At 56.6% G+C, this 70702-nt stretch overlaps 2 pseudogenes and 2 gene segments (V, D, J or C); 1 reads left to right on the plus strand and 3 right to left on the minus strand.

Moving 5' to 3' along the window:
- Positions 1-9652: 9652 nt before the first annotated feature.
- On the minus strand, positions 9653-11881 carry LOC128946242 (immunoglobulin heavy variable 3-9-like). The segment is given in 3 exon segments: positions 9653-9660; positions 11342-11676; positions 11871-11881. Coding segments are annotated over 3 exon segments (354 nt in total).
- Positions 11882-12040: 159 nt separating this feature from the next.
- LOC128946243 (immunoglobulin heavy variable 3-64D-like) lies at positions 12041-28307 on the plus strand (annotated as a pseudogene).
- A 9771-nt stretch (positions 28308-38078) lies between these two features.
- LOC128946245 (immunoglobulin gamma-1 heavy chain-like) lies at positions 38079-44402 on the minus strand (annotated as a pseudogene).
- Positions 44403-47118: 2716 nt separating this feature from the next.
- Positions 47119-48357, minus strand: LOC128946246 (Ig heavy chain V region 6.96-like; the record flags this gene model as incomplete). The annotated part of the segment is given in 2 exon segments: positions 47119-47181; positions 48028-48357. Coding segments are annotated over 2 exon segments (393 nt in total), but the record flags the coding sequence as incomplete, so codon positions are not given.
- Between the last annotated feature and the right edge of the window lie 22345 nt (positions 48358-70702).

The following is a 70702-nucleotide window of genomic DNA, read 5'->3' on the forward strand; positions in this document are numbered from 1 at the left end:
ATCCGGAATCCTCGTCCTTGAGGTTGTTCATGATCAGCGTCACAGAGCTCTGCCCGTTGTCCCTGGAGATGCTGACTCGGCCGCTGAACGATGACAGGTATCTGGTGTCTCCATCATAATAAATCCCTGCAATGTATTCCAGGCCCTTCCCAGGCCGCTTGCGGATCGACATCAGACTGGTTCGTCCGAAACTGAATCCGGACCCTCGGCAGAGGAGGCGCAGGGACCCCCCGGGGGGCTGGAGATAGGGATGAGAAACCTGATTGGCAGTGAGATCAAAGTAGGCGTGTTAAACTGGAAAATGGGTTGGGATCCACCTGGGAGGAGCAGCAGGAGCAGCAGGACCCATCTGGGAGAAGGATGATGAAATCCAAGGGTCAAAGTTTGGAGCCAAGAGTCAGGATTTGGGTCAAGGGTTGAACTTTGGCCTAATCCCCATCTCCTCTTTGTCCCACAGGGCTCCGTGCGGCCGTGACCCTGCTGGAGTGCGGGGGGGACCTCCAGCCCCCCGGGGGGTCCCTGCGCCTCCTCTGCCGAGGGTCCATGTTCAGTTTCGGCAGTTTCAGAATGTTCTGGGTTCGTCAGAGACCCGGGCAGGGGCTGGAATACGTCGCAGCGATCAAGAACGATGGATCCAGCTACGCCTACGCATCATCAGTGCAGGGCTGGTTCAGGATCTCCAGGGACAACGGGCAGAGCTCGGTGACGCTGACCATGAACAACCACAAGGATGAGGATGCCAGTTCCTATTTCTGCGGGAAAGCTGCCTATGATACTTGGGGTGCTGCTGCTGATTGTATTGACCCCATCCCCATGGCTGCGTCCCCACCTCTCCCGGTTCCCCAGACCCTTCTCCCAAACTCTGCCCCTGACCCCATTTCTGACCCAATCTCCCAACCCTGCCCTGGCTCTACCCCATATTCTCTACTCTTGGCCACAAAGTTGACCGAAATCATAACCCTTGACCAGAAGTATCCACTCTCAGAATCAAGTTTTGGGGCACAAATTGGAGATTTGGGGTCAGGAGTTGTGGTTTGGGGTCAGCGGGTGAGAATTGGGGCCGGGGCAGAGCAAGGTTGGGATCAATGGCCAAGGGCTGGGTGTGGGCTGGGGGTTTGGGGGAAGGGTCTGGGCAACGGGGACAGGGGGGGATAAGGGGATGGGTGTGGGGACACCTTGAGCATGGTCACTACGACCAGCATCGTCAGCATAATTATAAACATCACACTTGGCGCAGAAATAAACACCGGAATCCTCGTCCTTGAGGTTGTTCATGGTCAGCGTCACCGAGCTCTGCCCGTTGTCCCTGGAAATCGTCACCCGGCCCTTGACCGATGGCTCGCAGATGGTGACGCCATTGTAGTGGATCCCTGTGACGTATTGCAAACCCTGCCCGGGTCTCTGGCCAATCCAGTACATTCCATAATCACCGAAACTGAACCCGGACCCTCGGCACAGCAATGTCAGGGACGCCCCGGGGGGCTGGAGGTCCCCCCCGCACTCCAGCAGGGTCACGGCCGCCCAGAGCCCTGCGGGAAAAAGGGGAGATGCGGATGGACAAAGCTCAACCACTGACCCCAAAATCCTGATTCTTTGACCCAGAATTTGACCCTCTGCTCTCTCCATCAACTTCATCCTGCTGCTCCTGCTTAGAGTCCCAGGTGGGTCCCGCTCCTTTTTCCAGCCAACCACCCCCAGTTTGGGGCTTTGGACAAATCAGGTTTCCCATCCCCATCTCCCCTTTGTCCCGCAGGGCTCCGGGCGGCCGTGACCCTGCTGGAGTGCGGGGGGCACCTCCAGCCCCCCGGGGGGTCCCTGCGCCTCCTCTGCCGAGGGTCCGGGTTCACTTTCGGGAGTTATAAAATGTTCTGGGTGCACCAGAGCCCTGGGCAGGGGCTGGAATACATTACAGATATCAGCAACACTGGTGGCTACACCGGCTACGCGCCATCGGTCAAGGGCCGGGTAAGGATCTCCAGGGACAACGGGCAGAGCTTGGTGACGCTGACCATGAACAACCTCAAGGACGAGGATTCCGGATCCTATTTCTGTGCCAAATGTTACAGCAGTGGCTGTGGTAATGGCACTTATGCTAATGGTGTTGATGGTGGTTGTGGTCCCAAGCCCTTTTTTCTGCGTTTCCAAGTATCACAAAATTATCTGATCCTTCCCCAAAATCCCAGCCCTTCTCCTGAAATCTCAGCCCTTTTCCCCCAAACTCTGCCCCTGCTGCCCAACTCTCGACTTTCCCCCAGTTTTGCCCATTTCACCCAAATCTCCCCCAGCTCCCCGGGCCCTGATTGGAGGAGGCCTGAACTGGAGGCCAGGGGTGAAGGTTTGGGGCCAATGGTTGAGTTTTGGGGAAGGAGCAGTGGAGGGTTTGGGGTCAGTGCTGACCATTGGTGCAAATGGGGGAGATTTGGGACAAAGGGTCAAGGGCTGAGGTTTGGGGGAAGTGTCTGGTTTTGGGGGAGGAGGGAACTCAAAATTGAGGACTCAGAAAAAACCACCGTGACCAACATCATCACAATCAATGTCTTTACCAGCAGCAGGACCACAACAACCATCCCAACTTTTGGCACAGAAATAGGATCCGGAATCCTTGTCCTTGAGGTTGTTCAGGTCAGCGTCACCGAGCTCTGCCCGTTGTCCCTGGAGATCGTGACCCGGCCCTTGACCGATGGCACGTACTCGGTGTAACCTCCACTGTCACTGATCCTTGCGACAAATTCCATCCCCTGCCCGGGTCTCTGTCGCACCCAGCCCATCCCAAAACTCCCGAAATCGAAACCGGACCCTCAGCACAGCAACGTCAGGGACCCCCCGGGGGGCTGGAGGTCTTCCCCGCACTCCAGCAGAGTCACGGTCGCCCAGAGCCCATCCCAAAATCCTCACCAATTTCACTCATAACTCCCCTGGTTCGGTCCCAAACCTCAACCAGATTTTTTGGGTATCCTGAGGTTCCTCAAAAGCTGGAATTAAATAATCTCATTAATTAATTGGACACCTTCTCCTCAGGGTTCCACATTGATTTCAAAAGCAATACCACGTTAACAACCCCCAAAACCCCCCGGGACCCCAACCCCGGCGCAGCCCGGCGTTGGCCCTGAGCTCCCCCTGGCTCCAGGCCCTGCTACCCCTGCTGCCCCTCCCAGGTGGGCTCCGCAACATTTTTCTGGAACACGCACACCTTTTCCCGTTCCGGACCAATCATATTTCTCATTTTTAATCATCTCCCCATTGTCCCGCAGGGCTCCGGGCGGCCGTGACCCTTCTGGAGTGCGGGGGGGACCTCCAGCCCCCCGGGGGGTCCCTGCGCCTCCTCTGCCGAGGGGCCGGGTTCGATTTTGGAGGTTTTGGGATGCACTGGGTGCGCCAGAGACCCCGGCAGGGGCTGCAATGGCTCGCAGGGATCACCAGCAATGGTGGTTACACCGCGTATGCGCCATCGGTCAAGGGCCGGTTCACGATCTCCAGGGACAACGGGCAGAGCTCAGTGACACTGACCATGAACAACCTCAAGGACGAGGATTCCGGATCCTATTTCTGTTCCAAATATGCTGGTAGTGGTTGTTGTAGTCCTGGTGCTTATAGTGAAGATGACAGTTGTGGATCCACCCCCCTCTCATTGTGCCCCCATGTCCCCAATCCCAGACCCTCCCCCCAAACCCCAGCCCTTGACCCTTTGTCCCAAATCTCCCCCATTTGCACCAATGGTCAGCACTGACCCCAAACCCTCCCCTGCTCCTGCCCCGAAACTCAACCATTGGCCCCAAACTGTCACCCCTGGCCTCCAGTTCAGGTCTCCTCCAATCAGGGCCCAGGAGCTAGGGGAGATTTGGGTGAAATGGGAAAAATTGGGAGAAAGTCGGAAGTTGGGGCAAAGATGGTGGACACTGCGGGAGAAGGTCAAGAAGGGGGCCAAGGGTTGGGATTTGGGGCAGGATTTGGGGATTTTGGGACATTTGGGGAGCCAGGGATGGGGTTTGAGGCCACCACCAGCATCGTCACCATGTCCATAGCTCTCAGAGAGGATTCCAGCCCAGCCCCAAGGAGCAGCCCCAGACACCGAGGCCGCTGAGGGAGCAGTGAAGCCCCAGGTGGGAGCGAGGGAGGGAGGGAGGGAGGGAGGAGAAGACGCCGCGATTTTGGGGCTCCGCAGCCTCCCTCCACTTCCTCCGTGGCAGCTGCCAGGGCCCGGCCGGGGCAGGAAAGGAAACAGAAAGTTCCTGGTTTTGGTCATTGTGAACATCTGTGTTTGGCAGAGGACAGCTCAGCCTCGGGGCGCTGCGGCAGAGCGCCGGCTGCACAAAAAGCTTTGTGTGCAAAGGGCCCTGGAGCGATCCCCGTTCCGCACTGGGACGGAGGGGAAGGGCAAGAATGGGGAGAAATGGGAGAAATTGGGGGGAAATTGGGAGTTGGGGAAGTGATGGTGGAGTTTGGGGAAAATGGTCAAGCTTTTAGGAACATGGCTGGGATTTTGGGGAAGGATCTCTGGGATTGGAGACATTAGTTGACCATCATGGTCACTATCAGGATTGATGCCAAAACCAGTGTCAATAGCATTGCCAGCGTAAACATTGCAAAGTTTGACACAGAAATAGGTGGCAGAATCCTCGTCCTTGAGGTTGTTCATGGTCAGCGTCACCGAGCTCTGCCCGTTGTCCCTGGAGATCCTGAACCGGCCCTTGAACGATGGCGCGTATCTGGGAGTGGCGCCATCACTGGTGACACTCACCACAAACTCCAAACTCTGCGCGGGTCTCTGGCGCATCCAGCCCATCCCAAAATTCCCAAAATCGAACCCGGACCCTCGACAGAGGAGGCGCAGGGAACCCCCCGGGGGGCTGGAGGTCCCCCCTGCTCTCCAGAAGGGTCACGGCCGCCCAGAGCCATGCGGGACAAAGGGGAGATGGGGATGAGGCCAAAGCTCAACATTGACCCAAATCCTGACTCTGGGCCCAAAATTGGGACCCTTGGAGTTCATCATCCTCCTCCCAGCTGGGTCTCACCTCTTTTTCCAGCTGGCCACGCCCACTTTTAGCCCCTCGACCAATCAGGCTTTTTATCCCCATCTCCCCTTTGTCCCGCAGGGCTCCGGGCGGCCGTGACCGTGCTGGAATGCGGGGGGGACCTCCAGCCCCCCGGGGGTTCCCTGACGTTGCTGTGCCGCACTCTGGGTTCAGTTTTGGGAGTTATTGAATGTTCTGGATCTGCCAGAGACCTGGGCAGACGCTGGAATACATCGCCAGTATCAGCAGCAGTGGTGGCAGCACCGGCTATGTGCCGTCGGTCAAAGGCCGGTTCAGGATCTCCAGGGACAACGGGCAGAGCTCGGTGACGCTGACCATGAACAACCTCAAGGATGAGGATTCTGCCTTTTATTTCTGTGCCAAACGCGCTGGTAGTAGTTATGGTGGTGGTGTTGCTGCTTTTAGTGACAATTCCAGCAGTAGTCCCACCCTCCATGATGGTCACCAGATGTCTCCACTTCCAGTGATCCTTCCTCCAGAGCCCAGCTTTTCTCCTCAGTTGTTAAGGAATTTCCCCCAAACTCCGCCTCTGCTGCCCCAACTCTCGGCTTTCCCCCAGTTTTGCCCATTTCACCCAAATCTCCCCCAGCTCCCCGGGCCCTGATTGGAGCAGGCCTGAACTGGAGGCCAGGGGTGAAGGTTTGGGGCCAATGGTTGAGTTTTGGGGCAGGAGCAGGGGAGGGTTTGGGGTCAGTGCTGACCACTGGGGCAAATGAGGGAGATTTGGGACAAAGGGCCGAGGGCTGGGGTTTGGGGGAAGAAGCTGGGTTTGGGGACAGGGGAGGTCTTGGAGATGGGAACAGGGTCAAAACCATCAGCAGCAGCAGCAGCAGCAGCATCCCAAATATTACCCGCAGCCTTGGCACAGAAATGGGGGTGAAGGAAAAAATCCACCCAAATGTTGATTCTTGCATGCAGATCCTGGTGTGTACCAAAAATTGGGGCCCTTGGACCTCCCCATCTTCGTCCTGCAACTCCTGCCAGTCATCCAAGGTGGATCCCACATCCTTTTTCTGGCATGGCGGTGCCCACTTTGGATCCAAAACCAATCCAGCTCCTCATCCACACCTCCCCTTTTTCCCGCAGGGCTGCGGGCGGCCGTGACCCTGCTGGAGTGCGGGGGGGACCTCCGGCCCCCCGGGGGGTCCCTGACGTTGCTGTGCCAAACATCTGGCTTCAATTTTACAAAATCTGCAATGTTCTGGATCCGCCAGAGACCCGGGCTGGGGCTGGGATTCGTCACGGGGAGCAACGGTGATGGTTCCACCCCCAGATACGTGCCATCGGTCAAGGGCCCGTTCAGGATCTCCAGCGACAAGGGGCAGAGCTCGGTGACGCTGACCATGAACAACCTCAAGGACGAGGATTCCGGATCTTATTGCTGTGCCAAAAACGCCTATGATGGTTGGGGTTGGGAGGCTCATGCTGCTGGTTCTAATTTTGATCCCGTCCCCATCCCCATACCCCAGGTCCTTCCCCTCCTACCCTTGAACCCATTGCTGAACTCCACGGACCCAAATCTGGCCCGTTTTTCCCCAAATCTCGACCATTTGCACCCAGGTTTGGGGACTTGGTTGAGCCTTAGAGACAAGAGCTGAGGTTTGGGGCCAAAAGCTGAGATTTGGGGCAGAGCCAGTTCAGAGCTGGGACACGGGGACAGGAATGGGGTCAGGGGCTGGGGACTGGGGAAGGGCCTGGGGAACGGGGATGGGGGGGACACAGGGATGGGGATGAGGTGAACACCATCCACACCAGCAACAGCACCCCAATTATTATAGGCAGCTTTGGCACAGAAATAGGATCCAGAATCCTCGTCCTTGAGGTTGTTCATGGTGACCGTCACCGAGCTCTGCCCTTTGTCCTTGGAGATCGTGAACCGACCCTGCACCGATGGCGCGTAGAAGGTGGTGCCACCACCACTGCTGATACTTCCAACCCATTCCAGCCCCTGCCCGGGTCTCTGGCGGAGCCAGCACATGTCAAAACTCCCGAAACTGAGCCCGGACCCTGGGCATAGGAGGCGCAAGGACACCCCGGGGGGCTGGAGGTCCCCCCCGCACTCCAGCAGGGTCACGGCCACCTGGAGCCCAGCGGGGTAAAGGGGAGATGGGGATATGGCCAAAGCTCCACCCTTGACCAAAATAATGACCCTTGGCTGCAAACTGAGAACCATGGACCATCCCATCCTGGATTTTTGCTTCTGCTGCCTCTCCAAGTTGGGTCCCACACGCTTTTTTTGGCATGGCCATGTTCACTTTGGGTCCGCAGCCAATCAGGTTTCCCATCCCCATCTCCCCGTTTGTCCCGCAGGGATCCGGGTGGCTGTGACCCTGCTGGAGTGCGGGGGGGACCTCCAGCCCCCCGGGGGGTCCCTGCGCCTCCTCTGCCACGGGTCCGGGTTCAGTTTTGGGGGTTGTGGCATGCAGTGGGTGCGCCAGAGACCCGGGCAGGCCCTGGAATGGCTTGCAGGGATCAGCAGCAGTGGTGCTTACACTGACTACATGACATCGGTCAAGGGCCGGGTCACAATATCCAGGGACAATGGGCAGAGCTCGGTGACACTGACCATGAACAACCTCAAGGACGAGGATTCCGCCGTTTATTTCTGTGCCAAGGGTGCTGGTGCTGCTGATAATGATGCCTATGGTATTGGCCCCGCACGCATCGCTGTGTCACCACTTGCCCTCACCTGTCCCAGACCCTTCCCCAATCCACACCCCCTGACCCCATTCCTGTCCCCGTGCCCCAACCCTGACTTGGCTCTGCCCCACATTCTCCGCTCCTGGCCCCACCCCTCAGCTTGGGGCCCACTCGGGGCCATTTTGGCTCCGGAGCTCTCCTTGGCCATTCTGACCCTTCCCTTCACCGATGGAACGTTCCAGGTGACTCCACCCTTGCACCCATCTGCTTCGCTCAGCCTGGAACCCTCGACTCAAGATCAATTTGAAAAATTTAATTTCCCCAAAATTTCATGTGTTTTTTGGGTAAAAAAAAGGGGGTTTTCTCAAGTGAGAGGATTCCAGCCCAGCCCCAAGGAGCAGCCCCAGACACCGAGGCCGCTGAGGGAGAAGTGAAGCCCCAGGCAGGAGCGAGGGAGGGAGGGAGGGAGGGAGGAGAAGACGCCGCCATTTTGGGGCTCTGCAGCCTCCCCCCACTTCCTCCCCGGCAGCTGCCGGGGCCCGGCCGGGGCAGGAAAGGAAACAAAAAGTTCCTGGTTTTGGTCATTGTGAACATCTGTGTTTGGCAGAGGACAGCTCAGCCTCGGGGCGCTGCGGCAGAGCACCGGCTGCACAAAAAGCTTTGTAAGCAAAGGGCCCTGGAGCGATCCCCGTTCCACACTGGGACGGAGGGGAAGGGCAAGACTGGGGAGAAATGGGGAAAATTGGGGGGAAATTGGGAATTGGGGAAGTGATGGTGGAGTTTGGGGGAAATGGTCAAGATTTGAGGAGAAGGGCTGAGATTTGGAGGAAGGATCTCTGGGATTGGAAGCATTTGTTGACCATCATGTTCACTACCAGGATTGATGCCGAAACCAGCATTAATAGCATTGCCAGCATAACCATTGCAGAGTTTGACACAGAAATAAACGGTGCAATTCTTGTCCTTGAGGTTGTTCATGGTCAGCGTCACCGAGCTCTGCCCGTTGTCCCTAGAGATCCTGAACCGGCCCTTGACTGACGGCGCGTATCTGGGAGTGGCGCCAACACCAGTGACACTCGCCACAAACTCCAAACCCTGACCGGGTCTCTGTCGATACCAGCACATCCCAAAACTGCCGAAACTGAACCCGGACCCTCGGCAGAGAAGGCGCAGGGAACCCCCGGGGAGCTGGAGGTGCCCCCTGCAGTCCAGCAGGGTCACGGCCGCCCGGAGCCCTGCGGGACAAAGGGGAGATGGGGATGAGGCCAAAGCTCAACCCTTGACCCCAAAATCCCAACTATTGGCCCCAAATTCTGACCCTTGGAGTTCATCATTCTCCTCCCATCCCTTTTTCCAGGTTGCCACGCCTGCTTTGAGGCCCTGGACCAATCAGGTTTCCCATCCCCATCTCCCCTTTTTCCCGCAGGGCTCCGGGTGGCCGTGACCCTGCTGGAGTGCGGGGGGGAACTCCAGCCCCCCGGGGGGTCCCTGCGCCTCCCCTGCCAAGGTTCCGCGTTCAGTTTTGGGGATGTGAACATGTACTGGGTCCGCCAGAGACCTGGACAGGGGCTGGAGTTGTGGCAGAGATCAGCTACGATCTTTCCAGAACCTACTACGCGCCATCGGTCAAGGGCCGGTTCACGATCTCCAGGGAAAACAGGCAGAGCTCGGTGACGCTGACCATGAACAACCTCAAGGACAAGGATTCCGGATCCTATTTCTGTGCCAAATGCGCCTGTGGTTTTGCTGACTGGGCAGGTGCTGCTGGTGGTTATGGTGACCATCCCGGGTTTGGCCCCTCTCTCTCCTCTCCTGGTCCCCAGGTGTCCTCAAACCCCAGCCCCTTCCCCCAGATCTCATACTTTGACCCCCATCTTGACCTCTGAACCCTGTGTCCAGCCCTGGGCCAACATTGAGCTGTAGGACAAAGATTTTAGGAACAAAGTTTAGATCAAGAGATGAAGGTTGAGATTTTGGGGTTAAACAGCTGAAAGGTTTGGAGAAACGGTTGAGAGAGGGCTGGGGTTCGGGCGAGGGGTCTGGGGGTCTCAGAGCACTCGGGGCAGGAGATGGAGCCAACAGCAGCAGCACCAGGAGCATAACCATTGTCACGTTTGGCACAGAAATAGGATCCAGAATTGGGGAAATGATGGTGAAATGGTCAAGATTTGAGAAATAGGGGTGAGGATTTTGGGGATGGATTAGAGAATTCTGAGTTATTTGGAAACAGAGAGGAGAGAGCTTGGGACCACAATCACCATCAACACCATAACCAGCACTAGCATCAGCACAACCACTGCTGTAACATTTGACACAGAAATAGGATCCAGAATCCTCGTCCTTGAGGTTGTTCATGGTCAGCGTCACTGAGCTCTGCCCGTTGTCACTGGAGATGCTGACTCGGCGGCTGAACGATGACGGGTATCTGGTGTCTCCATCATAATCAATCCCTGCAATGTATTCCAGGCCCTGCCCAGGCCGCTGGTGGATCCACATCAGACTGGTTCGTCCGAAACTGTACCCGGACCCTCGGCAGAGGAGGCGCAGGGAATCCCCGGGGAGCTGGAGGTCCCCCCCGCACTCCAGCAGGGTCACGGCCGCCCAGAGCCGTACGGGACAAAGGGGAGATGGGGACGAGGCCAAAGCTCAACCCTTGACCCCAAAATCCCAACTATTGGCCCCAGGTTGGGACCCTTCGAGTTCATCATCCTCCTCCCATCCCTTTTTTCAGGTTGCCACGCCTCCTTTGAGGCCCTGGACCAATCAGGTTTCTCATCCCCATCTCCCCTTTGTCCCGCAGGGATCCGGGCGGCCGTGACCCTGCTGGAGTGCGGGGGGGACCTCCAGACCCCCGGGGGGTCCCTGACGTTGCTGTGCCGAGGGTCTGGATTCAGTTTTGGGGGTTTTGCAATGTTCTGGGTGTGCCAGAGACCCAGGCAGGGGCTGGAATTCATCGCCAGCATCAACAGTGATGGTTCCAGCACCAGGTACGCAGATTCAGTGCAGGGCCGGTTCACGATCTCCAGGGACAACGGGCAGAGCTCGGTGACGCTGACCATGAACAACCTCAAGGACGAGGACTCCGGATCCTATTTCTATGCCAAATATGCAGTTTGGGCTGTTGCTGCAAATCCTTTTGTCCCCATCCGCATTGGTGTTTCCCCACTTGTCCCCATTTTCCAGATTTTTTCCCCAAACCCCAATCCCTGACCCCATTCCTGTCCCCGTGTCCCATCTCTGCCCTTCTCTGGCCCCAAATCTCAGCTCCTGTCCGTAAATCAGGGCCAGTTTCACCCTGAGCTCGGCCTCGTCCCTCCAAACCCAACCATTGCCCCCAGACTTGTCCAGTTTTGCCCCAAATCTGCCCTGCGCGCACCGAGTCAGCCACAGACCCAAATCTGGCCCCGTTGGACTCACATTGGGAATTTTGGGCTACAATTTGAATTCTTGATCCCTGATCTTAACTTTGGGCTCAAATCCAGACATTTCAGTGACATTTGGGGAACGAGGGCACTGAGTGTGGCTCAGTGGGGACATTTGGGGCAGAGCCAGAGCAGGGCTGGGACAGAGGGACAGGAATGGGGTTTGGGGGAAGGGTCTGGGGCGCGGGGATGCAGACAGGGACGCAGTGATTAGATCAGTTTGATCAAGATGAGCAGCAGGATTACAACAACCATCAGTACTGGTTTTGGCACAGAAATAGGTGGCGGAATCCTCGTCCTTGAGGTTGTTCATGGTCAGCGTCAGCGAGCTCTGCCCGTTGTCGCTCGTCAATGTGAACCGGCCCTTGACCGAGTCCGCGTAAAAGATGCTGCCACTTCTTCTGCTGATCCCTGCCACCATTTCCAGCCCCTGCCCGGGTCTCTGGCGGATCCACAGCATTGCAAATTTTTCGAAATCAAACCCAGAGGTGCGGCAGAGGAGGCGCAGGGACCCCCCGGGGGGCTGGAGGTGCCCCCTGGACTCCAGCAGGGTCACGGCCGCCCGGAGCCCATCGCCAAACCTTCACCAATTTCTCTCATAACTTCCCTTGTTTAGCCCCAAAACCCCACCAGTTTTCCATATCTCAACAATCCTCAAAACTTCAATTAATCCCAATCAATTCTTTAATTAATTAGACACCTCATCCTGAGCATTCTGCATTGATTATACAGTTAATGCACTGTTAATGACCCCCAAAACCCCCGGGACCCCAACCCGGGAAACATCCCGGCCACAGCCTCGAGCTCCCTCCGGCTCCTGGCCCTGCTGCTCCTGCTGCCCCTCCCAGGTGCGTCCCACCACTTTTTCTTGGAAGTCACACCCCTTTTCCCCTTCTGGACCAATCAGGTTTCCCATCCCCATCTCCCCTTTGTCCCGCAGGGCTCCAGGCGGCCGTGACCCTGCTGGAGTGCGGGGGGGACCGCCAGCCCCCCGGGGGGTCCCTGACGTAGCTGTGCCGCGCATCTGGGTTTGATTTTGGCAGTTTTGGGATGGGCTGGATGCGCCAGAGACCCGGGCAGGGGCTGGAGTACATCGCCAGTATCAACAGCAATGGTGGCAGCACCGGCTACGCACCATTGGTCAAGGGCCGGTTCAGGATCTCCAGGGACAATGGGCAGAACTCGGTGATGCTGACCATGAACAACCTCAAGGACGAGGATTCCGCCGTTTATTTCTGCACCAAATGTGCTAGTAGTAGTTATGGTGGTGGTGTTGCTGCTTTTAGTGACAATTCCGGCAGTGGCCCCAGCCTTGGATCGTCACCAGATGTCTCCACTCCCAGTGATCCTTCCTCTAGAGCCCAGCTTTTCTCCTCAAGTGTTAAAGAGTTTCCCCCAAACTCGGCCCCTGCTGCCTCAACCCTACACTTTCCCCCAGTTTTGCACATTTCACCCAAATCTCCCTCAGCTCCCCGGGCCCTGATTGGAGGAGGCCTGAACTGGAGCCCAGGGGTGAAGGTTTGGGGCCAATGGTTGAGTTTTGGGGCAGGAGCAGGGGAGGGCTTGGTGTCTGTGGCCACTGTTGTTGTAAATGGAGTGAAAAGGTCAAGGAGTGCGTCAAGAAGAAAGGTTTGAGATGAAAATCAGAGCTTTAGGGACAAAATGAAGGGAGTGGGGCAAAAAGCATGGCCTGGAGGCAATCACCAACATCGTCACCATTGTTACCAGCAGCCCAGCAACCACTACAATAAGGTACGGCACAGAAATAAGATCCGGAATCCTCGTCCTTGAGGTTGTTCATGGTCAGCGTCACCGAGCTCTGCCCGTTTTCCCTGGAGATCCTGAACCGGCCCCTGACCGACGGTGCGCAGCTGGTGCGGCCACCATTGCTGGTGATACTTGCGAGCCACTCCAGTGAATTCTTTGGTTTCTGTCGATACCAGCCCATCCCAAAACTGCCGAAACTGAAACCGGACCCTCGGCAGAGAAGGCGCAGGGAACCCCCGTGGGGCTGGAGGTCCCCCCCGCACCCCAGCAGGGTCACGGCCGTCCGGAGCCCTGCGGGACAAAGGGGAGATGATGGAAATCAAAAGTCTGATTGGTCAAGTGCCTCCAAGTGCGTGTGGCCAGCTGGACAAAGGGGTAGAACCCACCTGGGAGGATGATGAACTCTAAAGATCCCAGTTTGGGGCCAATAGTCAGGATTTGGGTCAAGGGTTGAGCTTTGGCCTCATCCCCATCTCCCCTTTGTCCCGCAGGGCTCCGGGCGGCCGTGACCCTGCTGGAGTGCGGGGGGGAACTCCAGCCCCCTGGGGGGTCCCTGCGCCTCCTCTGCCGAGGGTCCGGGTTAAGTTTTGGGAGTTTTGGGATGGGCTGGATCCGCCAGAGACCCGGGCAGGGGCTGGAATTCATCGCCAGCACAAACAGTGATGGTGGCAGCACCAGGTACGCGGATCATGTCAAGGGCCGCTTCAGGATCTCCAGGGACAATGGGCAGAGCTCGGTGACGCTGACCATGAACAACCTCAAGGACGAGGATTCCGGATCCTATTTCTGTGCCAAACGCGATGCTACTGGTGCTAGTGGTTATGTTGCTGATATTTGTCGTTTCAGCCCCAACTGTGTCCCGGTTCCCCAGACCCTTCCCTCCAACCTCTGACCCCACTCCTGTTCCTTTGTCCCTGCTCTGGCCCCAAATCTCAGCTCTGGCCCCAAATCTCAGCTCCTGGCCCCAAATCAGGGCCGGTTTAACCCTGAGCTCGGCCTCGTCCCTCCAATCCCAACCATTGCCCCCAGACTTGTCCAGTTTTACCCCAAATCTCCCCTGCAGGCACCGAGTAACAGCCACTGACCCAAATCTGCCCCTGGGCCTCACATCAGGAGTTTTGGGCTAAAATTTGAATTCTTGACCCCTGATCTTTACTTTGGACCCATATCCAGACATTTCGGTGACATTTGGGGAACGAGGGCACTGAGTGCTGCCCAGAGGGGACATTTGGGGCAGAGCCAGAGCAGGGCTGGGACAGAGGGACAGGAGTGGGGTCAGGGGATGGGGAATGGGGGAAGAGTCTGGGGAACGGGGACAGGTAGGGATGCAGAGATGGGGACGGGGTCAATAGCATAACCAGGATTAACATTTCCAGAAGCAGTGGTTTTGGCACAGAAATAGGCGGCGGAATCCTCGTCCTTGAGGTTGTTCTTGTTCAGTGTCACCGAGCTCTGCCCGTTGTCCCTGGAGATCGTGAACTGGTCCTTGACCGACGGCGCGTACCAGGTGCCACCTCTGCTGCTGATACTTCCGACTGACTCCAGCCCCTTTCCAGGTCTCTGTCGAACCCAATCCATTTCAAAACTGCCGAAATCGAACCCAGACCCTTGGCAGAGGAGGCGCAGGGACCCCCCAGGGGGCTGGAGGTCCTCCCCACACTCCAGCAGGGTCAAGGCCGCCCAGAGCCCTGCGGGAAAAAGGGGAAATGCCGATGAGAAACCTGATTGGCTGTGGGCATGAAGTGGGCGTGGCCTGGTGGAAAAGGGCCCGGACCCACCTGGGAGGGGCAGCAGGAGCAGCAGGAGGAGGTAGGGGTGTTACAGTCACAATTTTGGCACAAGATTAAAAATTTTGGGGTCAAGGGTTGAGCTTTTGCCTTATCCCCATCTCCCCATTGTCCCTCAGGGCTCCGGGTGGCCATGACCCTGCTGGAGTGCAGGGGGGACCTCCAGCCCCCCGGGGGGTCCCTGCGCCTCCTCTGCTGAGGGTCCGGGTTCAGTTTTGGCAGTTTTAACATGGAATGGGCTCGACAGAGACCCGGGCAGGGGCTGGAATTCATTGCCTACATCAGAAACACTGCTGCTTACACCTTCTACGCGCCATCGGTAAATGGCCGGGTCACGATCTTCAGGGACAACGGGCAGAGCTCGGTGACGCTGACCATGAACAACCTCAAGAACGAGGATTCCGGATCGTATTTCTGTGCCAAGCGTATTTCTGGTGGCAATGCTGATATTGCCGGTGCTTTTGGCCCTGTCCCCATCGCTGTGTTCTCAGCTGTCCCCAGACCTTTCCCCTGTGGTCACACATGGCCAGCGTCACCGAGCTCAGCCCGTTGTCCCTGGCCGTGCTGACCCGGCCCTTGACCGATGGAACGTTCCAGGTGACTCCACCCTTGAACCCATCTGCTTCTCTCAGCATGGAGCCCTTGGCTCGCGTTCAATTTCAACAGTGTCATCTCCACAAAATTTCGTGTGTTTTTGGGAAAAAAAAAAGGGTTTTTTCTCCATAGCTCGCAGAGAGGATTCCAGCCCAGCCCCAAGGAGCAGCCCCAGACACCGCGGCCGCTGAGGGAGAAGTGAAGCCCCAGGTGGGAGCGAGGGAGGGAAGGAGGAGCAGACGCCGCAATTTTGGGGCTCCACAGCTTCCCCCCACTTCCTCCCCGGCGGGTGCCGGGGCCCGGCCGGGGCAGGGAAGGAAACAGAAAGTTCCTGGTTTTGGTCATGGTGAACATCTGTGTTTGGCAGAGGGCAGCTCAGCCTCGGGGCGCTGCTGCAGAGCGCCGGCTGCACAAAAAGCTTTGTGTGCAAAGGGCCCTGGAGCGATCCCCTTTCCACACTGGGACGGAGGGGAACTGGGGGAAATTGGGGAGAAATGGGCAAAATTGGGGGCAAATTGGGAGTTGGGGAAGTGATGGTGGAGTTTGGGGGAAATGGTCAAGATTTTAGGAACACGGCTGGGATTTTGGGGAAGGATCTCTGGGATTGGAGACATTAGTTGACCATCATGGTCACTACCAGAAGTGACGCCAAAACCAGCGTCAATAACATTGCCAGCGTAACCATTGCAAAGTTTGGCACAGAAATAGGATCCGGAATCCTCGTCCTTGAGGTTATTCATGGTCAGCGTCACCGAGCTCTGCCCGTTGTCCCTGGAGATCCTGAACCGGCCCTTGAACGATGGCGCGTATCTGGGAGTGGCGCCATCAGTGGTGACACTCGCCACAAACTCCAAACTCTGCGCAGGTCTCTGGCGCATCCAGCCCATCCCAAAATTCCCAAAATCGAACCCGGACCCTCGGCAGAGGAGGCGCAGGGAACCCCCGGGGGGCTGGAGGTCCCCCCCACACTCCAGCAGGGTCACAGCCGCCCGGAACCCTGCGGAACAAAGGGGAGATTGGGATGAGAAACCTGATTGGCTGTGGGCCTGCAGTGGGTTTGGCCAGCTGGAAAAAGGGATGAGACCCACCTGGGAGGGTGACCAGGAGCAGGAGGAGAAGAACAAATTGTCACAACCTGGGACCAATAGCTGGGATTTTGGGGTCAAGGGTTGAGCTTTGCCCATCCCCATCTCTGTTGGGATGGGCGGGAGAAATGCGGCACGCGATGTGAGTGATCAGCAAGTCTCAAATCTTTATTGGTAGGCACGCATCTTTATATCGGTGTTAATGGGGCTCATGCATATTGCAAAGGCGAGCTCACCATTGGTCGGTTACTCATCAGCCAACTGCGCCTCCTTCTGCATTCTTGTGGGTATTTTATTGAAGCTTCTCTTCGTATTCCTGCCAAAGATGCTCTCCCCTACCCTGCCATTGCACCAAGGGCACAATGTCCTTGCCTGTAACTGGACACTGGCTGCTGGCTCCTGTACTTGTCCCCTTCAAGCTTGACCAGCGGCATTATGTCAACGTGACCTTTAACAGCCAACCAGCTGTCCACAAACTCAGCACACTTCTCCCCTTTGTCCCGCAGGGCTCCGGGCGGCCGTGACCCTGCTGGAGTGCGGGGGGGACCTCCAGCCCCCCGGGGGTCCCTGCGCCTCCTCTGCCGAGCGTCTGGGTTCACTTTCAGCAGTTTTCCCATGCAATGGATCCGCCAGAGACCCGAGCAGGGGCTGGAGTGGCTCGCGGGGATCAGCAGCCCTTCTGGTTCCAGCACCTACTACGCGCCATCAGTCAAGGGCCCGTTCAGGATCTCCAGGGACAACGGGCAGAGCTTGGTGACGCTGACCATGAACAACCTCAAGGACAAGGATTCCGGATCCTATTTCTGTGCCAAATATGCTTATACTCCTGATGGTACTTATGGTGTTGCTTCTATTGAAGTGCCAGGCTTGGCCCCATTCCCCAACCAGCACTGCAGGAGCATCAGGGCATAGGACGGTCGGGACAGACGGACGGACACGAGAGATCTCTGCAGCCAGGTTGTGGAATTTGGGGTTTATTGCAAAGGACGAACTGCAGGGCCCTGCTGGGAGCTGCCAGGCACAGCTGGAGCAGGGCTGAGAGAAGAGAGGGGAGAGCAGGAGAGAGGGTGAGATGGTAAAAGAGGAAGAGAGTAAGAGAGTAAAAAAGGTCAGAGAGTAAAAAGCATGAGAGAATAAAAAGTGTAAGAGAGTGAAAAAGTCAGTGAATAAAAGGGTAAGAGCATAAAACCCTAAGAGAATAGAAGCATAAGAAAGTGAGATTCCCACCATAATACAATAAATCATCTTCTGTGTTGAATATTCTAATTCTCACTAACCGATCTGGTACAATATACAAATGCTATAGCATTTCATCCAGCCTAAAACAGTCATTACATTACTACACTTTGTTACATTTTAAACCCTAAAAACTCCTCTTTGAGCCCCTTCTGGTAAGCCTACAACCTACTCTTTGGAAACCCTAAAAACTCCTCTTTGGAGTAACTTTAAGCCCTAAAAACTCCTCTTTGGGGTAACTTTTAACCCTAAAAACTCCTCTTTGGGCCCTTCTGCCAAGCTGTGGGGTCTGCTCTGACCCTTGGGCCTGTCTGCAATCAGAGGGTGTTGTTCCATCAAAATGGGATCACCTTTAGCCAGCCACGCTGAACAACTGTTTTCCAGTTGTTTAGTAACTGAGGGATCTCAAAGCTTGCTTTCCTTTCAATCTCGCTGATGGTTTCCATATTCTCAAAATCTTTTGCCAGGCACTCATATTGATAAGGCTTTCCTGTTTCATCTTCTCCAACCAGCATCAGCATAAGCACTGTGAACATCGGTGTCCTTGGCGCAGAAATAGGATCCGGAATCCTCGTCCTTGAGGTTGTTCATGGTCAGCGTCACCGAGTGCTGCCCGTTGTCCCTGCAGTTCCTGAACCGGCCCTTGACTGAATCCGCGTACCCGGTGCTGCCACCACCTCTGGTGATGGTTCCGACCCACTACAGCCCCTGCTCAGGTCTCTGGTGGATCCAGGCCATCCCAAAATTTCCAAAATGGAACCCGGACCCTCGGCACAAAAACGTCAGGGACCCCCCCAGGGGGCTGGAGTTCCCCCCCGCACTCCAGCGGGGTCACGGCCGCCTGGAGCTTTGCGGGACAAAGGGGAGATGGGGATGGGGTGATGCAAAAGTCAGGCAGAGCTGTCCAAGTAATTAATGGGTGGATTGGGGCTAATTGCACGGTTTAAGGCACTTTACCATTCAGGATACCTCTGTTGGAGATTTGGGGACAAACAAAGGGAATTTGGGGCAAAACCGGTAAAGGTTTGGGCATGGGGGAGCGGCCGTGACCCTGCTGGAGTGCGGGGGGCACCTCCAGCCCCCCGGGGGGTCCCTGCGCCTCCTCTGCCGAGGGTCCGGGTTCAGTTTTGGGGATCATGGAACGTTCTGGATCCTCCAGAGACCCGGGCAGGGGCTGGAGTGGCTCACGGGGATCAGCAGTGGTGGTTACACCGAGTACGCGGGTTCAGTCAAGGGCCGGTTCAGGATCTCCAGGGACAACGGGCAGAGCTTGGTGACGCTGACCATGAACAACCTCAAGGACGAGGATTCCGGATCCTATTTCTGTGCCAAGGCTGCTGGTGCCAGTTGGGGTAATGATGTCTCTGCTCTTGGCCTCAACCCCTTGACTGGGTCCCCTCCTGCCCCCAGGCCCAAGACCCTTCCCCCAAATCTCAGTCCTTGACCCCATTCTTGACCCTTTGCCCCAGATCTCCCCCAGTTCCAACACCACCAACCACAGCGCCAAAACCCCCAATCGGATTCTGCCCAAATCCAACTGAGTTGGCTCCAAAAATCGCCCGAATCTGCCCCAAATCCCCACTTTGTGCTTTCTGCAGCAGCAGCCGCTGACACGAATCCTCAACCTTTGTCCCCAAATCGGGACCCTTGGCCTCAAACCCCGACCGTCAGAGCAAAGTTTTGGGGAACAAGTGGAGATGTGGGGTCAGGAGTTGTGGTTTGGGGTCAGCGGGTGAGAATTGGGGCCGAGGCAGAGCAAGGTTGGGATCAATGGTCTAGGGCTGGGTGTGGGCTGGGGGTTTGGGGGAAGGGTCTGGGCAACGGGGACAGGGGGGGACACGGGGATGGCAGAGGAACCTCATGGGCATCGTCACTACGACCAGCACTTTCAGCGTAATAATTAGCAGCACACTTGGCACAGAAATAAATGGCGGAATCCTGGTCATTGAGGTTGTTCATGTTCAGCGTCACTGAGCTCTGCCCGTTGTCCCTGGAGATTGTGAACCGACCCTTGAACGATGGCACATAGCCGGTGCTGCCAACAGTGTTGTAGATGACTGCGACATATTCCAAACCCTGCCCGGATCTCTGGCGGATGCAGTACATTCCATAATCCCCAAAACTGCACCCGGATCCTTGGCACAGCAACGTCAGGGACCCCCCGGGGGGCTGGAGGTCCCCCCCGCACTCCAGCAGGGTCACAGCCGTCCGGAGCCCTGCGGGACAAAGGGGAGATGGGGATGAGGCCAAAGCTCAACCCTTGACCCAAATCCTGACTCTTGGCCCCCAATTGAGACCCTTGGTTCTCCACATCCTCCTGCTGCTCCTACTGCTCCTTCCAGGTGGCACCACCCCATTTTCCAGCTTAGCACGCCCACAATGACACCACAGCCAATCAGGTTTCCCATCCCCATCCCCCCTTTGTCCCGCAGGGCTCCGGGCGGCCGTGACCCTTCTGGAGTGCGGGGGGTACCTCCAGCCCCCCAGGGGGTCCCTGCACCTCATCTGCCGAGGCTCCGGGTTCGATTTTGGGAGTGTTGACATGTTCTGGATCCGCCAGAGACCCGGGCAGGGGTTGCAATACGTCACAAGGATCTACTACACTGGCGGTTACACCGCCTATGCGCCGTCGGTGCTGGGTTGTTTCAGGATCTCCAGGGACAACGGGCAGAGCTCGGTGATGCTGACCATGAACAACCTCAAGGACGAGGATTCCAGATCCTATTTCTGTGTGAAATCTTTTAATACTGCTTCTCCTCCTGCTGGTTATGGTGACAGGGCTGGTGTTGGTCCTGTTCCCATGTCTGTGTCTCCACCTGTCCACGTTCGCCAGACCCTTCCCTCCAACCCCTGATCCCACTCCTGACCCTTTGTCCCAAGCCTGCCCTGCTCTGACCCCAAATCCCAGCTCCTGGCCCCAAATCAGGGCCGGTTTCACCCTGAGCTCACTCTCGGCCCACAAATCCCAACCATTTTTTCCAAACTGGACCCATTCTGCCCCAAAATTTCAGTGGTGGAACTGTGTCATAGCCACGGACCAAATTTGGCTGATTTTTCCCAAATCTCAATCATTTGCACGCAGGTTTGGGGACCTTGATTGAGCCTTGAAGCCCAGAGCTGAGATTGGAGCCAGGACCTGAGACTGGGGTAGAACCAGTTCAGAGCTGGGAGAGGGGACTGGAATGGGGTCAGGGGCTGGGGTTTGAGGAAGGGTCTGGGAAATGGGGACGGGGGGACGTGCGGATGGGGACAGGGCCAAAACTATCAGCAGCAGCATCCCAATTTATATAATCGCATTTGGCACAGAAATAGACGGCGGAATCCTCGTCCTTGAGGTTGTTCATGGTCAGCGTCACTGAGCTCTGCCCGTTATCCCTGGTGATGCTGAACCGGCCCTTGACCTCGGATGGGTACCAGGTGTATCCACCACTGTCAAGGCATGCGACTGTTTCCAGCCCCTGCTTGGGTCTCAGGCGCACCCAGCCCATCCCAACACTGCCGACATTGAACCCAGACCCTCGGCACAGCAACGACAGGGAGCCCCCGGGGGTCTGGAGTTCCCCCCCCCCCCCGCACTCTAGCAGGGTCACGGCTGCCCGGAGCCCTGTGGGACAAAGGGGAGATGAGGATGAGGCCAAAGCTCAACCCTTGACCCAAATCCTGACTCTGGGCCCCAAAATGGGACCCTTGGAGTTCATCATCCTCCTCCCAGGTGGGTCCCATCCCTTTTTCCAGCTGGCCACACCTGTTTTGAGGCCCTTGACCAATAAGGTTTGCCATCCCTTTGTCCCGCAGGGCTCTGGGCGGCCGTGACCCTGCTGGAGTGCTGGGGAGACCTCCAGCCCCCACGGGGGTCCCTGCGCCTCCTCTGCCGAAGGTCCGGGTTCGATTTTGGGAGTTATGGAATGTTCTGGATGCGTCAGAGACCCAGGAATGCGCTGGAGTGGGTCGCGGGGATCTACGGTAATGGTGGTTACACCGCCTACACACCATCAGTCAAGGGTCGGTTCACGATCTCCAGGGACAACGGGCAGAGCTCGGTGGCGCTGACCATGAACAACCTCAAGGACGAGGATTCCACCGTTTATTTCTTTGCCAAATTTTACACCAGTGGTTGTGGTGGTGGTGCTGCTGCTCATGGTGTTGATGGTGGTTGTTGTCCCAAGCCCTCTCCTCTCTCTTCCCAAATAGCTCAAAATTCTCTGATCCTTCCCCAAAATTGTGGCTCTTTTTCTCACATCTCAGATATTTTCCCCCAAACTCCACCATCACTTCCCCAATTCCCAGTTTCCCCCAATTTTGCCCATTCCTCCCCACTCTGGCCCTTCCCCTCCATCCCAGTGTGGAACGGGGATCGCTCCAGGGCCCTTTGCACACAAAGCTTTTTGTGCAGCCGGCGCTGTGCCGCAGCGCCCCGAGTCTGAGCTGGCCTCTGCCAAACATAGATGTTCACCATGACCAAAACCAGGAACTTTCTGTTTCCTTCCCTGCCCCGGCCGGGCCCCGGCACCTGCCGGGGAGGAAGTGGGGGGAGGCTGCGGAGCCCCAAAATTGTGGCGACTGCTCCTCCCTCCCTCTCTCCCTCGCTCCCACCTGGGGCTTCACTTCTCCCTCAGCGGCCTCGGTGTCTGGGGCTGCTCCTTGGGGCTGGGCTGGAATCCTCTCTGGGAGCTATGGAGAAAAAACCCTTTTTTTTTTCCCAAAAACTCATGGAAGTTAGGGGAGATGAAACTGTTGAAATTGATCTCGAGTCGAGGGCTCCATGCTGAGAGAAGCAGATGGGTGCAAGGGTGGAGTCACCTGGAACGTTCCATCGGTGAAGGGCTGGGTCAGCAGGGCCAAGGAGAGCTCCGGAGCCAAAATGGCCCCGAGTGCGCCCTGAGCTGAGGTGTGGGGCCAGGAGCTGAGAATGTGGGGCAGAGCCAGGGCAGGGTTGGGGCACGGGGACAGGAATGGGGTCAGGGCTGGGGATTAGGGAAGGGTCTGGGACAGGTGAGGGCAAGTGGTGACACAGCGATGGGTGCGGGGCCAATACCATAGGCATCATTATCAGCAGCAGTAGCACCAGCACCCTTGGCACAGAAATAGGATCCGGAATCCTTGTCCTTCAGGTTGTTCATGGTCAGCGTCACCGAGCTCTGCCCGTTGTCCCTGGAGATCGTGAACCGACCTGTCGGAGAATGACTTAAAGAAACGGCCATGAGACATAAAATTGAGATAAAAGTTTAAGGGAAAAGTAAAGCAGTTCTCAGCCTTCTGATTTCTATAAACAATTAGACTCTCTTTATAAACAATAAAGTTCTCAGACAGTCTTCCCATAACAAGCAGAACACCGTCTCTGGGAAAACCTGGCACCCTGAGAACAGATGTAGAAGTTTTGGGAACACTGGTTCTGTTTTTAATAAACAATTGTAGATATTCTAAAACAAGAGGAGTGGTTAGAAGTTTCTCTGTTAGCCTATCATGAATCTGGATTACAGAATATTCATGGAGTTCGTTAGCACTGTTATTTAAGGTGATTGATTGATCAATAAAATTGGAGTTTGATGCATTACTAGGATGGTCGTTTCTCCCTTCACTTCAATACCGGCCCTGTGCCGATGGCGCGTAGTTGGTGCAAGCACCATTGCTGCTGATCCCTGCAAGCCATTCCAGCCCCTGCCCGGGTCTCTGGCGCACCCAGTGCATGACAAAACCCCCAAAATAGAACCCGAACCCTTGGCAGAAGAGGCGCAGGGGCCCCCCGGGGAGCTGGAGGTCCCCCCCCGCACTCCAGCAGGGTCACGGCCGCCCGGAGCCCTGCAGGACAAAGGGGAGATGGGCACGGGGCCTGGCTGTGCCATTCTCGTTCCCTGCACAGAGTCAGACACCATTGTCTCTCTTCCTCTCTCTCCCTCTCTCCCTCTCTCCCTCTCTCCCTCTCTTTCTCTCTCTCTCTCCCTCCCTCTCTGTATGCCTCTCTCTCTCTCTCATTATTTTTCCTGGAGCAGCACAGGGAGAAGATGAAGATGAAGTGATTCCCATCTCTCATCGCTGCTCCTGCTGTTTCTGCACATGTGGAATGTGTCGGGGGGATCGTTCCCCTCCAGGCATTTACCAGTTGGCTTCTGCTGATTGATTATTATTTTTTTTCAATTTAATTGCTCACAGGTTTTCTATAGGATATTTTAGTGTCTTTTGTACTGAATTCTTTTAGTATCTCTTTAGTGGAGTGGTAATATAGCACAAATGAAATATAATATATTATTAATGAGATATAATATAGTATTAAGTAGATATAGAATTAATGTAATATAGTATATATTGAACACAGCAATTGTGCAGCATTCTGAGTATTGGGGTCAGATGCCACTCAATCCTAGTTTCCAAAATCAACTGGGCGTAGCCAGATCTGGAGGTGGGCGGGACCCACCTGGGAAGGCAAGCAGGAGGAAGAGATGGAGGATGGGGAGGTCCAAGGGTCAAAGTTTGGGGCCAAGATTCAGGATTTGGCTCAAGGGCTGGGGTTTTCCCTCACCCCCATCTCCCCTTTGTCCCGCAGGGCTCCGGGCGGCCGTGACCCTGCTGGAGTGCGGGGGGGACCGCCAGCCCCCCGGGGGGTCCCTGCGCCTCCTCTGCCGAGGGTCCGGGTTCAATTTTGGAAAATTTAGGATGGGCTGGATGCGCCAGAGACCCGGGCAGGGGTTGGAATACGTTGTGAGTGTCAACAACAATGGAGGTTACACCGAGTACGCGCCATCAGTCAAGGCCGGTTCACGATCTCCAGGGACAATGGGCAGAGCTCGGTGACGCTGACCATGAACAACCTCAAGGAGGAGGATTCCGGATCCTATTTCTGTGCCAAATCTGCTAATGCTGGGGTGCCTGCTGCAGCTACTCATATTGACCATGCCAGTTTTGGCATCACCCCTGTGTGAGCCCCATGTCCCCAAACCCAGACCCTTCCCCCCAAACCTCAGCCCTCGACCCCTTGTCCCAAATCTCCCCCATTTGCCCCAATGGTCAACAGTGACCCCAAACCCTCCTCTGCTCCTGCCCCAGAACTCAACCATTGGCCCCAAACCTTCACCCCTGGGCTCCAGTTCAGGCCTCCTCCAATCAGGGCCTGGGACTTGGTAGAGATTAGGGAGAAATGGACAAAATTGGAGGAAAGGACGGAGTTGGGGAAACAATGGCAGAGTTTGGGGGAAAATGATTGAGGTTTTAGAAGGGCTGGAACTTGGTGAAAGCATCACTGGGATTGGAGAAATTTCACGACCATCAGGGTCACCACGAGAAGTGAAGGCAAAAATAGCAGCAGAATCACCACCAGCATAATCATTGTCACGGTTGGCACAGAAATAGGACCCGGAATCCTTGTCCTTGAGGTTGTTCATGGTCAGCGTCACCGAGCTCTGCCCGTTGTCCCTGGAGATCGTGAACCGGCCCTTGACCGACAGCATGTAGAAGGTGCTGGAACCACTGCCGCTGATCCCTGGGAGCCACTCCAGCCCCTGCCCGGGTCTCTGGCGCATCAATTGCATGGAAAAACTCTCAAAATCGAACCCAGACCTTCGGCAGAGGAGGCGCAGGGAACCCCCGGGAGGCTGGAGGTCCCCCCGCACTCCAGCAGGGTCACGGCAGCCCGGAGCCCTGCGGGACAAAGGGGAGATGAGGATGAGGGGATGGATTGGCTGTGCGGACAAAGTGGGCGCTGCCATTCCAGCAAAAGGATGTGGGATCCACCTGGGATGACTGGTAGGAGTTGCAGGAAAAAGATGGTGAGGTCCAAGGGCCCCAATTTTTTGGCAACATCAGGGTCTGCATGCAAGAATCAACATTTGGGTGGATACATTCCCTCATCCCCATCTCGCCTTTGTCCTGCAGGGCTCCGGGCAGCCGTGACCCTGCTGGAGTGCGGGGGGGACCTCCAGCCCCCCTGGGGATCCCTGCGCCTCCTCTGCCGAGGGTCCGGGTTAAGTTTCGGCAGTTTTTCCATGCAATGGATCCGGCAGAGACCCGGGCAGGGGCTGGAGTGGGTCGCGGGGATCAGGAACGATGGTGCTTACACCGGCTACGTGCCATCGTTCAAGGGCCGGTTCAGGATCTCCAGGGACACCGTGCAGAGCTCGGTGACGCTGACCATGAACAACCTCAAGGACGAGGATTCCGCCACCTATTTCTGTGCCAAATCTGCTGCTTCTGGCAATTGGGGCGATGTTGCTGCCTATGTTGAAGACACCAGTTGTGGATCCACGCCCGTCTCCATGTCCCCCCCGTCCCCAATCCCAGACCGTTGCCCCTCAAACCTCAGCTCTTGACCCTTTGTCCCAAATCTCCCCCATTGGCACCAATGGTCAGCACTGACCCCAAACCCTCCCCTGCTCCTGCCCCAGCACTCAACCATTGGCCCCAAACCTTCACCCCTGGCCTCCAGTTCAGGCGTCCTCCAATCAGGGCCCGGGGAGCTGAGGGAGATTTGGGTGAAATGGGCAAAACTGGGAGAAAGTCGGAAATTGGGGCAGTAATGCCAGAGTTTGCGGGTAAGTGGTGAACATCTGAGGAGAAGGTCTGGGATATTGGGAAAGGATCTGCAGGTATCGGAGACATTTGGTGACCATCATGGCGGGTGGGACCATTGCCGGAACTGTCACTAAGAGCAGCACTATCATAACCGTAACTACTACCAGTACCTCGTTTGGCACAGAAATAGGATCCGGAATCCTCGTCCTTGAGGTTGTTCATGGTCAGTGTCACCGAGCTCTGCCCGTTGTCCCTGGAGATCGTGAACCGGCCCTTGAGCGACGGCGTGTAGAAGGTGCTGGAACCACTGCCGCTGATCCCTGTGAGCAACTCCAGCCCCTGCCCAGGTCTCTGGTGGATCCATTGCATGGAAAAACTCCCAAAATCGAACCCGGACCCTCGGCAGAGGAGGGGCAGGGACCTCCCTGGGATCTGGAGGTCCCCCCCGCACTCCAGCAGGGTCACGGCCGCCCGGAGCCGTGCCGGACAAAGGGGAGATGGGGATGAGGCCCCGGATCCGGGCGTGGGCTGGGCAGGGGGTGACCAGATCCAAAAAGGGGCCTCGATCCACCTGGGACGGGCAGCAGGATCGGGAGGAGGAGAAAGTTCCACAATTTGGGGTCAACATCAGGATCTTCATGCAGGAATCAACATTTGGGTGGATTTGTTCCCTGATCTCCATCTCCCCTTTGTCCCACAGGGCTCCGGGCGGCCGTGAACCTGATGGAGTGTGAGGGGGACCTCCAGCCCCCCGGGGGGTCCCTGTGCCTCCTCTGCCAAGGGTCCGGGTTCAGTTTCGGACAATTTGGGATGGGCTGGGTGCGCCGGAGATCCGGGCAGGGGCTGGAATACATTGCCAGTATCAGCAGCCGTAGCAGCCCCTATTACGCGCCGTCGGTACCGGGTCGTTTCAGGATCTCCAGGGACAATGGGCAGAGCTTGGTGATGCTGACCATGAACAACCTCAAGGACAAGGATTCCAGATCCTATTTCTGCATGAAATCTTCTTGTACCGGTTGTTGGCCTACTTATAGTGCTTATAGTGACGTTGCTGGCCATGGCCTGGAGCTGTGGTATTTGATCTGCACTCATCATTGTGTCCCCAAACTCTCGAGTTTTACCCCAAAGCTTGGCCTTTGGTCCAGTTGTTGACTCCTTGTTGTCCTAGTGTGTCATTAGGTTGCTTGCATCCCCTGTAATTTTTCTTTTTATGCTAGATATTATGGTCTGTGACTTCAAGAATCACTCTAAGAGAGATTATTTTGTTTTGATTTGTTTTGTTTTTGTTTTCTTTTATTTTGTTATCAGCTTTCCACTCCCCCAGCAGTCGGTGGCACACAGAGACGGGGCAGTACGCAGGGCATATTTTGCTCTTGCTTTTTGCTCCTGCTCTTTAGTTAGTTCAACTTGGCAATCAGAATTTTCCCTGGACTGTTTCTCCTTTCCCTTTTTTGGACCTGCTCTGGACTAGGACCTGGGAAACACCGAGAGTTTGCACCTTGTGGCTGCAGCAGATGCCCTAGCACCGGAGGGACTGATAACAGAGCGACCAGCCCTGAGGGAGACTTTCAGAATTTGTCATCTTTTTCAGAGCAATGAAGGAGTGGCGTCATCTGGTGTTGTTCATTTTCTGTGCTGGGGGGTGCTGTGCCTGTGAAATAAACAGGTGCTTACAACTCATTTCTGAGGAATCCCTCCCGAACCGGTTGGGAGGAGCAGGTGTGTGCTCCTGCCCCTGCTGGCCCTCCGAGGTGGGTCCCACATCTTTTTCTAGCTGGCCACGCCTGCTTTGAGGTCCTCGACCAATCAGGTTCCTCATCCCCATCTCCCCTTTGTCCCGCAGGGCTGCGGGCGGCCATGACCCTGCTGGAGTGCCGGGGGGACCTCCAGCCCCCCGGCGGGTCCCTGCGCCTCCTCTGCCGAGGGTCCGGGTTCAGTTTCGGCAGTGTTGCCACACAATGGGTGTGCCAGAGACCCGGGCAGGGGCTGGAATGGGTCGGGAGCATCAGGAGCGATGGTTCCGGCACCAACCTCTCGCCATCGTTCAAGGATCTCGTCAGGATCTCCAGGGACAACGGGCAGAGCTCGGTGATGCTGACCAGGAACAACCTCATGGACGAGGATTCTGCCACCTATTTCTGTGCTGAAGAACCTGGCACTGGTGGTTGGAATGCTGCTGCTGGTTGTTCTTTCAGCTCCGTCCCTGTCCGCATTCCCCAGACCCTCTCCTTCAACCCCTGACCACATTCCTGACCCTTTGTCTGAAGCCTGCCCTGCTCTGGCCCCGGATCTCAGCTCTGGCCCCAAATCAGGGCCGGTTTCACCCTGACCTCGGCCTTGTCCATGAAATCCCAATCATCGCCACCAGACTGGACCCATTGTGTGCCAAAATCCCAGTGGTGGAACTGAGTCCTAGCCACGGACCAAATCAGGCCCATTTTCCCCAAATCTCGACCATTTGCACCCAGATTTGGGGACATTGGTTGAGCCTTGGAGCCCAGAGCTGAGGTGTGGGGCCAGGAGCTGAGATTTGGGGCAGAGCCAGCTCAGAGCTGGGACACGGGGACAGGAATGGGGTCAGGGGCTGGGGACTGGGGAAGGGTCGGGGGAACAGGGACGGGAGGGGGCAGAGCCATGGGGATGGGGTCAACATTATAAGCATTATTCCCCGAATAATTATCAGCAGATTTGGCGCAGAAATAGGATCCGGAATCCTCATCCTTCAGGTTGTTCATGGTCAGCGTCACCGAGCTCTGCCCGTTGTCCCTGGAGATCCTCACGCGCTCCTTGAATGACGCCCCGTACTGGGCGCTGGAACCGTCCCTGCTGATCCCTGTGAGCCACTCCAGCCCCTGTCCGGGTCTCTGACGCATCCAGAACATTCCATTGCACCCGAAACTGAACCCGGCCCCTCGGCAGAGGAGGCACAGGGCCCCCCTGGGGGGCTGGAGGTGCCCGCTGCACTCCAGCAGGGTCACGGCCGCTCCCCCATCCCCAAACCTTCCTTGGAGTTTTGCCCCAAATTCCCTTTGTCTGGCCCCACATCTCCAAGAGAGATGCCCACTATTATACAGTGCCTTCAAGCCTCCAACTGACCCCAATTCACCCATTGATTAATTGGACAGCTCTGCCAGAGTTTTGCATTGCCCCATCCCCAACTCCCCTTTGTCCCGCACGGCTCTGTGCAGCCGTGACCCTGCTGGAGTGCGGGGAGGACCTCCGGCCCCCTTGGGGGTCACTGCGCCTCCTCTGCCAAGGGTCCGGGTTCAGTTTCGGGAATTTTGGGCTGGGATGGATGCGCCAGAGACCCAGGCAGGGGCTGGAATGGCTCGCAGGGATTGATAACGATGGAGACACCTATTACACGCCATCAGTCAAGGGCTGGTTCAGGATCTCCAGGGACAACGGGCAGAGCTCGGTGACGCTGACCATGAACAACCTCAAGGATGAGGATTCCGCCACCTATTTTTGTGCCAAATCTTCTGATGCTGGTGCCGCTCTTGGTGCTGTTATTGGTGTTAGTGTTGGTGTTTGGGGTTTCAGCCCCGTCCCTGTCCCCAGCTGCCCCCACACCCTTCCCGAAACCGCCCTGACCCACCCCTTACCCGTTGTCCAAGCCCCACCCCCTTTGCCCCAACACTGCCTATTGGCCCCAAACCCTCCCCTCGGTCTGCCCCCAAACTCAACTCTTGGCCCCAAATCTCCCCCTCGTGCCCCAAAAGTTCCCAATGGGTCGAGATTTTCGTTGAAATTGGGCAAATTTTGGCACCAACTCAGTTGGGTTTTGGGCAGAACCAGTCGGGGTTTGGCGTCTTTGGTCACCATGGGTGGAAATGGGTCAGATCTGGGACAAAGGGTCAGATGATAGGACGGGGGTGTGGGGGAAGGGCCTTCGCCTTTGGGGACAGGTGGGGACACTGAGATGGCAATGGATCCACCAATGGTGCATTTAACAATAGAAGGAGGGCCCCAATTATTAGCATAAGCACGCTTGGCACAGAAATAGGATCCGGAATCCTCGTCCTTGAGGTTGTTCATGGTCAGTGTCACCGAGCTCTGCCCGTTGTCCCTGGAGATCCTGAACCAGCCCTGGACTGAATCCGCGTAGCCGGTGCTGGAACCATCGTTCCTGATCCACGCGACCCATTCCAGCCCCTGCCCGGGTCTCTGGCGCACCCAGTTCATGGCAAAACTGCCGAAACTGAACCCGGACCCTCGGCAGAGGAGGCGCAGGGACCCCCCGGGGGGCTGGAGGTGCCCCCTGCACTGCAGCAGGGTCACGGCCGCCCGGAGCCCTGCGGGACAAAGGGGAGATGGGGATGAGGCCAAAGCTCAACATTGACCCAAATCCTGACTCTGGGCCCAAAATTGGGACCCTTGGAGTTCATCATCCTCCTCCCAGCTGGGTCTCACCTTTTTTCCAGCTGGCCACGCCCACTTTTAGCCCCTCGACCAATCAGGCTTTTCATCCCCATCTCCCCTTTGTCCCACAGGGCTCCGGGCGGCCGTGACCGTGCTGGAATGCGGGGGGGACCTCCAGCCCCCCGGGGGTTCCCTGACGTTGCTGTGCCGCACTCTGGGTTCAGTTTTGGGAGTTATTGAATGTTCTGGATCTGCCAGAGACCTGGGCAGACGCTGGAATACATCGCCAGTATCAGCAGCAGTTGTGGCAGCACCGGCTATGTGCCGTCGGTCAAAGGCCGGTTCAGGATCTCCAGGGACAACGGGCAGAGCTCGGTGACACTGACCAGGAACAACCTCAAGGATGAGGATTCCGGATCCTACTTCTGTGCCAAACATGTTGGTAGGGGTTATGGTGGTGGTGCTGCTGCTTATAATGACGATGGCTGTGGTGGATCCATCCCCATTTCTGTGTCCTCACCTGTCCCCAAACCCAGACCCTTCCTTCAAATTGTCCCCCATACCTCAGCCCTTGACCCTTTGTCCCAAATCTCCCCCATTTGCCCCAATGGTCAGCACTGACCCAAAACCCTCCCCTGCTCCTGCCCCAAATCTCAACCATTGGCCCCAAACATTCACCCCTGGCCTCCAGTTCAGGCCTCCTCCAATCAGGGCCCAGGGAGCTGGGGTAGATTTGGGTGAAATGGGAAAAATTTGGAAAACATCAGGAATTCGGGCAGCATTAGTGGAGACTGGGGAGTAAGGTCAAGAATTGGGTCAAGGGTTGCGAATTGGGAGAAGGATTTTGGGAAATTTTGGGAACTCGGGCTGCGGCCTTGGGGCGATGCTGAGGATTGTCACCATAAGCGACATCAGCCCCATTCCAACCACCATCACTGTATCTGGCACAGAAATAGGATCCGGAACGCTCGTCCTTGAGGTTGATCATGGTCAGCGTTACCAAGCTCTGCCCGTTGTCCCTGGAGGCCGTGACCCGGCCTTTGACCGATGGCGTGTAGTAGGTGCTGCCATCGCTTTAGAACCCTCCGATATGTTCCAGCCCCTGCCCGGGTCTCTGGCGGAACCAGCCCATCCCAAATTGTCCAAAATAGAACCCGGACCCTCGGCAGAGGAGGCGCAGGGACCCCCCGGGGGGCTGGAGGTGCCCCCCGCACTCCAGCAGGGTCACGGCCGCCCGGAGCCCTGCGGGACAAAGGGCAGATGAGGATCAGGAACCTGATCGGCTGAGGACCTCAAAGTGGGTTTGGCCAGTTGGAAAAGAGTCGGGACCCACTTTGGAGAAGGATTAGAAGGTCCAGGGGTCAGAATTTGGGGCAAAGAATCAGGATTTGGGTCAATGTTGAGCTTTGGCCCCATCCCCATCTCCCCTTTGTCTCGCAGGGCTCCGGGCGGCCGTGACCCTGCTGGAGTGCGGGGGGGACCTCCAGCCCTCCAGGTGGTCCCTGTGCCTCCTCTGCAGAGGGTCCGGGTTCAGTTTCAGCAGTTTTCCCATGCAATGGATCTGCCAGAGATCCGGGAAGGGGCTGGAATGGGTCGTGGGGATCAGCAGCCCTTCTGGTTCCAGCACCAGCTACGCGCCATCGGTGCAGGGCCGGTTCAGGATCTCCAGGGACAACGGGCAGAGCTCGGTGACACTGACCATGAACAACCTCAAGGACGAGGATTCCACCACCTATTTCTGTGCCAAAGACAGTGGTGCTGGTGGTGGTGCTGGTGCTGCTTATTTTGACCGTGTCGCTGGTGGCACCGCCCCTGTCTGAGCCCCCCCTGTCCCCAATCTCAGATCATTCCCCCGAACCTCATCCATTGACCCAGCCCTTGACCCTTTGTCCCAAATCTCCCCCATTTGCCCCAATGGTCAGCACTGACCCCAAACCCTCCCCTGCTCTTGCCCCAAAACACAACCATTGGTCCCAAACCTTCACCCCCGGCCTCCAGGTCAGGCCTCCTCTAATCAGGGCCTGGGGAGCTGGGGGAGATTTGGGTGAAATGGGAACAATTGGGGGAAAGTCGAGAGTTGGGGCAGCAGGGGCCAAGTTTGGGGGAAAATATTGAGGATTTGAAGAGAAAAGCTGGGCTCTGGAAGAAGGGTAAATGGGAATGGAGACATCTGGTGACCATCGTGGAGGGCGAGACCACTGCTGGAATTGTCAATAAAAGCAGCAGCACCAAAACTATAACCACTGTAAGCACTTTTGGCACAGAAATAGGATCCGGAATCCTCGTCCTTGAGGTTGTTCATGGTCAGCGTCACCGAGCTCTGCCCGTTGTCCCTGGAGAATGTGAACCGGCCCTGCACTGATGGCACGTAGTAGGTGCTGGAACCAGAAGGGCTGCTGATCCCCGTGACCCATTCCAGTCCCTGCCCGGGTCTCTGGCGCATCCATCCCATTCCAAACTGTCCAAAACTGAACCCGGACCCTCGGCAGAGGAGGCGCAGGGAGCCCCCGGGGGGCTGAAGCTCCCTCCCGCACTCCAGCAGGGTCACGGCCGCACGGAGCCCTGCGGGACAAAGGGGAGATCATTAAAAATGAGAAATATGATTGCTCCAGAAGGGGTCAAGGGGTGTGGCTTTTGGAAAAAGGGGCGGGGCCCACCTGGGAGGGGCAGCAGGAGCAGCAGGGCAAGGAGCCGGAGGGAACTCGAGGAATTGGCCGTGTTGTGCTGGGATGGGGTCCCGGGGGATTTTGGCGGTCATTAATGAGTTTTTAATTGCACCATCAGTGGAGAAGAATCAGGAGGAGGTTTCCAATTACTAACAAGTGGATAGGGGAGAATTGCACGATTTGAGGTAACTTATTATACAGGAGATTTCTGGTAGAGATTTGGGAGCAAACCAGGGGAGTTTGGCAATAACCGGGATGGTTTGGGGATGGGCTCCGGGCGGCCGTGACCCTGCTGGAGTGCGGGGGAAACCTCCAGCCCCCCGGGGGGTCCCTGCGCCTCCTCTGCCGAGGGGCCGGGTTCAGTTTCAGAGCTCACTCCATCACCTGGACCCGCCAGAGGCCCGGGCAGGAGCTGGAATGGCTGGCGCTGATCGACGTTAGCGGTGCCCAGGCCTGGTACGCGCCGTCGGTGCAGGGTCGGTTCAGGATCTCCAGCGACAACGGGCAGAGCTTGGTGACGCTGACCATGAACAACCTCAATGACGAGGATTGTGGATTTTATTTCTGTGCCAGGGGTGCTGATGACGACGCCGATGATATTGAGGCCTGTGGGATTGGCACCACCACCATGGCTGTGTCCGCAAATGTCCCCATTCCCCAGACCCTCCCCCAATTCCCAGCCCTCGTCCCCACTCTCGGTGACTGAATTTGTGTCCCCAGCCCTGGGCCCAGTGCTGACCTTTGCGGCAGAGTTAGGGGGAAGATCAAGGGCCAAGGGTTGGGTTTTGGGGTTCGGAGAGGGGAAAGGGAAATGGAGAAATGGTCACGGGCGGGGTCAGGGGCTGGGAGCTGGGGAAGGGTCTGGCGAACGGGGACAGGTGGGGGTGCTGTGACGGGGATGGGGTCAATACAGCAGGCATCGTTATCAGCAGCATAACCAGCAAAACCCTTGGCACAGAAATAGGATCCGGAATCCTCGTCCTTGAAGTTGTTCATGGTCAGCGTCACCGAGCTCTGCCCGTTGTCCCTGGAGATCGTGAACCGACCCTTGACCGATGGCGCGTAGGCAGTGCTGGAACCACCGCTGTAGATCCCTGCAACGTATTCCAGCCCCTGCCTGGGTCTCTGGCAGATCCAGAGCATGTCAGCGCTGGCAAAACTGAACCCGGACCCTCGGCAGAGGAGGCGCAGGGACCCCCCGGGGGGCTGCAGGTGCCCCCCGCACTCCAGAAGGGTCACGGCTGCCCAGAGCCCTGTGGGACAAAGGGGAGATGGGGATGGGGCCAAAGCTCAACCCTACACCCAAATCCTGGCTCTTGGCCCCAAACTGGGACCCTTGGAGTTCATCATTCTCCTCCCAGGTGGGTCCCGCCACTTTTGAAGCATGCCAGGCCAACTAGGGCTCTCTTCACCAATCAGGTTTCCCATCCCCATCTCCCCTTTGTCCCGCAGGGCTCTGGGCGGCCGTGACCCTGCTGGAGTGCGGGGGGGACCTCCAGTCCCCCGGGGGGTCCCTGCGCCTCCTCTGCCGAGGGGCCGGGTTCAATTTTAGGAGTTTTTAAATGGAATGGGCTTGACAGCGTCCCAGGTAGGGGCTGGAGTGGGTCACGGGGATCAGGTACGATGGTGCTGACACCTACTACGCACCCTCAGTCAAGGGTCGGTTCAGGATCTCCAGGGACATCAGGCAGAGCTCAATGACGCTGACCATGAACAACCTCAAGCACAAGGATTCTGCCATTTATTTCTGTGCCAAACGTGCTTATGGCGATAATTTGGCTTATGCTGATGCTTATCAGTTTGTCCCCGTCACCGTGCCCTTGCTCCCCTCCTGTCCCCATTCCCCAGGCCCTTCCCCCAAACCCCAAGCCCTGACCCCGTTCCTGTCCCTTTGTCCCAACCCTGATAAGACCTAGATATCTGATTTAGGCTGATCCCCAAGCCGTGCTGGCCGATCTGGATAACTCTGGGCGACAGAGTGCCCGAACAGCCAATCAGCTCAGAGATGCAACCATCTCAGCAAGCTCAGTGACTTCAGCTCTTTAGTGATTCTCAGCTCTCAGGATTCCAGCTCTTTAATTGATTATCAGCTCTCTCAGGATTCCAGCTCTTTTATTGATTATCACCTCTCAGGATTTCAGCTCGTTAGGGATTCTCAGCTCTCAGGATCTCAGCTCTTTGCTCACTGTCTGGGGCACCTTTGGCTGGGGCAGAAACAGAAGGACAGAGAGGACAAGGTGTGGTCCTGGCGGTTCCACAGCCATGGTTCATTGAGGGATCTGTGAGGGGTTCCAGCAACAGCTCTTCTCCTGTCAGATGGGATAAACCAGCCCCTTTTATAGGGTAGAGGGGGATCCAAACGTGTCCAACAGTGAGGGTCAGGGAGAAGTCACAAATGGGGTTACAGAGAGAAGATGTGGGGCCGTGGGCAAAAGACAGGAGATTATTTTGCTGTTCCATCATGACTGAGCAGTTCCTGCTGTTACGTCTCAATCCTCCCTGGAGCTCGCGCAATCTCTGTGGACTCTGCTAAAGGACATGGGGTCAACACGATAGGAAACAGTCTCCCAGCCAGTACCATCATCAACAGATTTGGCACAAAAATAGGATCCGGAATCCTCGTCCCTGAGGTTGTTCATGGTCAGCGTCACCGAGCTCTGCCAGTTGTCCCTGGAGATCGTGACCCGGCCCTTGTCAGATGGCATGTAGGCGGCGGTGCCACCACTGGTGATCACCGCCAGCCACTCCAGCCCATGCCGGGGTCTCTGGCGGATCCAGTACATGGTGGAACTGCCAAAACTGAACCCGGACCCTCGGCAGAGGAGGCGCAGGGACCCCCCGGGGGTGTGGAGTATCCCCCCGCACTCCAGCAGTGTCACGGCCGCTCCGCAACCCCAAACATTCAGTGGTTTTGCCACCAATTCCCCTTGTTTGTCCCCAGATATCCAACAGAAGTATCCTGAATGGTAAAGTGCCTTCACCCCTGCAATTAGCCCCAATCCATCCATTAATTATTCTGACAGCTCTTCTGACTTTTGCATCTACTCAGCCCCATCTCCCCTATGTCCCGCAGGGCTCCGGGCGGCCATGACCCTGCTGGAGTGCAGGGGGGGACCTCCAGCCCCCTGGGGGGTCCCTGCGCCACCTCTGCCGAGGGTCCGGGTTCAGTTTCGGGGCTCTCTCCATCACCTGGACCCGCCAGAGGCCCGGGCAGGGGCTGGAATGGCTGGCGCTGATCGACGTTAGCGGTGCCCACGCCTGGTACGTGCCGTTGGTGCAGGGCCGGTTCAGGATCTCCAGCGACAACGGGCACAACTCGGTGACGCTGACCATGAACAACCTCAAGGATGAGGATTCCGGATCCTATTTCTGTGCCAGGGGTGCTGATGATGACGCCGATGATATTGAGGCCTGTGGGATTGGCACCACCACCATGGCTGTGTCCGCAAATGTCCCCATTCCACAGACCCTCCCCCAAATCCCAGCCCTCGTCCCCGCTCTCGGTGACTGAATTTGTGTCCCCAGCCCTGGGCCCAGCGCTGACCTTTGCGGCAGAGTTTAGGGGAAGATCAATGGCCAAGGGTTGGGGGTTGGGGCCTGAGAGAGGAAAAGAAAATGGAGAAATGGTCACGGGCGGGGTCAGGGGCTGGGAGCTGGGCAAGGGTCTGGCGAACGGGGACAGGTGGGGGTGCAGTGATGAGGTTGAGACCAGGACTTCGCAGGTCCCCATGAGCAACAGCAACAGGAGCACCAGTACCAGCAGATTTCCCACAGAAATAGATGGCGGAATCTTCGACTTTGAGGTTGTTCACGGTCAGCATCACCGAGCTCTGCCCGTTGTCCCTGGAGATCCTAAACCGGCCCTTGACTGATGGTGCATACCAGGTGCTGCCACCATTACTGATATCTGCAATGTCCTCCAGCCCCTGCCCGGGTCTCTGGCGCACCCAGCCCATCCGAAAACTGCCAAAATCGAACCCGGACCCTCGGCAGAGGAGGCGCAGGGAACCCCTGGGGGCCTGGAGGTCCCCCCCGAACTCCAGCAGGGTCACGGACGCCCAGAGCCCTGCGGGACAAACGGGGAGATGATGGAAATGAGAAACCTGATTGGTTGAGGACCTCAAACTGGGCGTGGCCATAGGGAAAAAAGGGACAGGACCCACCTGGGAGGAGGATGATAAACTCCTTGGGACCCAGTTTGTGGCCCAGAGTCAGGATGTGGGTTCAAGGGTTGAGGTTTGGCCTCATCCCCTTCTCCCCTCTGTCCCGCAGGGCTCCGGGCGGCCGTGACCCTGCTGGAGCGCGGAGGGCACCTCCAGCCCCCCGGGGGGTCCCTGCGCCTCCTCTGCTGAGGCTCCGGGTTCAATTTCGGGGGTGTTGCCATGAGCTGGGTCCGTCAGAGACCCAGGCAGGGGCTGGAGGTCATCGCCTACATCCGCAGTGGTGGCAGAACCTGGTACGCGCCATCGGTCAAGTGCCGGTTCATGATCACCAGGGACAACGGGCAGAGTCTGATGACGCTGACCATGACCAACCTCAAGGTCGAGGATTCCACCGCTTATTTCTGTGCCAAGGATGGGGATGATTTTTGTGCTGCTGCTGCTGGTGACGATATTGTCTGTGGTGATGTTGGCCATGGTGGTTTTTCTTGAGTCCCCGTCTTTGAGTTTCCCCCCTGTCCCCAGTCCTGAGATCCTCCACCCAAACCTCAGGCCTTGACCCTTTGTCCCAAATCTCCCCCATTTGCCCCAATGGTCAGCACTGACTCCAAACCCTCCCCTTCTCCTGCCCCAAAACTCAACCATTGGCCCCAAACCTTCACCCCTGGGCTGCAGTTCAGGCCTCCTTAAATCAGGGCCCAGGGAGCTGGGGGGGATTTGGGTGAAATGGGGAAAACAGGGAGAAATTCGGAAGTTGGGGCAACAGGGGCAAACTTTGAGGTAAAATGGCTGAGATTTGATGAAAAATGCTGATGGTGAGGAGATCAGAGGACTATGGGATATTTGGGAACAAAGTGGAGGGATTTGGGACCAAGACCAGAATCAGCAATAAATGCCACACCAACAGTACCATGACTATTAGCACAGCCACCATCAACACATTTGGCGCAGAAATAGGATCCGGAATCCTCGTCCTTGAGGTTCTTCATGGTCAGCATCATCGAGCTCTGCCCGTTGTCCCGGGAGATCGTGAACCGACCCTTGACCGATGGCGCGTAGTAGATGGTGCCACCGTTGTCCTTGACCTCTGCAACAAATTCCAGCCCCTGCCTGGATTTCTGCCGCACCCAGAACATGGAGAAACTCCCGATACTGAACCCGGACCCTCGGTAGAGGAGGTGCAGGGACCCCCCGGGGGGCTGGAGGCCCCCCCCGCATTTCAGCAGGGTCACGGCCGCCCGGAGCCCTGCGGGACAAAGGGGAGATGGGGATGAGGGTACGAATCCACCCAAATGTTGATTCCTGCATGCAGATCCTGATGGTTGCCCCAAATTGGGACCATTGGACTGCCCCATCCTCCTCCTGCAACTCCTGCCAGGTGGATCCCACACCCTTCTTCTGGCATGGCGACGCCCACTTTGGGTCCATAACCAATCCAGCTTCTCATCCCCATCTCCCCTTTGTCCCGCTGGGCTCCGGGCGGCCGTGATCCTGCTGGAGTGCAGCGGGGGGACCTCCAGCCCCCGGGAGTGTCCCTGCGCCTCCTCTGCCGAGGGGCCGGGTTCAGTTTCGGCAGTTTTGGAATGAGCTGGGTCCGCCAGAGACCCGGGCAGGGGCTGGAAATCGTTGCAGGGATCAGCAAAAGTGCTGCCAATATTGGCTACGCGCCGTCGGTCAAGGGCCGGTTCACAATCTCCAGGGACAACGGGCAGAGCTTGGTGACGCTGACCATGAACAACCTCAAGGACGAGGATTCCGGATCCTATTTCTGTGCCAAAGCAGCTGCTGGTGGTGGTGGTGGTTATGGAGCTGGTGCTATTGATGTGCCGTGCATGGCCAGATCCCCATCCAGCACTGCAGGAGCATCCGGGAGCAGGACAGTCGGGACAGACGGACGGACATGAGAGATCTCTGCAGCCAGGTTGTGGCATTTGGGGTTTATTGCAAAGGACGAACTGCAGGGCCCTGCTGGGATCTGCCAGGCATGGCTGGAGCAGGGCTGAGAGAAGAGAGGGGAGAGAGGATGAGAGGGTCAGAGAGTGAGAGAGTAAAAAAGGTAAATGAGTAAAAGGGTGAGAGAATAAAAAGGCTAAGAGAGTGAAAGAGTCAGTGAATAAAATGGTAAGAGTGTAAAAGGGTAAGAACATAAAACTGTAAGAGAATAAAAGGGTAAGAGAGTGAGGTTCCCACCACAATACAATAAATCTTCTTCTCTGTAGAATATTCTAATTCTCACTAACCAATCTGGTCCAATATACAAACCCTACAGCATTTACACACAGCCTATAAGAATCATTTCATTACCATACTCTATTACATTTTAAACCCTAAAAATTGGTCTTTGGGACCCTTCTGCCAAGCCTAAAACCTGCTCTTTGGAAACCCTAAAAACTACTCTTTGGAGTAATTTTAAACCCTAAAAACCCCTCTTTGGAGTAACTTTAAACCCTAAAAACTACACTTTGTAGTATATTTAAACCCTAAAAACTCCTCTTTGGCCCCTTCTGCCACGCTGCTGGGTCTGCTCTGACCCTTGGAGATGTCTGCAATCAGAGGGTGTTGTTCCATCAAAATGGGATCACCTTCAGCCGGCCACGCCGTTGTTTTCCAGTTGTTCAGTCACTGAAGCATCTCAAAGCTTGCTTTCCTTTCAATCTCGCTGATGGTTTCCATATTCTCAAAATCTTTTGCCAGGCAATCACATTGATAAGGCTTTGCTGTTCCACCTTCCCCAACCAGCATCAGCATAAGCACCGTGACCATCGGTGTCCTTGGTGCAGAAATAGGATCAGGAATCCTCGTCCTTGAGGTTGGTCATGGTCAGTGTCACCGAGCTCTGCCCATTGTCCTGGGAGATGCTGAGCCGACCCTGCAGTGATGGTGCGTAGTCAGTGCTGCCACTGCTGTGGATACTCGTGAGCCACTCCAGCCCCTGCCCGGATCTCTGCCGATACCAGCCCATCTCAAAATTGCCAAAACTGAACCCGGACTCTCGGCAGAGGAGGGGCAGGGACCCCCCGGGGGGCTGGAGGTGCTCCACGCACTCCAGCAGGGTCACGGCCGCTCTCGCATCCCCAAACCTTCACTGGTTTTGCCCCAGAATCCTTTTTTCTTGCCTCAAATGTCCAGCAGAGGTTTCCTGTATTGAAAAGTTCCTTAAACCCTGCAATTAGCCCCAATCCACCCATTAATTCATTGGACAGCTCTGCCTGATGTTTGCGTCGCCTCATCCCCATCTCCCCTCTGTCCCGCAGGGCTCCGGGCGGCCGTGACCCTGCTGGAGTGCGGGGGGGACCTCCAGCCCCCCGGGGGTTCCCTGCGCCTCCTCTGCTGAGGGTCCGGGTTCAGTTTTGGGAGTTTTTCCATGCAATGGGCCCGCCAGAGACCCGGGCAGGGGCTGGAGTGGCTCGCGGGGATCAGCAGCCCTGCAGGTTCCAGCACCGCCTACATGCCGTTGGTCAAGGGCTGGGTCACGATCTCCCGGGACAACGGGCAGAGCTCGGTGACGCTGACCATGAACAACCTCAAGGACGAGGATTCCGGATCCTATTTCTGTGCCAGGGCTTTTTGTGCTGGTTGTTGGGCTGTTGCTAATCATGGTGACAATGCTCTTGATAGCGTCAAACTTCTCGTTTTTGCTCCTGTCCTATCATTGGATCTCTAAATTTTCTATTTTCATCCCAAACCTGACCTATTGTCTCAGATCTAGACCCTTTGTCCCCATTTGCATCAATGATCAGCACTGAAATCAAACCCTTGCCTGTTTCTGCCCCAAGACTCAACCATTGCCTCCAAACCTTCACCCTGACCCTTTGTCCCAGCCCCGCCCCCTTTGCCCCAACGCTGCCCAATTGGCCCTAAACCCTGCCCTGGGTCTGGCCCCAAACTCAACTCTTGGCCCAAAATCTCATCCTCGACCCCAGAAAGATCCCAAAGGGCCGAGATTTGGAGTGAAATTGGGCAAATTTTTGCACCAACAGAGTTGGGTTTGGGGCAGAACCAGTCAGGGTTTGGGGTCTTTGTTCACCATGGGTGGAAATGGGGGAGACATTGGACAAACGGTCAAGAGCGGAGATTTGGGAGAAGGACCTGGGGGTTGAGGACAGGAGGGGACACTGAGATGGGGGTGGATCCAGCTAAGGCCTCTTAATAATTAGCACCAGGATTGCAATTATCACCAGCAGATTTGGCGCAGAAATAGGATCCGGAATCCTCGTCCTTGTGGTTGTTCATGGTCAGCCTCACCGAGCTCTGCCCGTTGTCCCTGGAGATCATGAACCGGCCCTGCACCGATGGCGCGTACCCGGTTCAACCACCATTGTAGCTGATACTCGCGAGCCACTCCAGCCCCTGCCCGGGTCTCTGGCGCACCCAGAGCATGTCGTAGCTCCCAAAACTAAACCCGGACCCTAAGCAGAGGAGACGCAGAGAACCCCCGGGGGGCTGGAGTTCCCCCCCGCACTCCAACAGGGTCACAGCAGGCCAGAGCCCTGGGGGACAAAGGGGAGATGGGGATGAGAAACCTGTTTGGCTGAGGGCCGGAAACTGGGCAAGGCCAGCTAGAAAAAGGGGCAGGACCAACCTGGGAGGAGGATGATGAACTCCATGGGTCCCAGTTTGGGGCCCAGAGTCAGGATTTGGGTCAATGGTTGAGCTTTGGCCTCATCCGCATCTCCCCTTTGTTCCGCAGGGCTCCGGGCGGCCGTGACCCTTCTGGAGTGCGGGGGGGACCTCCAGCCTCCCAGGGGGGTCCCTGACGTTGCTGTGCCACGCATCTGGGTTTGATTTCGGGAATTTTGGAATGATCTGGATCCGTCAGAGATCCAGGTGGACACTGGAATACAGCGCCAGCATCAGCAGCAATGGTGGCGGCACCGGCTATGCGCAATCAGTCAAGGGCCGGTCCAGGATCTCCAGGGACAACGGGCAGAGCTCGGTGACGCTGACCATGAACAACCTCAAGGACGAGGATTCCGCCGTTTATTTCTGCACAAAACATGCCAGTAGTAGTTACGGTTCTGAGAGTGCTGCTGCTATTGGGAGCAATGCCGTCAGTTTTCCCACCACCATGATGGTCACCAACTGTCTCCACAGTGACCCTTCCCCCAATCCTCAGCCCCTGACCCCATTCCTGTCCTCGGGCCCCAACCCTACCCTGGCCCTGCCCCACATTCTCAGCTCCTGGCCCCACACATTAGCTCGGGGCCCACTCGGGGCCATTTTTGCTCTTGGACTGGCCCCGGCCCTTCTGCCAGGATCCCTGGGCTGAAGTCGCCCAGCTCTGCCCAAATCTGCGCTGCTGACCCCGAGCAGCCACCACTGAAACAAATCCCAAATTCTGACCCAATTCGGGACCCTGGGCCTAAAACCCTGACCTGCAGAGCAAAGTTTTAGGGCACAAAGAGGAGATTTGGGGTCAGGAGTTGAGGTTTGGGGTCAGCGGGTGAGAATTGGGGCCGAGGCAGAGCAAGGTTGGGATCAATGGTCAAGGGCTGGGTGTGGGCTGGGGGTTTGGGGGAAGGGTCTGGGCAACGGGGACGGGTGGGGGATAAGGGGATGTGGGTGGGAAAACCTTGGGCATCCTCACTACGAGCAGCATGTTCAGGGTAATTATTAGCAGCACACTTGGAGCAGAAATAAACGGTGGAATCCTCATCCTTGAGGTTGTTCATGGTCAGCGTCACCGGGCTCTGCCCGGTGTCCCTGGAGATCCTGAACCGGCCCCTGACCGATGGCGCATAGTAAGTGTTGGCACTATTGTACTAGATGCCTGCCACGAATTCCAGCCCCTGCCTGGGTCTCTGGCGGATCCAGTGCATATCATAATCCCCTAAAGTGAACCCGGACCTTCGGCAGAGGAGACGCAGGGACCCCCCGGGGGCTGCAGGTGCCCCCCGCACTCCAGCAGGGTCACGCCCGCCCAGAGCCCTGCGGGACAAAGGGGAGAAGGGGATGAGGAACCTGATTGGTGAAGAGTGCCCAAGTTGGCATGGCACGCTTGAAAAAGTGGTGGGACGCACGTGAGAGGAGGATGATGAACTCCAAGGGTCAGAATTTGGGGCCAAGAGTCAGGATTTGTTTCAAGGGTTGAGCTTTGGCCTCATCCCCATCTCCCCTTTGTCCCTCAGTGCTCCGGGCGGCCGTGACCCTTCTGGAGTGCGGGGGGAACCTCCAGCCCCCTGGGGCGTCCCTGCGCCTCCTCTGCCGAGGGTCCGGGTTCGATTTTGGCAGTTTTGGGATGGGCTGGCATCGCCAGAGACCCAGACAGGGGCTGGAAGCAGTCGCCAGTATCAGCAGCAGTGGCAGCGCCTACTACGCGCCATCGGTCAAGGGCCGGGTCAGGATCTGCAGGGACAACGGGCAAACCTCGGTGACGCTGACCATGAACAACCTCAAGGACGTGGATTCTTCCACCTATTTCTGTGCCAAATCTTACAATACTGGTAGCTCTTATGCTGCTCCTTATATTGGCCATTCCGGTGGTGGCACCACCCCATCAGAGCCCCTCTTGTCCCCAGACCTAGACCCTTCCCCCAAACCTCAGCCCTTGACCCTTTGTCCCAAATCTCCCCCATTTGCACCAATGGTCAGAACTGACCCCAAACCCTCCCCTGCTCCTGCCCCAAAAATCAACCATTGGCACCAAACATTCAAACACGTCCCCCAGTTCAGGCCTTGCTCTCCAAGAGTTCCCATTTCTGACTGTGCTCAATCAGCCAATCAGAGTTCAGGGAGCTGGGGGAGATTTGAGTGAAATGGGCAAAATTGGGGAAACTCCAGGGCTGCGGGAACAAGGGCAGAGATTGGGGGAATATAGCCAAGATTTGAGGAGAAGGGCTGGGATTTTGGGGAAGAATCTGTGGCGATTGGAGACATTTGGTGACCATCAAGGGCATCGGATCGCTGAGAGCGTCATCAATAAAAACATAATCAGCACCCCAATATTTATGACGTCTGGCACAGAAATAGGATCCGGAATCCTCGTCCTTGAGGTTGTTCATGGTCAGCGTTACCGAGCTCTGCCTGTTTTCCCTGGAGATCCTGAACCGACCCAGCACCGACGGACTGTAGATGGTGTAGCCTCCATTGTAGGTGATGTGGGCGACAAACTCCAGCCCCTGCCCGGGTCTCTGGCACACCCAGAACATGTCGTGATTGGCCAGAGTGAACCCAGAGCCAATGCAGAGAAACGTCAGGGACCCCCCGGGGGGCTGGAGGTGCCCCCCGCACTCCAGCAGGGTCACGGCCGCCCGGAGCCCTGCGGGACAAAGGGGAGATGGGGATGGGGCGATGCAAAAGCCAGGTGGAGCTGTCGAATTAATTAATGTGTGGACTGGGGCTAATTGCAGGGTTTAAGGAACTTTACAATAATGGAAACCTCTGTAGAATATTTGAGTCCAGACAAAGGGAATTTGGGGCAAAACTGGGGAAGGGTTGGGGATTGGGGAGTGGCCGTGACCCTGCTGGAGTGGAGGGGGGACCTCAAGCCCCCCGGGGGGTCCCTGCGCCTCCTCTGCCGAGGGTCTGGGTTCAGTTTCAGCAGTTTTGGGATGGGCTGGATGCGCCAGAGACCCGGGCAGGGGCTGGAGTGGATCGCAGCGATCTGGAGCAATGGTGCCACCATCTATGCGCCGTCAGTCAAGGGCCGGTTCAGGATCTCCAGGGACAACGGGCAGAGCTCGGTGACGCTGACCATGAACAACCTCAAGGACAAGGATTCCGGATCCTATCTCTGTGCCAAGGATGCTAATGGTTACGGTGCTGCTCCTAATGTTGGTTGGGGATGGGGCCATGGTCGGCACTCTCAATATAACCAGCAGCATAAGCGCCACCGGTACCAGGAGATTTCCTGCAGAAATAGGATCCAGAGGGGCCAGGAGCTGAGATTTGGGGCCAGGAGCTGAGATTTGGGGTGAGAGCAGGGCAGGGTTGGGACGCAGGGTCAGGAGTGGGGTCTGGGGTTGGAGGGAATTATCTGGGGCACGGGGACAGGAAGAGGGGTAAGGACACCATCACCAACATCAGCATTAGAAGCAGCACAACAATTGTAAACACCCTTGGTGCAGAAATAGGATCCGGAATCCTCGTCCTTGGGGTTATTCATGGTCAGCGTCACCGAGCTCTGCATGTTGTTCCTGGAGATCCTGAACCGACCCTTAACCGATGGCGTTGAGCCAATGTTGCCACCGTTGTTGCTGATTCCTGCCACGAATTCTAGCCCCTTTCCAGGTCTTTGATGCATCCAGCCCATGTTGAAATTCCCGAAATCAAAACCCGGACCCTCGGCACAGCAACATCAGGGACCCCCCAGGGGGCTGGAGGTACCCCCCGCACTCCAGCAGGGTCACAGTCGCCCAGAGCCCTGCGGGACAAAGGGGAGATGGGGATGAAGAGCTGGATTGTCTGCAGACCCAAAGTGGGAACCGCCATGCCAGAAGAAGTGTGTGGGATCCACCTGGGAGGATTGGCAGGTGCTGCAGGAAGAGGGTGGTGAACTTCAAGGGTCCCAATTTGAGGCCAGCATCAGGATCTGCATGCAAGAATCTATATTTGGGTTGATATTTTTCCCCATCCCCATCTCCCCTTTGTCCCGCAGGGCTCCGGGCGGCCGTGACCCTGCTGGAGTGCGGGGGGGACCTCCAGCCCCCCGGGGGGTCCCTGACGTTGCTGTGCCGAGGGTCCGGGTTCAGTTTCGGGGGTCACTCCATGCAATGGATACGCCAGAGACCCCAACAGGGGCTGCAATGGCTCGCGGGGATCCACAGCTCTGCGGGCTACACCTACTACGCGCCGTCGGTGCATGGCCAGGTCAGGATCTCCAGGGACAACGGGCAGAGCTTAACAGCACTGACCATGATCGACCTGCAGGACGAGGATTCCGGATCCTATTTCTGTGCCAAACCTGCTGGGGCTGATGGGGATGACCATGATGCCAATGCTATTGACTCCACCACTATTGTTGTGTCCCCAAATGTCCCCAAATGCCAGACCCTTTCCCAAATCCCAGCCCTCGTCCCCGCTCTCGGTGACTGAATTCGTGTCCCCAGCCCCGGGCCCAATGCTGACCTTTGGGGCAGAGTTTGGGGGAAGATCAATGTCCAAGGGTTGGGGTTTGGGGCCGGAGAGGGGAAAGGGAAATGGAGAAATGGTCACGGGCTGGGTCAGGGGCTGGGAGCTGGGCAAGGGTCTGGGGAATGGGGACAGATGGGGGTGCAGTGGTGGGGGTGGGGTCAATACAGCAGGCATCGTTATCACCAGCATAAGCAGCAAAACCCTTGGCGCAGAAATAGGATCCGGAATCCTCGTCCTTGAGGTTGTTCATGGTCAGTGTCACCGAGCTCTGCCCGTTGTCCCTGGAGATCCTGAACCAGCCCTTGACCGATGGTGCTTAGAAGGTGCTGCCACTGCTGTGGATATTCGCGAGCCACTCCAGACCCTGCTCGGGTCTCGGGCGGATCCAGAACATTCCATAATCCCCAAAACTGAACCCGGACCCTCGGCAGAGGAAGCGCAGGGACCCCCCGGGGGGCTGGAGGTCCCCCCCACACTCCAGCAGGGTCACGGCCGCCCAGAGCCCTGCGGGACAAAGGGGAGATGGGGATGAGGCCAAAGTTCAACCCTTGACCCAAACCCTGACTCTGGGCCCAAAATTTGGACCCATGGAGTTCATCATCCTCCTCCTCTTTTTACAGGTGGCCTTGCTCACTTTTAGGCCCTCGACCAATCAGGTTCCTTATCCCCATCTCCCCTTTGTCCCGCAGGGCTCCGGGCAGCCGTGACCCTGCTGGAGTGCGGGGGGGACCTCCAGCCCCCCGGGGGTTCCCTGCGCCTCCTCTGCCGAGGGTCCGGGTTCAGTTTCGGAAGCTACGACGTGGTCTGGGTGCGCCAAAGACCCGGGAAGGGGATGGAGTGGCTCGCGAGTATCAGCTACAATGGTGGTTGGACCGGGTACACGGATTCCGTCACGATCTCCAGGGACAACGGGTAGAGCTCAGTGACGCTGACCATGAACAACCTCAAGGTCAAGGATTCCGGATCCTATTTCTATGCCAAGTGTGTTGATGATCGTGCTGGTTGGGAGAATGTTGCCTGTCGTTTTGACCTCATCCCCATGGCTCCTTCCCCCATGTCCCCGTTCCCCAGACCCTTCCCCAATCCCCAGCCCCTGACCCCATTCCTGTCCCCTGTCCCAGCTCTGAACTGGCTCTTTCCCAAATCTCAGCTCCTGGCCCCAAATCTCAGCTCTTGGCTCCACGTCCCAACCAAATTCCCCAAAACTGACGAGGACTGGCCAGATCCGGCCCCACCGTGTCAATCTGCCTTTGCTTTGTGTGATTGGCCACAAACCTCTCGCGGTACGCAGCGCCATCGAGTTCTGAGTGTGCTGCCGGGGCCGTGCGCCGCCGGCACCTCCCCATGGCCACAGCCCGGTGAGGACAGCGATGGTGGGAAACCAAACAGCTGCAGAGGGGTCCCCACAGCCCTGTCCTGGTGGGGACTGGGACAGAGACCCCCGGGCAGGGATAAATTCCTCTGGGGCAGCCCAAAAACCACACGCCTGGCTCCAAACCTGCGCTGGGGGCACCGAATCCGGAGAGTTTGGCACAAAAATTGGCACCAAGCATTAAGGGGTGGGGCCGAGTGTTGGGAATCTTGGGGAAAATGGGGGAGATTTGGGGCAGAGCCAGTTCAGGGCTGGGACACAGGGGCAGGAGTGGGGTCAGGGGCTGGGGACTGGGGGAAGGATCTGGGCTTTGGAGATGGGGCCAAAACGATACCACCAGCATAGGCATTATTATCAGCAGATTTCCCGCAGAAATAGACGGCGGAATCCTCGTCCTTGAGGTTGTTCATGGTCAGCGTCACCGAGCTCTGCCCGTTGTCCCTGGAGATCGTGAACCGGCCCTTGACCGAATCCGCGTAGGCAGTGATGCCACCATTGCTGCTGATAGTCGCGATGTATTCCAGCGTCTGCCCGGGTCTCTGGCGGACACAGTACATACCAAATTGTCCAAAACTGAACCCGGCCCCTCGGCAAAGGAGGCGCAGGGACCCCCCGGGGGGCTGGAGGTCTGCCCCGCACTCCAGCAGGGCCACGGCCACCCGGAGCCCTGCGGGACAAAGGGGAGATGGCGATGAGGCGATGCAAAAGTCAGGTGGAGGTGTACAATTATTTAATGGGTGGATTGGGACTAATTGCACGGTTTAAGGAACCTTACCATTCAGGATATATCTGTTGGAGATTTGGAGACAAAAAAAAGGAAATTGGGGCAAAACCGGTGAAGGTTTGGGGATGGGGGATCAGGCGTGACCCTGCTGGAGTGCGGGGGGGACCTCCAGCCCCCCGGGGGGTCCCTGCGCCTCCTCTGCCGAGGGTCTGGGTTCAGTTTTGGCAGTTTTGCCATGGGCTGGTATCGACAGAGGCCTGGGCAGGGGCTGGAGTACGTTGCAGATAAAAGTAATGGTGGTGGCAGCACCTGGTATGCGCCATCGGTCAAGGGCCGGGTCACGATCTCCAGGGACAACGGGCAGAGCTCGGTGACGCTGACCATGAACAACCTCAAGGACGAGGATTCCGCCACCTATTTCTGTGCCAAATCTCCTGGTACTGGTGGTGCTGGTGCTAATTATATTTAGAATGCCGGTGATGGCCCCATCACCTGACACTGGGCTCACAGACATCCAAAAACTCCTACTTTCTACCATCAAATCTTTGCCCTTGTCCCAAAACCTTGTCAGTTTTCCCCCAATCTCCACCATCATGGCCTCACCTCTAACATTTCTCTTACAGCTTTAGGCATTTGACCCAAATCTCAACTGTTCATGCCTAAAACTCAGCCCCTTGTGCCCCAGATCTCAGCAGGGTTCACTAGTGACCATGGGCCCCAAACTCAGCTGGTTCTGCCCCAAATCTCACCTCCTGGACCCAAAACTCAACTCTTGGCTCCAAGGCTCAACCAAGGTCCCTAAATCTGGGTGCAAATGCTCAAGACTGGGGAAAAACGGGCCACATTTGGGTCTGGGGGGGGCAACAATGGGGTCACGGGCTGGAGGGAAGGACCAGGGAAACGGGGACAGGTAGGGACACAGGGATGGGGACAGGACCAAAATTAGAACCAGCAGCATGAGCCTCCCAACCCCAACAATCATAGGCGTTTTTGGCACAGCAGTAGGATCCGGAATCCTCGTCCTTGAGGTTGTTCATGGTCAGCGTCACCGAGCTCTGCCTGTTGTCCCTGGAGATCGTGACCTGGCCCCTGAACGATGGCACGTAGTAGGTGCGGCCATCGCTTTGGATCCCTCCGATGTGTTCCAAGCCCTGCCCGGGTCTCTGTCGATACCAGCCCATCCCAAAACTGCTAAAACTGAACCCGGACCCTCGGTAGAGGAGGCGCAGGGACCCCCCGGGGGTGTTTAGTTTCCCCCCGCACTCCAGCAGGGTCACGGCCGCCCGGAGCCCTGCGGGACAAAGGGAAGATGGGGATGGGAAACCTGATTGGTTGAATGTCCCATACTGCATGTGGCCAGCTGGGAAAACGGGGCAGGACCCACTGGGAGGAGGATGATGAACTCCATGGGTCCCAATTTTGGGCCAAGAGTCAGGATTTGTGTCAAGGGTTGAGCTTTGGCCTCATCCCCATCTCCCCTTTGTCCCGCAGGGCTCCGGGTGGCCGTGACCCTGCTGGAGTGCGGGGGGCACCTCCAGCCCCCCGGGGGGTCCCTGCGCCTCCTCTGCTGAGGGTCTGGGTTCAGTTTCGTCAGTTTTGCCATGCAATGGATCCGCCAGAGACCTGGGCAGGGGCTGGAATGCGTCGCCTACAACAGGAGCGATGGTTCCGGCACCTTGTACGCCCCGTCGGTCAAGGGTCGGTTCACGATCTCCAGGGACAACGGGCAGAGCTCGGTGACGCTGACCATGAACAACCTCAAGGACGAGGATTCCGGATCCTATTTCTGTGCCAAAGCTGCTGGTGCTGCTTGGGCTGCTGCCGCCTTTATTGACCGTGCCGGTGGCGGCAGCGCCCTCGTCTGAGCCCCTCTTGTCCCCGAATCTCAGAACCTTTACCCAAATCTCTGCCCTTGACCTCATTCTTGACTCATTTGCCCAGATCTCCCCCATTTCCACCAATGGTGACCAAAGACCCCAAACCCTGACTGGTTCTGCCCCAAACCCTCCTGCTTTGGCCCCAAAACTCACCCGATTCTGCCCCAAATCGCCACTTTGGGTTCCCAGCCAAAGCCGCTGACATAAACCTCACCCGCTGTCCCCAAATCTCGACCCTTTGGGCACTTTTGGGGCACAAGGGGGAGATTTGGGGCCGAGAGTTGAGTTTGGGGCCAGACCCAGGGGAGGGTTTGGGGCCAATGGGCAGCATTGGGGCAAAGGGGGCAGGGGTAGGACAAAGGGTCAGGGGTGAGTCGGGGGGTTTGGGGCCAATGGTTGAGTTTTGGGGCAGAAACAGGCGAGGGTTTGGGGTCAGTGCTGACCATTGATGCAAATAGGGACAAAGGGTCAAGATCTGAGACAAGAGGTGAGGTTTGGGACGAAAATTGAAAATTTGGAGATCCAATGATAGGACAGGAGCAAAAACGAGAAGTTTGACGCTATCAAAAGCATTGTCACCAAGATTAGCAACAGCCCAACAACCAGCACAAAAAGCCCTGGCACAGAAATAGGATCCGGAATCCTCGTCCTTGAGGTTGTTCATGGTCAGCATTACCGAGCTCTGCCCATTGTCCCTGGAGATCGTGAACCGACCCTTGACCGATGGCCTACACCAGGTGCTGGCACCATCGTTGCTGATGCTGGCAATGAATTCCAGCCCCTGCACAGGCCTCTGCCGATACCAGCCCATCCCAAAACTGCCAAAACTGAAGCTGGACCCTCGATAGAGGAGGTGCAGGGATCCCCCAGGGGGCTGGAGGTCCCCCCTGTACTCCAGCAGGGTCACGGCCGCCCGGAGCACTGTGGGACCAAGGGGAAATGGGGATTAGGCCAGAGCTCAACCACTGACACAAATGCTGACTGTTGGCCCAAAACTGGGATCCTTGGAGTTCATCACCCTCCCCCCAGGAGGATTCTACCCCTTTGTCCAGCTGGCCACACCCACTATGAGGCCCTTGACCAATCAGACTTTTGATTTCCATCATCTCCCGTTTGTCCCGCAGGGCTCCGGGCGGCCGTGACCCTGCTGGAGTGCGAGGGGCACCTCCAGCCCCCCGGGGGGTCCCTGCGCCTCCTCTGCCGAGGGTCCGGGTTCAGTTTTGGCAGTTCTGACATGCACTGGATCCGGCAGAGACCCGGGCAGGGGCTGCAATTCCTGGCAGGGATCAGCAGCGGTGGCAGCACCAAATACTCACCGTCGGTGCAGGGCCGGTTCACGATCTCCAGGGACAACGGGCAGAGCTCGGTGACGCTGACCATGAACAACCTCAAGGACGAGGATTCCGGGTCCTATTTCTGTGCCAAACGTTTTGGTGCTTGGGCTGGTTATGGTGCTGATGGTTTTGGCCTCCATCCAACCCCCATGGCTGAGACCCCACCTTTGCTCCTCCCCTGGTCGTGCCTTCAAAGCTCCACCCCTTACTCAATTCTTCAGGGTTTGTTCTCATGCACCAATAACATGTGTCCAAATTCACAGAATTCACAGAATTCACAGAATTCACAGCTTAGAAGAGACCTTCAAGACCCTCGAGTCCAACCCAGCCCCAACTCCTCATCCCTGGGACCCAGTGCTACCTCCAGGCTTTGTTGAATCCACCAAGGGTTAGTCACGCCACTCCCTTCCCGGGCAAACAAATCCACTTCTTTTTGACTCGTTTTATGAAAAACTTTGTCCTGATTTCCAACCTAAATTTCCCCCAGGTCCTGCCCAACCTGAGGGGCCGGAGCTGGGCACAGCCCTGGAGGTGTCGCCTCACCTTTGCCAAGTAAGGGGGCAAAATGACCTTCCTGGACATGCCGCTCCTTGGGGCCAAGATGTGGGGCCAGGAGCTGAGATTTGGGGCCAAAACTGTGCCTGGTTGGGACAGAGGGTCGGGAGTGGGGTCTGGGGTTAGGGTTTGGGGAGATGGGGGTCCCGAATAGCTGCTCAATAGCATCAACACTATAAACACCACCACGAGCATCAGGACGTTTGGAGCAGAAATAGGATCCAGAATCCTCGTCCTGGAGGTTGTTCATGGTCAGCGTCACCGAGCTCTGCCCGTTGTCCCTGGAGATCGTGACCCGGCCCTTGACCGATGGTGCGTACCAGGTGCTGCCACTAGGGTTTATCTCTCCAATGTACTCCAGCTCCTGCCCGGGTCTCTGGCCTATCCAGAACAGGGTGACACTGCCGAAACTGAACCCAGACCCTCGGCAGAGGAGGTGCAGGGACACCCCGGGGGGCTGGAGGTCCCCCCCGCACTCCAGTAGGGTCACGTCCGCCCGGAGCCCTGCGGGACAAAGGGGAGATGGGGATGAGGCAAAAGCTCAACCTTTGACCTAAGTCCTGACCCTTGGCCCCAAATTGGGACCCATGGAGTTCATCACCCCCCTCCCAAGTGTGTCTCGATACTTTATCAAGCTTGACCCTCCCAGTTTGCGACCCTGAAACAATCAGGTTTCTCATCCCCATCTCCCCTTTCTCCCACAGGGCTCCGGGCGGCCGTGACCCTGCTGGAGTGCGGGGGGGACCTCCAGCCCCCCGGGGGTTCCTGACGTTGCTGTGCCGAGGGTCCGGGTTCAATTTCGGGGGTCACTCCATGCAATGGATACGCCAGAGACCCCAACAGGGGCTGCAATGGCTCGTGGGGATCCACAGCTCTGGGGGTTTCACCTACTACGCGCCGTCGGTGCATGGCCGGGTCAGGATCTCCAGGGACAACGGGCAGAGCTTAACAGCACTGACCATAATCGACCTGCAGGACGAGGATTCCGGATCCTATTTCTGTGCCAAAGCCGCTGGGGCTGATGGGGATGACCATGATGCCAATGCTATTGACTCCATCCCTATTGTTGTGTCCCCAGATGTCTCCATTCCCCAGACCCTCCCCCAAATCCCAGCGCTCGTCCCCACTCTCGGTGACTGAATTCGTGTCCCCAGCCCCGGCGCAGCGCTGAACTTTGGGGAAGAGTTTGAGGGAAGATCAATGTCCAAGGGTTGGGGTTTGGGGCCGGAGAGGGGAAAGGGAAATGGAGAAATGGTCACGGGCAGGGTCAGGGGCTGGGAGCTGGGGAAGGCTCTGGGGAATGGGGACAGGTGGGGGTGCAGTGATGGGGAAGGGGTCAATACAGCAGGCATTGTTATCACCAGCATAACCAGCAAAACCCACGGCACAGAAATAGGTGGCGGAATCCTCATCCTTGAGGTTGTTCATGGTCAGCGTCACCGAGCTCTGCCCGTTGTCCCTGGAGATCCTGAACCGACCTTTGACCGATGGTGCGTAGTAGATGTAGGAACCATCGCTGTAGATGCCTGCAAGCCAATCCAGCCCCTGCCCGGGTCTCTGGCGCACCCAGCTCAATGGGTAACTCCCAAAATTTAACCCGGACCCTCGGCAGAGGAGGCGCAGGGAGCCCCCGAGGGGCTGGAGGTCCCCCCCGCACTCCAGCAGGGTCACGGCTGCCCGGAGCCCTGCGGGACAAAGGGGAGATGGGGATGACAAACCTGATTGGGAAAGGGCCTTAAAGTGGGTGTGGCCAGCTGGAAAAAGGGCGTGACCCACCTGGGAGGAGGATGATGAACACCAAGGGTCCCAATTTGAGGCCAAGAGTCAGGATTTGGGTCAAGGGTTGAGCTTTGGCCTCATCCCCATTGGTGACTTCTTCCTGACCCTCACTGTTGGACACGTTTGGATCCCCCTATGCCCTAGAAAAGGGGCTGGTTTAGCCCATCTGACAGGAGAAGAGCTGTCGCTGGAACCCCTCACAGATCCCTCAATGAACCATGGCTGTGGATCCACCAGGACCTCTCCTTGTCCTCTCTGTCCATCTGGTTCTGCCCCAGCCAAAGGCGCCCCAGCGAGTGAGCAAAGAGCTGAGATCCTGAGAGCTGAGAATCCCTAACGAGTTGAAATCCTGAGAGGTGATAATCACTAAAGAGCTGAAATCGTGAGAGAGCTGATAATCAATAAAATAGCTGGAATCCTGACAGCTGAGAATCACTAAGGAGCTGAAGTCACTGAGCTTGCTGAGATGGTGGCATCTCTGAGCTGATTGGCTGGTCAGGCACTCTGTCGCACAGAGTTATCCTGATTGGCCAGCATGGCTCAGAGATCAGCCCAAATCTGATATCTGGGTCTTATCAGTGTTGGGACAAGGGGACAGGAGCAGGGTCAGGGCTTGGGGTTTGGGGGAAGGGCCTGGGGAATGGGGACAAGAGGGGAGCAAGGGCACAGGGACGGGGACAAAATGATAACCATCAGCATAAGCTCAATTATCACCATAAGCACGTTTGGCACAGAAATAAACGGCACAATCGTCGTCCTTGACGTTGTTCATGGTCAGCGTCATCAGACTCTGCCCGTTGTCCCTGGAGATCCTCACCCGGCCCCTGACTGATGGCGCATAGCCGGTGTAAGCACCATCATACCTGATCCCCGCGACCCACTCCAGCCCCTGCCCTGGCCTCTGTCGAGCCCATTCCATTTCAAAACTGCCGAAACTGAACCTGGACCCTCAGCAGAGGAGGCGCAGGGACCCCCCGGGGGGCTGGAGGTCCCCCCGGCACTCCAGCAGGGTCACGGCCGCCCGGAGCCCTGCGGGAAAATGGGGAGATGATGGAAATGAGAAACCTGATTGGTCAAGGGCCCATAAGTTGGTGTGGCCAGCTGGACAAAGGGGTGGAATCCACCTGGGAGGAGGATGATGAACTCTAAAGATCCCAGTTTGGGGCCAAGGGTCAGGATTTGGGTCAAGGGCTGAGCTCTGGCCTCATGCCCATCTTCCCTTTGTCCCTCAGGGCTCTGGGCGGCCGTGGACCGGCTGGAGTGCGGGAGGGACCTCCAGCCCCCCGGGGGCTCCCTGCGCCTCCTCTGCCGAGGGTCCGGGTTCAGTTTCGGCAGTGTTGCCCTGCAATGGGCACGCCAGAGACCCGGGCAGGGGCTGGAGTGGCTCGCAGCGATCCACAGCGGTGGCAACACCAAGTACGCGCCATCAGTCCAAGGCCAGGTCAGGATCTCCAGGGACACCGGGCTGAGCTCGGTGACGCTGACCATGAACAACCTCAAGGACGAGGATTCCGGATCCTATTTCTGCGTCCAATCTGCTGGTGATAATTGCAATTCTGGTGCTAATTATGAAGATGCCTGAGGTGGATCCATCCCCATCTCAGTGTCCCCTCCTGTCCTCAACCCCCAGGTCCTTCTCCCAAATCGCCGGCCCTTGACCGTTTGTCCAACGTCTGCCCCATTTCCACCCATGGTGACCAAAGACCCCAAACCCCGACTGGTTCTGCATAAAACCCAACTGAGTTGGTACGAAAATTTCCCCCCTGTCACCCCAAATCTCGACCCTTTGGGCACTTTTACAGGACGAGGGGGAGATCTGGGGCCAAGAGTTGAGTTTGGGGCCAGGCCCAGGGGAGGGTTTGGGGTCTAGGGGCAGCGTTCGGGCAAAGGGGGCAGGATTGGGACAAAGGGTCAGGGTGAAGGTTTGGGGCCAATGGTTGAGTCTTGGGGCAGAAACAGGCGAGGGTTTGGGGTCAGTGCTGACCATTAAAGCAAATAGGGACAATGGGTCAAGATCTGAGACAAGAGGTGAGGTTTGGGATGAAAATCGAAAATTTGGAGATCCAGTGATGGGACAGGAGCAAAATCTAGAAGTTTGATGCTATCAACAGCATTGTCACCATGATTAGCAATAGCCCAACAACCAGCACAAAAAGCCCTGGCACAGAAATAGGATCCGGAATCCTCGTCCTTGAGGTTGTTCATGGTCAGCATCACCGAGCTCTGCCCATTGTCCCTGGAGAGCCTGAACCGGCCCTTGATCAATGGTGCGTAGCCGATGTTTCCAGCAGTGTTGGTGATCCCCGCGAGCCACTCCAGAACCTGCCCGTGTCTCTGGCGGATCCAGCCCATCCCAAATTGGCCAAAATCGAACCCGGACCCTCGGCAGAGGAGGCGCAGGGACCCCTCGGGGGGCTGGAGGTGCCCCCCACACTCCAGCAGGGTCACGGCGGCCCGGAGCCCTGCGGGACAAAGGGGAGATGGGGATGAGTCCAAAGCTCAACCCTTCACCCAAATCCTGACTCTGGGCCCCAAACTGGGACCCTTGGAGATCATCATCCTCCTCCCAGCTGGGTCCCGCCCCTTTTTCCACCTGGCTAAGCCCACTCTGAGGCCCTGAACCAATCCGGTTTCTCATCCCCATCTCCCCTTTTGTCCTGCAGGGCTCTGGGCGGCCGTGACCCTGCTGGAGTGTGGGAGGGACCTCCAGCCCCCTGCGGGGTCCCTGACGTTGCTGTGCCGAGGGTCTGGGTTCGATTTTAGGGATTTTGGAATGTACTGGATCCGCCAGAGACCCGCGCAGGGTTATCAATACGTCACAGGGATCTACTACACCGGTGACAGCAGCTACTACGCACCATCGGTCAAGGGCCGGTTCAGGATCTCCAGGGACAACGGGCAGAGCTCAGTGACGCTGACCATGAAAAACCTCCAGGACGAGGATTCTGGATCCTGTTTCTGTGCCAAATCTGATGCTGGTTATGCTGATAATCCTGGACGTAGTGACGCTGCCATTCCCATCCCCATGTACCACCCTGTCCCCGTTCCCCAGACCCTTCCCCCAGACCCCCGGCCCACACCCAGCCCTTGACCATTGATCCCAACCTTGCTCTGCCTCGGCCCCAATTCTCACCCGCTGACCCCAAACCACAACTCCTGACCCCAAATCTCCACTCTGTACCTTAAACTTTGTATTAAAAAGGGCAATTTCAGACCAAGGGTCAAGATATGGGTAAACTTTGGGGCAAGAAGTGGAGAATTTGGGGAATAACCACTCCAGGGTGTGGACAGAGTCATGAATGGGGAAAAGTATTTGGGTTCTGGGGAAGGGTCTTGGATCTGGGAGCCGGTCAGGACAGGGCCACGGGGTCCGGACCAAAACCTTCAACACCAGCTCCAGTAACCCAATTGTAATAAGCAGATTTCCTGCAGAAATAGGATCTGGAATCCTCGTCCTTGAGGTTGTTCATGGTCAGCATCACCGAGCGCTGCCCATTGTCCCTGGAGATCATGACCGGGCCCTTGACCGATGGCGTGTAGCTGGTGCTGGAACCGTCTTTCTTGATCCCTCCAATGTATTCCAGCCCAGGCCTGGGTCTCTGGCGCACCCAGTACATGGTGAAACTCCCGAAACGGAACCCGGACCCTCGGGAAAGGAGGCGCAGGGACCTCCCGGGGGGCTGGAGGTCACCCCCGCACTCCAGCAGGGTCACGGGCGCCCGGAGCCCTGCGGGACAAAGGTGAGATGGGGATGAGGCGATGCAAATGTCAGGCAGAGGTGTCCAAATATTTAATGGGTGGATTCGGACTAATTGCACGGTTTAAGGCACTTTACCATTCAGGATCCCTCTGTTGGAGATTTGGGGACAAACAAAGGGAATTGGGGGAAAAACCAGTGAAGGTTTGGGAATGGGGGAGCGGCCCTGACCCTGCTGGAGTGCGGGGGGTACCTCCAGCCCCCCGGGGGGTCCCTGCGCCTCCTCTGCTGAGGGTCCGAGTTCAATATTGGGAGTTTTGGAATGTTCTAGACCCATCAGAGACCCAGGCAGGGACTGGAGTTGCTTGTGGGGATCAGCAGTGGTGGTTACACCGAGTACGCGGGTTCAGTCAAGGGCCGGTTCACGATCTCCAGGTTCAAGAGGCAGAGCTTAGTGACGCTTACCATGAACAACCTCAAGGACGAGGATTCCGGATCCTATTTCTGTGCCAAGGCTGCTGGTGCCAGTTGGGGTAATGATGTCTCTGCTCTTGGCCTCAACCCCTTGACTGGGTCCCCTCCTGCCCCCAGGCCCCAGGCCCTTCCCCCAAATCTCAGCCCTTGACCCCATTCTTGACCCTTTGCCCCAGATCTCCCCCATTTCCAACACCACCAACCACAGCGCAAAAACCCCCAATCGGGTTCTGCCCCAAATCCAACTAAGTTGGCTCCAAAAATCGCCAGAATCTGCCCCAAATCCCCACTTTGTGCTCCCTGTAGCAGCAGCCGCTGACACGAATCCTCAACCTTTGTCCCCAAATGGGGACCCTGGGCCTCAAACCCCGACCTTCAGAGCAAAGTTTGGGGCACAAAGAGGAGATTTGGGGTCCGGAGTTGTGGTTTGGGGTCAGCGGGTGAGAATTGGGGCCGAGGCAGAGCAAGGTTGGGATCAATGGTCTAGGGCTGGGTGTGGGCTGGGGGTTTGGGGGAAGGGTCTGGGCAACGGGGACACGGGGGGGATAAGGGGATGGGGGTGGGGACACCATGGGCATCGTCACTACGAGCAGCATGTTCAGGGTAATTATTAGCAGCACACTTGGCACAGAAATAAACGGCGCAATCCTCATCCTTGAGGTTGTTCATGGTCAGCGTCACCGAGCTCTGCCCATTGTCCCTGGAGATCGTGAATCGGCCCTTGACCGATCGCGCGTAGTAGGTGTTGGCACTATTGAAGCAGATGCCTGCGACGTATTCCAAAGCCTGCCCGTGTCTCTGGCGGATCCAGTACATTCCATAATCCCCGAAACTCAACCCAGACCCTCGGCAGAGGAGGCGCAGGGACCCCCCGGGGGGCTGGAGGTCCGCCCCGCACTCCAGCAGGGTCACGGCGGCCCGGAGCCCTGCGGGAAAAGGGGAGATGGGGATGAGAAACCTCATTAGTCTAGAGCCTCAAAGTGGGCATGGCTGCAGGTAAAAGGGGCAGGACCCACCTGGGAGGAGGAGGATGATGAACTCCAAGGGTCCCAGTTTGGGGCCAAGTTTCAGGATTTGGGTCAAGGGTTGAGCTTCGGCCTCATCCCCATCTCCCCTTTGTTCCGAAAAGCTCCGGGAGGCCGTGACCCTGCTGGAGTGCGGGGGGGACCTCCAGCCCCCCGGGGGGTCCCTGATGTAGCTGTGCTGAGGGTCCAGGTTCGATGTCGGCGCCATCACCATGTTCTGGGTCCGCCAGAGACCTGGGCAGGGGCTGGAGTGGGTCGGGAGCATCAGGAAGGAGGGCTGGAGCTCACTGTACGTGCCGTCGGTGCAGGGACGGTTCACGATCTCCAGGGACAACGGGCAGAGCTCGGTGACACTGACCATGAACAACCTCAAGGACGAGGATTCCGGATCCTATTTCTGTGCCAGGGCTGCTGGTGGTTATGGTGCAGCTGCTCATGGTGACGATGCCCCTGATGGTCTCAAGCTCCTGCCGTTCATCCGGCTCCCATCATTGAGTCCCCAGAGTGGTGATTTTCATCCCAAACCTCACCCATTGACCCAGCCCTTGACCCTTTGTCCCCATTTGCACCAATGGTCAGCACTGACCCCAAACCCTCCCCTGCTCCTGCCCCAAAACTCAACCATTGGCCCCAAACCTTCACCCCTGGCCTCCAGTTCAGGCCTCCTCCAATCAGGGCCTGGGAGCAGGGGGAGATTTGAGTGAAATGGGCAAAATTGGGGAAACATCAGGAATTCGGACAGCAATAGTGGAGACTGGGGAGTAAGTTCAAAAACGGGGCCAAGGTTTGGGATTTGGGAGATGGATTTTGGGAAATTTTGGGAACTTGGGCTGCGGGCTTGGGGCGATGCTGAGGATTACCACCATAAGCAACAGCAGCTCCATTCCAACCATCATCACTGCATCTGGAGCAGAAATAGGATCTGGAATCCTCATCCTTGAGGTTGTTCATGGTCAGCGTCACCGAGCTCTGCCCGTTGTCCATGGAGATCGTGACCCGGCCCCTGAACGATGGCGTGTAGTAGGTGCTGCCATCGCTTCTAATCCCTCCAATGTGTTCCAGCCCCTGCCCAGGTCTCTGGCGAACCCAGCCCATCCCAAATTTTCCAAAATCGAACCCGGACCCTCGGCAGAGGAGGCACAGGGACCCCCTGGGGGGCTGGAAGTCCCCCCCGCACTCCAGCAGGGTCACAGCCGCCCGGAGCCCTGCGGGACAAAGGGGAGATGGGCATGAGAAACCTTATTGGTTGAATGTCTCATACTGCATGTGGCCAGCTGGGAAAAGGGGCAGGACCCACCTGGGGGGAGGATGATGAACTCCAAGGGTCCCAATTTGGGGCCAAGAGTCAGGATTTGGGTCAAGGGTTTAGCTTTGGCCCCATCCCCATCTCCCCTTTGTCGCGCAGGGCTCCGGGCGGCCGTGACCCTGCTGGAGTGCGGGGGGGAACTCCAGCCCCCCGGGGGGTCCCTGACAGTACTGTGCTGAGGGTCCGGGTTCGATTTTGGCAATTTTGGGATGGCTGGGATTTGCCAGAGACCTGGGCAGGGGCTGGAGTGGGTCCGGACCATCACCAGCAGTGGTGGCAGCACCTGGTACGCAGATTCCATCAAGGGCCGGTTCACGATCTCTAGGGACAACGGGCAGAGCTCGGTGACGCTGACCATGAACAACCTCAAGGATGAGGATTCCGGATCCTATTTCTGTGCCAAATCTGATGCTGTTTATGCTGATAATCCTGGTCGTAGTGATGCTGCCATCCCGATCCCCATGTACCCCCCAGTCCTCGTTGCCCATACCCTTCCCCCAGACCCCCAGCCCTTGACCATTGATCCCAACCTTGCTTTGCCTCAGCCCCAATTCTCACCCACGGACCCCAAACTACAACTCCTGACCCCAAATCTCCATTCTGTACCCAAAACTTTGTATTAAAAAGGGCAATTTCAGACCAAGGGTCAAGATATGGGTAAACTTTGTGGCAGGAAGTGGAGAATTTGGGGAAGAAGAACTCCAGGGTTGGGACAGAGTCAGGAATGGGCAAAAGTGTTTGGGTTTTGGGGAAGGGTCTTGGATTTGGGAGCCGGTCGGGACACGACCACAGGGTCCGGACCAAAACCTTCAACACCAACACCAGTACCCCAATTGTTATAAGCAGATTTCCCGCAGAAATAGGATCCGGAATCCTCGTCCTTGAGGTTGTTCATGCTCTGCGTCACCGAGCTCTGCCCACTGTACCTGTAGATCATGACCCGGCCCTTGACCGATGGCGCGTAGCTGGTGCTGGAACCGTCTTTCTTTATCCCTCCAATGTATTCCAGCGCCTGCCTGGGTCTCTGTCGCACCCAGTACATGGTAAAACTTACAAAACGGAACCCGGACCCTCGGCAGAGGAGGTGCAGGGAGCCCCCAGGGGGCTGGAGGTCCCCCCTACAGTCCCGCAGTGTCACGGCCGCCCGGAGCCCTGCGGGACAAAGGTGAGGTGGGGATGTGAAACCTGATTGCTTGAGGACCTCAAAGTTGAAGTTGTCAGTTGGAAAAGAGTCGGGACCAACTTTGGAGAAGGATGAGAAGATCCAGGGGTCAGAATTTTGGGCCAATAATCAGAATTTTAGTCAAGGGTTGAGCTTTCTCCATCCCCATCTCCCCTTTGTCCTGCAGGGTTCTGGGCGGCCGTGACCCTGCTGGAGTGCAGGGGGGGTCCACCAGCCCCTCGGGGGGTCCCTGCACCTTCTCTGCCGAGGGTCCGGGTTCAGTTTTGGCAGTTTCGCCATGCACTGGTTTCGCCAGAGACCCGGGCAGGCGCTGGAGTGGCTCGCGGGGATCAGCTACATTGGTGGCAGCACCGGCTACGCAGATTCAGTCAAGGGCTGGTTCAGGATCTGCAGGGACAACAGGCAGAGCTCGGTGACGCTGACCATGAACAACCTCAAGGACGAGGATTCTGCCACCTATTTCTGTGCCACATCCTACAACACTGGTGCTGCTCGTATTGATGTCGGTGCCATCCCTATCCCCGTGTCCCCCTGCCGTCCCCATTCCCCAGATGCTTCCCCAGACCCCCAGCCCACACCCAGCCCTTGACCATTGATCCCAACCTTGCTCTTCCTCGGCCCCAATTCTCACCCACTGACCCCAAACCACAACTCCTGACCCCAAATCTCCTCTTTTTGCCCCAAAACTTTGAATTATAATTTGAGATTTTAGGCCAAGGTAAATACTTAGGTCAACTTTCTTGCCAGGTATGGAGAATTTGGGGAAGAACCACTCTAGGGTTGGGACAGAGTCAGGAATGGGCAAAAGTGTTTGGGTTTCAGGGAAGGGTCTGGGATTTGTTGGCCGGTCGGGACACGGCCACAGGGTCTGGACCAAAACCATCCACATCAGCACCAATACCCCAATTGTTATAGTCAGATTTCCCGCAGAAATAGGATCCGGAATCCTCGTCCTTGAGGTTGTTCATGGTCAGCATCACCAAGCTCTGCCCGTTGTCCCTGGAGATCGTGACCCGGCCCTGAACTGACGGTGCATATCTGGGAGTGGCACTATCACCGGTGACACTCGCCACAAACTCCAAACCCTGCCCGGGGCTCTAGCGGATCCAGCCCATCCCAAAACTGCTGAAATCGAACCCGGACCCTCAGCAGAGGAGGCACAGGGACCTCCCAGGGGGATGGAGGTCCCCCCCGCACTCCAGCAGGGTCACGGCCGCCCAGAGCCCTGCAGGACAAAGGGGAGATGGGAAAGGAAAAAGCTCAATCCTTGACCAAAATTCTTATTATTGGCCCCAAATCCTGACCCCTCGATCTTCTCATCCTTCTCCAAAGTGGGTCCCGACTCTTTTCCAACTGGCAACTTCCACTTTGAGGTCTTTAAGCGATCAGGTTTCCCATCCACATCTCCCCTTTGTCCCGCAGGGCTCCGGGGGGCCGTGACCCTGCTGGAGTGAGGGGGGGACCTCCAGCCCCCCGGGGGGTCCCTGCTCCTCGTCTGCCACAGATCCGGGTTCAGTTTTTGGAGTTTTGAGATGGCCTGAATCCACCAGAGACCCGGGCAGGCGCTGGAATGGGTGTCACAAGGATCAGCAGCCCTGCTGGTTCCAGCACCGACTATGCGCCATAGGTGCAAGGCCCTTTCAGGATCTCCAGGGACAACGGGCAAAACTCGGTGACGCTGACCATGAAGAATCTCAAGGACGAGGATTCTGGATCCTATTTCTGCGCCAAATGTGTGGATGGTGGTTGCTATGATGGAGCTGCTGGTGTTGAACATTTTGATTCCATCCCCATCCCCGTGTCCCCCCCCGTCCTCGTTGCCCAGACCCTTCCCCAAAACCCCCAGCCCACACCCAGCCCTAGACCATTGATCCCAACCTTGCTCTGCCTCGGCCCCAATTCTCACCCGCTGACCCCAAACCACAACTCCTGACCACAAATCTCCTCTTTGTGCCCCACATCTTTGCTCTGGAGGTCAGGGTTTCGGGCCCAGGGTCCCGATTTGGGGACAAAGGTTGAGGATTCGTATCAGCAGCTGTGGCTGGGAGCGCAAAGTGGGGTTTTGGGGCAGAATCGGACGATTTTGGTGCAAACTTAGTTGGATGTCGGGCAGAACCCGATTGGGGGTTTTGGCTCCATGGTTGTGTTGTGGAACTGCGGGAGATCTGGGAAAAAGGGGCAAGAATGCGGTGAAGGGCTGGGAGTTAGGGGCAACGTCTGGGGATTGGGGACAGGAGAGGACACTGAGATGGGGCCTTGGATCCACCATGGGTGTCATCTAAATTAGCACCAGGACCCACATAACCAGCACGAACACCCTTGGCACAGAAATTGGATCCGGAATCCTCGTCCTTCACATGGTTCATGGTCAGCGTCACCGAGCTCTGCCCGTGTTCCCTGGCGATCCTGAACTGGCCCTTGACCGACGGCACGTAGTAGGTACTGCCACAAGTGTTGGTGATCCCCATGAGCCACTCCAGTCCCTGACCGGGGCTCTGGGGGATCCAGTACATGTCGTAGCTCCCGAAATCAAACCCGGACACTCGGCAGGAGAGGCGCAGGGACCCTCCGGGGGGCTGGAGGTCCCCCCCGCACTCCAGCAGGGTCACGGCCGCCCGGAGCGTGCGGGACAGAGGGGTGATGGGGATGAGGCGGTGCAAAACTCAGGCAGAGCTGTCCAGTTAAGCAATGGGTGAATTGGGGTCAATTGGAGGCTTGAAGGCACTGTATAATACTGGGCATCTCTCTTGGAGATTTTGGGCCAGACATAGGGAATTTGGGGCAAAACTCCAAGGAAGGTTTGGGGATGGGGGAGTGGCCGTAACCCTGCTGGAGTGCGGGGGACCTCCAGCCCCACGGGGGGTCCCTGCGTCTCCTCTCCTGAGGGTCCGGGTTCAGTTTCGGGAGTTTTGGAATGAACTGGGTTTCTCAAAGACCCGGGAAGGGGCTGGAATGGGTCGCATACATCAGCAACACTGGTGGCAGCACCTATTATGCACCATCGGTCAAGGGTCGGTTCACGATCTAGAGGGAAAATGGGCAGAGCTCGGTGACGCTGACCATGAACAACCTCAAGGACGAGGATTCCGCAACCTTTGTCTGTGCCAAAATTTGGGCTGGTAGTTGTGGTCCTGCCGCTGGTAAAGACATTCATTGTGATGATGTTGGTCATGGTGGTTTTTTTCTGAGTCTTCATTTTTTAGTCCCCTCTGTCCCCAAACTTGGATCATTCCCCCGAACCTGAGCCCTTGACCCTTTGTCCCAAATCTGCCCTATTTGCCCCAATGGTCAGCACTGATTCCAAACCCTCCCTTGCTCCTGCCCCAAATCTCAACCATTGGCCCCAAACTGTCACCCCTGGCCTCCAGTTCAGGCGTCCTCCAATCAGGGCCTGGGGGGCTGGGGGAGATTTGGGTGAAATGGGCAAAACTGGGGGAAAGTTGAGAGTTGGGTCAATGATGGTGGACACTGGGGGAGAAGGTCAAGAATGGGGTCAAGGCATGGGATTTGGGGCAGGATTTGGGGATTTTGGGACATTTTGGGGAACCAGGGATGGGGGTTTTGTGCCACCACCAGCATCATCACCATGACCATAACTCACAGAGAGGATTCCAGCCCAGCCCCAAGGAGCAGCACCAGACACCGCGGCCGCTGAGGGAGAAGTGAAGCCCCAGGTGGGAGCGAGGGAGGGAGGGAGGAGCAGACACCGCGATTTTGGGGCTCCGCAGCCTCCCCCCACTTCCTCCCCGGCGGGTGCCGGGGCCCGGCCGGGGCAGGAAAGGAAACAGAAAGTTCCTGGTTTTGGTCATTGTGAACATCTGTGTTTGGCAGAGGGCAGCTCAGCCTCTGGGCGCTGCGGCAGAACGCCGGCGGCACAAAAAGCTTTGTGTGCAAAGGGGCCTGGAGCGATCCCCGTACAACACTGGGATGGAGGGGAACTGGGAGAGATTACGGAGAAATGGGAAAAATTGGGGGAATCCAAAAGCTGTGGCAGCAGGAGTGGAGTTAAGGGGGAAATGGTCAAGATTTGAGAAACAGGGGTGGGGATTTTTGGGAAGGATCGGAGAATTCTGAGATATTTGGGAACAGAGAGGAGAGGGCTCGGGACCACAACCACCATCAACACCATAAGCAGGACCACCACTACCACAACTACTGCTGTAACATTTGGCACAGAAATAAACGGTGGAATCGTCGTCCTTGAGGTTGTTCATGGTCAGCGTCACCGAGCTCTGCCCTTTGTCCCTGGAGATCCTGAACCGGCCCTTGACAGAATCCGCGTACCCGGTCAAACCAGCATTGCTGTTGATCCCCACGAGCCATTCCAGCCCCTGCCCGGGGCTCTGGTGCACCCTGTACATGCCATAATTCCCAAAACTGAACCAGGACCCTCGGCAGAGGAGGCGCAGGGACCCCTCGGGGGGCTGGAGGTCCCCCCCGCACTCCAGCAGGGTCACGGCCGCCCGGAGCCCTGCGGGACAATAGGGAGATGGGGATGAGAAACCTGATTGGTCGGGGGCCAAAAACTGGGAGGGTCAAGCTTGATAAAGGATTGGGACCCACCTGGGAGGAGGATGATGAACTCCACAGGTCCCAATTTGTGGCAAAGGGTCAGGATTTGGGTCAAGGGTTGAGCTTTGGCCTCATCCCCATCTCCCCTTTGTCCCGCAGGGTTCCGGGCAGCCGTGACCCTGCTAGAGTTCGGGGGGCACCTTCAGCCCCCCGAGGGCTCCCTGTGCCTCCTTTGCCGAGGGTCCGGGTTCAGTTTTGGCAGTTTTACCATGTTCTGGATCCGCCAGAGACCCAGGCAGGGGCTGGAATGGGTTGGAAGTATCAGCAGTGGTGGTGGTACCATCTACTACGCATCATCGGTCCAGGGCCGGTTCACGATCTGCAGGGACACCGGGCCGAGCTCGGTGACGCTGACCATGAACAACCTCAAGGACAAGGATTCCGGATCCTTTTTATGTGCCAAAGTTGCCTATAATAATTGGCGTGCAGCTGCAGGTGTGGATGGTGTTCACCCCATCCCCGTCCCTGTGTCCCCACCTGACCCCGTTTCCAGGACCCTTCGCCAGACCACAGCCCCTGACCCCATTCCTGTCCCCGTGTCCCAGCTCTGAACTGGCTCTGCCCCAATTCTCAGCTCCTAGACCCAAACCTCAGCTCTTGGCTTCAAACCTCAACCAAGGTCCCCACACGTGGGTGCAAATGGTCGAGATTTGGGAAAATGGGCCAGATTTGGGTCTGTGGCTGTGACTCAGTTGCACTAGGGATATTTTGGAGCAGAATGGGTCCAGTCTGTGGGCAATGGTTGGGATTTAAGAGCCCAGGATGAGCTCAGCGTGAAACCGGCCCTGATTTGGGGCCAGGAGCTGAGATTGGGGCAGAACCAGTTCAGAGCTGAGACACGGGGACAGGAATGGGGTCAGGGCTTGGGGATTGGAGGGAGGATCTGGGGAATGGGGACAGGGGGGACATGGGGACAGTGACAGGGCCAAAAACAACAACAGCTCCAGCACCACCCCAACCTCCATTAGTTAAACCAGATTTCACGCAGAAACAGGATCCGGAATCCTCGTCCTTGAGGTTGTTCATGGTCAGCGTCACCGAGCTCTGCCCGTTGTCCCTGGAGATCGGGAACCGGCCCTGCACCGAATCCGCGTACCCAGTCCAACCACCATTGTCCCAGATCACCGCGATGAATTCCAGCCCCTGCCCGGGTCTCTGGCGCATCCAGCCCATGGCAATTTCCCAAAATCAAACCCGGACCCTTGGCAGAGGAGGCGCAGGGACCCCCCGGGGGGCTGGAGGTCCCCCCCGCACTCCAGCAGGGTCACGGCCGCCCGGAGCCCTGCGGGACAAAGGGGAGATGGGGGTGAGGAGCTGGATTGGCTGCGCACCCAAAATGGCACCGCCATGCCAGAAGAAGGGTGTGGGATCCAACTGGGAGGATTGGCAGGGTCTGCAGGAGGAGGATGGTGAACTCCAATGTTCCCAATTTGGGGCCAGCATCAGGATCTGCATGCAAGAATCAATATTTGGGTTGATTTTTTTCCCCATCCCCATCTCCCGTTTGTCCCGCAGGGCTCCGGGCAGCCGTGAACCTGCTGGAGTGCGGGGGACCTCCAGCCCCTCCGGGGGTCCCTGCGCCTCCTCTGCCGAGGGTCCGGGTTCAGTTTCGGCAGTTCTGACACGCTCTGGATCCGCCAGAGACCCGGGCAGGGGCTGGAATACATTGTAGATATCAGTAATGGTGGTGGCAGCACCGCGTACACGCCATCTGTCAAGGGCCGGTTCAGGATCTCCAGGGACAATGGGCAGAGCTCGGTGACGCTGACCATGAACAACCTCAAGGACGAGGATTCCGGATCCTATTTCTGTGCCAGACGTCATAAATATTGGGGCGCTGATTATGGATTTATTGATGACGCTGGCACACTCATTATGGGTAATAAATATCTCCAGTCTCCAGCGATCCTTCCCCCAAGTTCCAGCCCTTCTCAAACCTTCATCATTTCCTCCCAAACTTTGCCCCTGCTGCCCTTACTCTAGAATTTCCCCCAGTTTTGCCCATTTTACCCCAATCTCCTCCAGCTCCCTGGGCCCTGATTGGAGGAGGCCTGAACTGGAGCCCAGGGGCTAAGGTTTGGGGCAAATGGTTGAGATTTGGGGCAGGAGCAGGGGAGGGTCTGGGGTCAGTGCTGACCATTGGGCAAATGGGGGACATTTTGGGACAAAGGGTCAAGGGCTGAGGTTTGGGGGGGAAGAGACTGGGTTTGGGGACTGGGGGGACTCAGACAGGGGTGATGCCAAAACTGGCATGGTCAATATAAGCAGCAGCAGCACCTGTCGAAGGAAGGGGACCCAGACACCAATTGGTTCATCCAAGTCCAATTTATTGATCGAATACGGCGGGTTAAATATAGTTCTTAATAAGCTTCATACATATTGCAAAAGTTGAGCTCAGGATTGGTTAGTTACATATCAGCAACTACACCTACTTCTACATTCTTGTGCTTATTCTTCTGTTACATTCCGCAGATATTCAGGACTAATCTCACCTCCCTTTCCTCATGTTGCAGCAAGGCCATCCGGTATTCTTGCCTGTCAGCAGTCACTGAATCAGAGACTGCTGACCTCCCTTTCAAGCTTAACCAGCGGCATTAAGTCAGTATGGCCTTTCTCAGCTAACCAACTCAATAAAATCCTCCACATTTCCCCTGTTTTCTTCTTAAGCAAGGAGATTAGTTTGCCAGGTTTTTGCTATCATACGGCTAACCATGTTTTGAATACAATTAAAGACACAAGGCAAAATAAGCAAAAACAGTAAAACTACACCCAATAGTCCTATAGCATAGATCACAATGTTCCTTAGCCATGGTCCAAGCCCTAAGCCTTTAAGCCATTTGTCAATTCCTAAACCTTCTTCTTCCTTGAGATTGTGAAGTCCCTGTTGTAGTTCTCTTATCTTAGTATGAATGGACACCGAATGATCAGACAAATTCATACAACACATTCCCTCAAATTCTTCACATCCATGCCCTTGTGCTAAGAGCAAAAAGTCTACAGCAGCTCTATTTTGTAAAACAGCATGGTTAACACTTTGCACATCTGCAGTCATCATGTCCAGAATTTGGGATGTCTGGTTCAGCTCATTTCTTGTCCAGCACCCTAATTGTTTTGCTAAATTCATAGCTTTATTGGCAGATCTTCCTGGTAAGATAGTTGAAACTACTACTTGTCTGAATGTACCCCAAAACTTTGGATCTCCTATCTGGCTGCAGTCCAAGTCATGTATACTACGCCTTTTCCTGTTTGATGCTTGACTGAGCTGCATTAGCAAGGATACATTAGGGTGAAACAAGGACAATTTTCCCAAATAACAGGGTCCACCCTGTGGCTTAGCTGGTACACCATTCCACGCCCTGTCTCCACAAATTAGAAATATTCCTGTAGGTAATTTCATTGGTGCCGTGATGTTTGTGCCGTTACATTGACTGTAATGCTGTGGAGAGAATTCACTCAAATTCAGGGATGAATCCAAGGTGGCCCATGTGTCTTTAGGTTGATTTAAATTCTGGACATCCAAGGGTTTGAAACTAAACCATCCGCCAGCTGTGGTGTTAGACATACTGGCATTTGCACTTCCAAAAAGATCTAATTCTTCAGGAGGAGAACGCAAGGAAGTGTTAAGTGATTGGATAAGTAAACATTGGCGATAGCCATCACTCTGACCCGCAGTATATCCTTGCTGTGCTGGCAATGTGATGTTAGACATGTTACGCATGCATAAAGTTCGATTACTTGTTAAACTGCAAAATTCTCCAGGAGACCACACTGGAAGTCCTACCAAGCATGTTCGAAATGGATTAGTAATTCCTCCAAGACTAAGACAAAGCGATGATTGGTTAATCTGTTTAGCAAGTGTTACCCATAGATTTTCTCTTGGCTGACTGAAACGTGTTATCCCTATCGCTTCACTTACTACAGCATTGAGCAGTATAAAAACAAACTTCATTCTTCTTTCTGCTTTCTCTGTTTTTCCTTTCTTCGTTGTCTTTTCCCTGGTTTGTTAGAATGTCTATTGTGAGGCTGAGTCAATTTCTGAATACACTGATCTAATTCCAAATCAGCATCCTTGCTTACAGGTATAGCATCAGGTAGGTTTAAAAGCAAATCAGCTTTACAGCGAGCTGCTATGATGCGTGAGGATGTAGTAATTTCAAGCTCTCTAAGTACTTGCTGTAATTTCCATCTAATATATGCTATAACCACTTGTTCTGCACTCTCAAAAAGCTCCAATCCTGCCCTTCCTGGCAGGCCAGTACTTTGTTCAAGAGATCTAAACCAGAAAGAATATCGAATCCACTTCCCAAAACAAGGGTGACACCATAAAATTCCTACTGTCCTCTGTGAATACCAGTAAACCTTATTGCAATCAGCACAATGCAAAGCTACCCAAGCATAGCACTTATTATTATCCTTTTTGCAAACATAACAAGGAAGCGTATATAGGAAAGGATCAGTATTAAAATTTATCTGTGTGA

Source organism: Melozone crissalis, unplaced genomic scaffold (genome assembly GCF_028551555.1).
Source record: "Melozone crissalis strain CALT ecotype California unplaced genomic scaffold, PUWL_Pcris_2 ptg000079l_1, whole genome shotgun sequence".
NCBI lineage: Eukaryota > Metazoa > Chordata > Aves > Passeriformes > Passerellidae > Melozone > Melozone crissalis.